At 49.2% G+C, this 71,687-nt stretch overlaps 1 protein-coding gene and 1 pseudogene across 1 annotated transcript; one reads left to right on the top strand and one right to left on the bottom strand.

Moving 5' to 3' along the window:
- The first annotated feature begins 45,504 nt into the window (after positions 1–45,504).
- LOC144172870 (uncharacterized) lies at positions 45,505–51,970 on the top strand. The gene is made up of 3 exons (XM_077701496.1): positions 45,505–45,523; positions 47,485–48,906; positions 51,912–51,970. The coding sequence occupies exons 1-3, from the start codon at positions 45,505–45,507 to the stop codon at positions 51,968–51,970; spliced, it is 1,500 nt and encodes a 499-aa protein (XP_077557622.1).
- A 2,154-nt stretch (positions 51,971–54,124) lies between these two features.
- Positions 54,125–71,079, bottom strand: LOC144172780 (uncharacterized; annotated as a pseudogene).
- Between the last annotated feature and the right edge of the window lie 608 nt (positions 71,080–71,687).

Genomic DNA, 71,687 nt, shown 5'->3' with positions numbered 1-71,687 from the left:
GAAAAAAGAAATAGCGGTTACCGGTTCATGCCGAAACGGTTCGACCCTCCGTTATTGATTTTGCACAGTCAATGCAATTCAGGTCTTTTTTTCTTTCACGTACCATCAACTTCGTAAACGCTCGCGCACATTCCACGCCAGACAGTTGAACAATATCACGCTCTATGAAACAATGTAGCAATGGTCTGTTGCTGCTAAAACCTCGAGCATAGTGCAAGCTGACCAAACGAAATTTCATTCTCGGCAGCTTGCAGGGGATATAAAACGACTTTGCCCTTCCCTAGCTGCGACTTTACGGACCAATCAGGCTTCAGGAGTGCTCCACTGCGCAACAGCGAAAGCACACACCCGATGTGTGCAAACCTTTTGCATTTCATAATTTGTTTAAAAGGTCCGACACCTGCAAATTGTTAATACGTGACAAGTGTGACCGCAGGAGCTGATCAGTGGCTAAGCCGTTTGATGCTGACCACAAGCGGCCTCGATCTCCCTTCCCCACGACCATTTTTCAGAAGTAGATGGAAATCGAGAACGTCGGTGTATCGAGATTTTGATCCACGTTTAATATCACCAGCTGGTTAAAATAAGTCTGCTGGCCTGCAACATATGCTGCGCCTCGAAGTAGAGATATAGCACGGAGCATCAAATGCGCCAGTTTTTTTTAATGTGTTTACACGGAAAACAACAAAAAGGAAAAGGCGAATCACGTTGTTTTAAAATATTAAGCAAAAAGTAAGTAAAACCAAATATGTAAAAAAAACCTTCAAAACGTAGATATTGCTCTATAGTTTTCTTTGCCCTGCCTTTCACAACCAAACGTGTCATCAATGCGAAGGAAATAAGTTCCGTGGTCAGTTTTTGGGGACAGTACAGTGGACAAGTTCCGTTTTTTACAGCTACAAATAACAACAGGTATGTCAGCGAAAACTGTTAAGGTGCGCACTTAATCCCTTGGCAAGAAACTGCAGCCCTCAACCTTGTCTTGGAAGCAGAAACAGTAACAAAGCAGATGACACGTGCAGAAAGGCAGGCCGGTACCTCACACTGTCCCATTCGCCCAGCGATAATATTTTCTGCTTGTTCTGCAGTTTTGTCTCTTTCAGATCTGCTTTTTTCGAAGGTGCACTTGTACTGACTGCCCAACTCGCTACATTACTTCTACTGCTACTCGTTCCGGAGGGGAGTACTGCTGTGCGCGAATTAAAGAGCGCCTAATCAAAAAAGTTCCATCTCATACTCCGCGCGTCAAATTTCCCTTTCATTTTGTAACAGCATAATCTGTTATAAGATTCCGTAATGTAGCACACGGAACGATGGCCGGGGTCAGGCGGTACGATTACATACAGATTGTAATGCGCGCATCCGGTATAGCTATCGAAAAAAGAATTGCAGTGGTCAGTGCAATAATGCAGTGACTGAGCGTTCACTAAAGCTTACTTTTAACAAAAGTGTGGCTAACACATTCGATAAGGTGACAGCTAACAAATTATTCAGGGTGACCAAATAATCTAATTCATTAGTAGTATTTATGTGCCTGTTGTAGGATTTTTCTGTTTTGTTAGAAATTTAAAAAATGTGCGTCATTGGTATTAAGCACGCACTAGCATTTGAAAGAACCAGTACACAGGCCTAAATTTAAGGCTTCAAGGTTAGCGTGATGGGCGGTTTCATGGTGACGATTGCGATTTCAACAAAAAAGGAAAGGGCAGAAAATATATCCCACCGTCATATCTCTTGGCGGTGGCCTTATGAATAGTCGCTAGGACAACATAAAGTCTGAGCGAGAAAGTAGGGGGTGAATCGTCGCCGCTTCATCTTTTAAAGACGATAGTCTTTCTTGGGCTACTTAAACCCAGAAATTTTGGTCTGTCTGTATGTCTGTCTGTCTGTCTGTCTGTCTGTCTGTCTGTCTGTCTGTGACTAGATTCAGCCACCCGGCCAAAGTAAACCAACGCCTGCGCAATAGTCTTATATAGTCACAGCTAAATCTACCCGTCTAAGTACGGTGTAATGTTCATACCTGTCAACATTATTGAAGAAGAACAAGACACAACGCAAATATAAGACAACAAATTATTACAGAAGTGATGTCTGCAGTGTTCCTTTATAAAAAATCACACATGCTTGACTTTGGCGAAATTAAATACTTCAACTCCAGAAAAAAAATTCACTTCGCTGTCGCCTGCTGTCGCCCGCACCACTAGACCTTCTTGCGGCATTTTAAGGAATCAACTGGCAACAGTTACGAAAGGTTCCACTAGATAGGTTCCATGTTCTGCTTGCAACGCCCGAGGAGTAGGGAAACGCGGTACTATAAACGTTGAAGTAGGGCGCCTCGATTCACGCGCGTCTTCGCCGTACGGCAGCGTGGCATCGAGACACCCGGTTTGGAGCAGTGGAACGCGGCAAATTTAAAATGATTGAAGCAAACCTTTGGCGTCTTTACCTTGGGAGGAGCGCGACGCAAGAGGAACAACATCAGAGGTGAACGGGAAAGCGAAGGGAGGCATTTACTTGGCAAAAGTCGATAAAGACTATTGTCTTTTGACGACATTTGCAACGAAAGAAGCAGATACGCGGTCAATTTTTTTCTAATATATTGTGATTGTTTAAAGTTTGCTTCGCAATTGCGCCACTGCCTTTGGGGAACAGCAGCATTTTGAATTTTTGTTTGTGTTTTGATTTTACTGTCGTTTTAAACTACTAAGTGATTTGTTTCTAATTTCAGTGATAATTCAACTCATCGAACCGGTTCTCGAACCGGTTCAAGCTCCCGAACCTGGTCGCAAACCGGTTCGGTACGTGATTTTGTCGAACCGGAACTGAACCGGAACGAAATTATTTCACCCGAACCCGAACCGTAACCGCACCGGTATTTTTTTTTTTTTTGTAATTTTTTCGGTATTTTTTTCGGCTAGCTACAACCCCCAAGTGCAGGAAACAAATATACTTTCCCATAAATACCCGAGAAAATGGTGGGGAAACAGCACCGCCGGTAGCGTAGTGGTTATCGCACCAGAGCGGTATTCTGGAGGTCGTGGGTTCGGATCCCACCCGGCGGGCATTTTTTCACCACTTTCTTTCTGTCTCAAAAAATGCATCTGTTTCTATGACCCACCGCATACTCCCCTTTGCTTTCCGAGGTTTTCTTGACTGCCAACCCTTATTTCTGTCTTCATTCAACGAGCCCCTCATTTCCTATTCTGATTCGCTACATGCATAGCGAGGGCCTCTGTTCTGGCAGTCTTGGTGCCATAGGCAGCTTAAGAGGGTTCAATGCTGGTCGACCACTGTCGACATGTCGTAGACACTCGAGTTACAGCCCGGGGGTTAAAAAGAAGGTCCCCTTCACCCCGAGTAGTCCGAGTGGCGCTGGCTACAACCCCCAAGTGCAGGAAACAAAAATACTTTCACATAAATACCCAAGAATGTGGTGGGGAAACAGCCCCGCCGGTAGCGTAGTGGTAATCGCACCAGACCGGTATTCTGGAGGCCGTCGGTTCGGATCCCACCTGGCGGGCATTTTTCAGTGTGTTATTATTTCAATTAAAATGCTTTTCACCTACTTGTAGGTTTCGCCTCTCAAACGTGGCCCAAACAAGCACGGTACCCTGCGGCAGATGGTGTTTGGATACGCTGCTTGTTTATGGGGTAGCTATGGGCAGCAACATTGAAAGGTATTTTCTGCCAGGTGCGAGTACTCTGCCTAAATAAATTAATAAATCAAATAAATCGATCATCGAACTGTGTTGCCAGACCACCTATTAGCGCATTAAAAATGGAGTCATGCTTTTACAAGTCTGCAGTGACCCTCGCCCTTGCCAGCTCTATGGGCGCATTGGAGGCCAGGAATTTCTTTCAAAACATGATGATGACTTGTTTCAAGGAAAATGCAGCGCACTTACCCTCTTACGTTTCCCTGAACCTTATTCATCATCCTCATCTATCAGAGGGAATAGCTGTTCCTGAGTATACTGGACCCGGGAAATGACGAGCAGGGTCAAGATGCCCCTCCTCGGACGCACTGGCTGGAGATCCCGGTCCTGTCTTGCGCGCACTGAACGAGCGAGGAAGTGCCGCCCTATCCCACTAACTACGGGTGCATCACAGAGACCAGAACGTGGAGGGCGCAAGGTCCCCTTGCTGGAAAAAGACTGCGATGGGTTGTACAGGAATCAAAAGCCGAATAATCATCCAATGTAGCTGTTGAGAGTAGGCGTAGCCGAAGCTGAGAAGTGTAGCATGTAGGTTGGGCAAGCAGGCCAAAAAATTTCTCGGCTCACTTTAGGTCTGCGTACGTGCTTTGAAGGGGAAAGCCTGGTGATAGTTAATGATTTCATTGCTGAAACATCGTATTTTCTCCCATTTGTTGACTTTTGTTTCTTTGTCTTTCTCCTCGAATACTTTAATCGGATTCTTTTCTTCTATACACCCTGTCTACGTCTCCTCCTCTGCTTCATTGCTTCGTCTTACGGCAGAAATTGCCTCAGCAAGCACGCTGGTACACGCCACAGCTTCCCTACAATCAGGGTTCGGCGCGTCTGGTAAAGGAGGAGGAGGAGAGAAACGTTTATTAGAGCGGAAAGTGCTATTGTGGGTGGCCTTCCTAGTCCGGATAGCCGCGAGTCGTGGCAGCTGCTCTTGCCCGAGACACGAGGTTAACCTGCGTTTCTAGCAGGCAGCTGGTCAGCTCGCACTCTCACTGCTCCAGGGAGGGGGAAGGGTTGGGATTTGGGTGGTAGGGGCAAGCCCAGACAAGGTGGTATGTGGTGTTGGGGGTTTTACAGGATGGGCATTCGTAGGGATACATGGTTCGTGATATGTTGTGTAGAATTGTTGTGTTGTAGAATGTCTGGGTTTGTAGTCGTCGCCAAAGGCGTGCGTCGTTGGTGTTGAGAGATGGGTGAGGAGGAGGGTAGACGAGGCGATTTCGACGGTAGTGGTACAAGATGTCTGTGTAACGACTGGGACTGGGGGGTGATTGAGGGATTCCGCTGGGTCTTTGCCTTGAGGGAATTACTGGGTAGTTAATTCGCGGGCAGCGGCATGTGCCGCCTCATTCACTGGAAGGTTGGCGTGGCCTGGTGTCCACACGACGTAGATGGAGGGCAGCTTGTGTATGCGTCATAGTATGTTGAGGGCTTGAGGCGAGATACATCCTTTTTGATAGTGGCGGCATGCTTCCTGGGAGTCTGTGATGATGACAGTGTAATCTGTCGTGGCTGTGGTTGCAGCTAGAGCTATGACAGTTTCTTCTGCTGTCGTGGAGGTGGTAGTGGATAGCGTGGCGGGATTGAGGAGGGTTTCCTGGGTGTTGAGGGCTACAAGGGCGTGTGCTTGGCGGTTATGGTATGCAGCTGCGTCGGTGTATCTGGTGTCGGGGTCCTTCGAACAGCGTCTCTGGAGGTAGCAAACTCGCGCTGCTCGCCGGCCTTTGTTGTAAAAGGGATGCATATGGCGTGGAATTAGGGCTACTTTGATGTTGGCACGGATGTCGGGAGGGATACGGGTGGGTGCTCCTGCCGGAGTTATGATGTGGCGGCCAAGTGTCGCGAGAAGGGTGCGGCCTGTAGGTGTTAGAGACAATCGCGTGAGTTGGTTGGCTTGTTGGGCTTCCAGTATTTCTGACAGTGTATTATGCAGGCCGAGTTTAAGGAGGTGCTCAGTCGGCGTGAAGGACGGAAGCCCGAGGGCTATTTTATATGACTTACGTATCACGGCGTCAAGTTTGGAATGCTCTTTTGGTTTGAACTGAATATAAGGTGTCCCGTATGCTATGCGGCTTGCCAGCAGTGCTTGGACGATACAGAACGCGTCTTGTTCCTTTAGGCCATGGTGCTGGGTGCAGATGCGTCGAATTAAATGAGTCACTTGCGTAGTAGTTTGGTGTAATTGTGGTAAAAGTGCCGCCCCCGATCCATCTGTGCGAAAGGGGTCTCCTAGAATTCGGAGGGTTTGGACTTGTATTACGGGAGCAGTGGAGATGGTCACGGTTGGGTCCGGCGCAGGTTTTGGGGGTCGACCGCGTGTTCTAGCCCGGAGTACGAGAAGGGCGGATTTGTTAGGGGCGCAGGTGAGTCCTCGTTACTTCAAGTATTCGAGCGTGTCGTTGATAGCTTGTTGGAGGTTGTCTTGCTGTTGTCCAGTGGAACCGGTTGTCGTCCAGTTCGTTAGGTCATCGGCGTACAAGGCATGGTGCAGCTCAGGAATGTTGGAGAGTTTGGGTGGCAGTTCAAAAAGGGCGATATTAAATAGCAGAGGGGAGATTACAGATCCTTGTGGTGTTCCTTTTGCGGGAGTGGGAAAAGTGTCAGAATGGATTGGTCCGAGACGTATGGTGGCTGTCCGGTTTGTGAGAAAAGCGCGAACATAGTTGTAAATTGCCTGTCCGCAGTTGGTTGCTTGAAGCCCCTGAAGAATGGCTCTATGTATAACGTTGTCAAAGCCGCCTTGCGCATCAAGGGTAAGTATGCAGCTGGGCTGTGTTTTGCTGATGTTATCAATTACTTGCTCTTTTATTTGGAGAAGGACGTGTTGAATAGATAGGTGGTTGCGGAAACCAAACATGGTGTGGGTATACAGGTCGTTGTCCTCCAGATACGCAGTCAGGCGGTAGTGCACCATGTGCTCTAAAAGCTTACCGACGCACGACGACAACGAAATAGGGCGGAGGTTGTCAGGAGTTGTCGGTTTGAGTGGCTTGGGTATAAGAGTTATTTCTGAATGCTTCCACTGGGGCGGAAGGGTTCCTGCTTCCCAGTGATGATGATGATGGTTAGAGTTTTTTGGCGCAAGGCCAGCTGGGGCAAAGAGCGCCAAACAAAAGTGTCTAAATGAAATAGTGGCTACTAAAGCCAAAATAACAATAAAATTAATTAACGGCAATGGTGATGGCTGGTGTATAGGGCCAGATTTGATTATGCGTGATAGGATGAGGTTTAAAAAAATTTCCCCGCATTTCCCCGAGGGGAAGAATGTGAAAGTGCGAATGCAGGAGTTGAATTTGCGCGGTTCGGTAATGTTCGCGAAAGAGAGATCACACACACACACAACTACAAAGAAAGAAAGATGCATTTATTCACAGACACCTATTTGTGTTGTCGTTGTACTTGATTGCTAGAGCGGATCTCAGCTTTGAAATTTCGTGTCAGTACTCCTTTAAGCGGGTGCATTAGCCCTTCTCACGCCCGATTCCTGGCCAATCCCCCACGGGGGTATGTGCCATGCACAGACACCTATTTGTGTTGTCGTTGTACTTGATTGCTAGAGCGGATCTCAGCTTTGAAATTTCGTGTCAGTACTCCTTTAAGCGGGTGCATTAGCCCTTCTCACGCCCGATTCTTTGCCAATCGCCCTAAGTGGGTATGTGCTAAAGAAATTAGGAACTCTTCTTGGCCAATCGCCCTAAGTGGGTATGTGGTGCGGACGGACGGACGGCGGTGGACGCGTGATTCAGATTACTTGGCCAATCGCCCTAAGTGGGTATGTGCTAAAGAAATTAGGAACTCTTCTTGGCCAATCGCCCTAAGTGGGTATGTGGTGCGGACGGACGGACGGCGGTGGACGCGTGATTCAGGGTCGCTTAAGAAGTGCATTCGCACTTAAAACTTCACGTCTGACAAGTACTCAAACACACGTTTCACTGAAAACATGGCATCGTCACCTAGAAAGAGCGATGGATGTAGTGGGATATGTTGTCTGTACAGTTCTCTGAAGTGTTTGTGACGTGTTGTGTGAAGTGCCTTGCATGTGATTAGTATGTCCACTACGGATAGGGCCTCTCAGCACCTGCTGCACTGGGGTCTAGAAGATCCCGTCAGCAGATACGAGTGCGTTGCATGGGTGTGCCCTATCCGCAGCCTACCCAAGGCGACTTCCGTGTGTCTGTTGGGTGAGTCAGATGTGTACCTTCCCAAGTGTGGCTTTATTACATGTAGTTTGTTGTCTGTCGGTTCATTCCAGTGTGTTTGCCATGTTCTGCGCGAGTGTTGTCTTATGTGTGGCTTGAGGTCTGTGTAAGGTAGTGTTGATATGTCTACTGTGTTTCGGAGTGCAGCATTGGCGGCCATTTCATCCGCCAGTTCATCTCTGCCGATGTCAGAGTGGCCTGGCACCCAACACAGTCACCTCAAGGTTTGAAGAATATGCCAGCACAATTGATTTCAAGACAAGGTTAACTACATGGTTTTTTGAGGACTCTCCGGATGACAATGTACGGACGACACTCAGCGAATCTGTATAGATAATTGATTGAGGAATATGATGTTCCACTACGTGACTTACAACAAGAAAAATGCCATATGCTTCTGCCGTAAAAATACTTGTCTTTACATTCGTTGTTCTATATGCTTCAAAATTCGGCCCATGCGCCGCACAAGACACTGCAGTGAACGTTTTCGATGCATCGCTGGAAAACTCTGCAGCCTTGTATTTACCCTGCACATACATGAAATTCTGCAAAATCCCACTTTTTGGTGTCCTGTTCTTATTGTGTTTTAAGAAAGACAAGTCACATGAAACAGGACGAAGATGCCATGGTGCTACAAGATCAGTGATACATGACTTGAATGTGTCTACAAAGGAGGCCTCATGAATAGTGACCTCGTCCCTTACTCTGAGCGAGAAGGGAACAGGAATAGATGGGTGATTTAAAAAGAGCTTTGATGTGGATGTATCATTAAAAACCGGTTTAAAAGGATGGTTGTCCATTGATGAAATTTTAGAGGCATATAACAAGTCAACATAGGTTCGCTGGTGTGATAAGCACCATTTGTCACACTCTGCGTAAAGACTCTGCACACGGCTCGTACGGAATGCGCCGTAAGAGAGGTGAAGCCCCAAGTGAAGCACTGCGTCGAGCATTTTAAGTGCTGTTTTAGTGGCTGACCCATACACAACACTCCCATAGTCCAATCTAGACCCCACTAGGCTTGTGAAAATACGTAACAGGAGTGACTTATCCGTTCCATACGACTGGTGGGACAAGATTTTAAGAATGTTGAGAGCCTTTAGACATTTCTGTTTCAATTGTTTAATGTGAGGGATGAACGTAAACCTTTCATCCAACACCACACCTAAAAACTTGTGTTCCTTCCTCACAGGAATCGATACGCCATTAAGGATAATGTCTGGGTCCGGATGGATCCCACGCCTCCTGGAGAAGACAACACAGGTGCTTTTTTCTGGGTTAAGTTTAAAACCGTTCTTGTCTGCCCAGCTGGCAAGTTTTTTGACACCGAGCTGGACTTGACGCTCACAGATGGACATATTACATGATTCAAAAGATACCTGGATATCGTATACATACATTGAATAAGAAATTGTAGGTGGCAATGCCTTCCCAAGGGAGGTCATCTTAATTATGAACAGAGTGCAGCTTAGCACTCCACCTTGCGGAACGCCGTTTTCTTGCACATGAACTCTTGAGAGTGCGCTACCTACTCTCACGCGAAACGTTCTTTCGGACAAATAACTAGCAAGGGTGTTTAGCATATGGCCCGAAACACCGAAAGACTTTAGGTCACTGAGGATCCCGTAACGCCAAGTGGTGTCATAGTCCTTCTCAAGGTCAAAAAACACCATTGTGCAAAACTGTTTGTGAATGAAAGCGTCCTTTATGTATGCTTCAAGGGCGACAAGTTGGTCATTTGTAGATCGCCCCGCCCTGAAGCCTGCCTGGCAGCCCTCTAGAAGACCGTTGTACCCAAGGAAGTACACAAGTCTCCTGTTTATCATCTTCTCGAGGAGCTTGCAAAGGCAGCTTGTAAGGGCGATGGGCCGATAGCTAGCGGGAGAGGAAGGGTCCTTTCCTTCCTTCAGGAAAGCCACTACTATGGCATCCCTCCAAGAGCGAGGAATGTGCCCCGAAAGCCATATGTTGTTGTATAGATGCAGGAGTGTTTCAAGAGTGACTGTGTGTAGGTGTTGTATCATGGTGTATGTGATTTTGTCTGCACCTGGAGCTGAAGGCTTACATGTGTTCAGAGCAACCTTCGGCTCATAAATTGAAAAAAGGAGAATTGTAAGAAGTGTGCGACTTGAGGCTATCACGCAGGGACTTCTTTTCCGCAGACGTTTTGTGCTTCATAAAAGTGTTTGTGTAGTGTGATTAGCTGGACACGTGTTCGAAGTGTTGTGCAAGTCTGTTGGCCTGGTCTTCGAGTGTGTCTCCTGTTGTGCTAACCAGGGGCAGGCTGTGTGTCTGTTGTCCTTTCAGCTTGCGTATATGTGTCCGGACTGTGTGTATCAGTGTATGAGTTGATGGAAGTGAGGAAGGTGCGCCAACTCTCCCTTTTCGCCTCACGACGCACTCGCTTCCCAAAAGCCTTTGCCCGTTTAAAAGAAATGAGGTTATCTGACGTGAGGTACCGGCGAAGGACACCCCACGCCTTGTTCTGGGCCTCTCGCGCCCGCCTGCAGTCCCCGTTCCACCAGGGCCTCCTTGGGGTGCGGGACCCACTGGAGGCCTGGGGAATGGACTTTTCGGCGGCGTCGAGGATGTGCGCCGTGACGAGTTGGGCGGCTTCCTCCACGTGTAGGTGTTTTATGGGTGTGTGGTGTAGTTGAGATGTTTGTGTGAATGTGCCCCAGTTTGCTTTTGATTCATTAAACTTTTTATGGGAAGATGGATTGCTCGGGCCTATACCTATATACGTTAATGAAGTGGGGAAATGGTCACTACCATATGGGTCTGTGCCCACACCCAACTCAAGACATGGAAAGAGAACTGCGGAACCAATAGCCAAGTCAAGATGCGAGTATGTATTGTGTCCTAAGTTATGGTATGTAGGCTGTTTTTTGTTGAAAAGGCATGCTCCGGAGGATGTAAGAAACTTCTCTATCAGGCGACCTCGGGCATCCGTTCTGGGGGAGCCCCAAAGGGAGTTGTGCGCATTAAGGTCGCCTGTTAGTATGTATGGTTCGGGCAGCTGGTCACGAGTGCCTCGAAATCAGAGCTCAGAAGTGCAAAATCAGGAGAGATGTAAATGGAGCATACCGTTATCAACCTATTCAATATTATTGTACGGATCGCTACAGCCTCCAGGACAGTGTTTAAAGAGAGAGGGTGGCATGCTAATGATTTCCGGGCGATATTGGCCACACGTCCTGAAGAGTGGGTGCAGCCAACCCTGTCCTTTCTGAATACCATTTACCTATTTAAGAAATTTGTTTGTTTAGAATTGAGCTGGGTTTCCTGGAGACACATGATACTTGGCTGACTGGCATGCAGAATCTCATACACATCGTCAAGATTTTTAAGGAGGCCTCTGCAGTTCCATTGTATGATGTTTTGTGTTCCCATTATTTAAATTTAAGAATGACTGGAGTGTGTGTGTTCGTGCGTGTTCATGTGTCGTCTTTCGGGGCCGTTACTCTTGGATTAGGCTTTTTAGTCCTTTCTACTGGCTTGGCCGTCGGAGGCCGCTCCTTGCGCTGCGTTGCAGGCAGGAACGGCGCGACGTCCATTTCGTCATCAGATGTCCTGGGGGTGCCCGTCGAACCGGGCCCCCCGGACTTGGTCCCCCTTCGGGAGACCTTCATTTGAGCCGCCACCGCCGCGGGCGTCGGGGACGCCAGAAGTGGCACGGGTGGTGCGGTGACGGTGGGAGCCGATGCGGGGCCCCCCCATGTCCATCCCCTCTACACCCTCCAACGCACTGGAGGACGGGGAGGAAGCGGCGGGAGCGGCACCGGTCCCAACAGAAGAGGTTGGCACCACAACCGCTGCTGCCTCAGCAAGCGGCGTGGTGGCAGGTTGGGCTGCCTGGAGCAACCCGGGGGGGGGGGGGGGGGCAGGGACCAGGTCAGACTCGCTGAACTGGGTGGAAACCAGACGGCGCTCCGCCCCCCGGCGAGCTGCGTCGGCGTACCTCCCCAGGGGGAAAGAGGCGAACCTCTTCCGCGCCTCTGGGAAGGTGATTTTCTCAGTTACCTTGATGTTGATTATCTTTTTTTCAGTTTGAAATTTTTCGCACTTGCGGGAGTAGGCTGCATGCGCCCCCCCCCCCCCCCCCCCGCAGTTCACACAAGAGAGGGTGTCGGATGGACAGTTGTCGCTCGGATGGTCATGCGATGCGCATTTTGCACACGTCGTTTGGCCACGGCAAGAGTTTGTACCGTGCCCGAACCGCTGGCACTTAAAACAGCGCCGCGGGTTCGGGATGTAGGGACGGATGGAGCAACCGATAAAACCTGCATTGATGTGTTGTGGAAGAGCTGCGCGGTCAAACGTCAAGATAATGTGCTTGGTGGGAATCTCCTTGTCGTCTCTGCGGATAGTGATGCGTCTCACCGCAGTGACGCCCTGATCCTTCAAGCCGGCAAGGAGATCCGCATCCGTTTCGTTCAAGAGATCCGTCTCGGATATCACACCTTGCGAGCTGTTGAGGCTCCGATGGGGTGTGACCCTGATGTCTAGATCAGCCAGTCTAGTCTGAGCTAGAATCTTCGTGGACTGCTGTTTGTAATTTACCTCGATTAGTAGTTCACCAGACTTTTGTTTTTGCACTTATATGATTTTACTATTATGGCTTCAAGAGATTTTGCGATCAAGAATACTGACTGCGATACAAGAGGTTGGGTTGGATTGAACGATTCTATCACGAGAAATAGAGAAAAATTATCTGGTTCAGGAAATGTCAAAGATGGCAATGAAGGAAAAGATATACTTCGGTGCGGCCCCTTTGCAGGGACCGATCATGTTTGGGGGGGGATTGTAAGTACCATAGGGCATACTATAAAAGCAGGGAGACTGGGGTACTTTCTTCTTTGACCTTACCCTGGTAGTCAAAGAGGTCCCGGAGCTCCCTGCCTGGTAGACAGGCAAGGAGCCCATCGGCCGGAGCTTGACCAAGGCTCCGACGGCCACCGTTTACGACTTCTACCCTTCACCTTTAAACACCTCACCACGGTTGGACACGGCTTATGTTGGAAGCTCGGGGTCCGCGGTGTCGCTTCTCACCGTCACCATGAATACTCAAGGTGCCCCGTGCGGGGTCCTGCTTCCCAGTGCGTGTTGTAGAGTGCGAGGAGAGAGGTGAGGGCCTGATTGTCGAGGTTGCGCAGGATCTTGTTTGTAATCTTGTCTTTGCCAGGCGTTGTTTTCCTCGTCAGACGGGCGAGAGCTTTTTATAGTTCCTGAATTGTGAAGGGGGCGTCGAGGTTCGGATTTGGAAGCCCCACGTATGTGGGGGGTGCAGGGGGAAGAGATTGGGAAGATGGACCAAAAAGTTTTTCGCAGACTTCCTCTAAGAGCTGTTGCGGTGGATGCTTGTAGTTGTGGATAAGCTGTCGAAGTTGCTGCTGCGTAGCTGTTTGGTTTGGTTTGGAGCCCAGAAGAGTGCGAAGTATGTGCCAGGTGCGCTTCGTGGCTAGCGTGCCTCCTAGTTGGTCACAGATGAGTGCCAGTTCTGTGTTTGAAGTGTTCTGGCGTAGTTGGCTGCTTGTTGTGTGATTTCGGTGATTCGTCGTCTGAGGGAACGATTATGTTTACGGGTATTTCATCTGTTGACTAAACCGCGTCTTGCAGCCCACAGGTGGTCTAGGTGAGGGTCAACGGATGGGTTTTCCGGTGCAAGAGCTATGGTCTTGCTGTGTTTTTGTACGAGGGCTACGAGCTCCGTGGTCCATTGGTCTAGATCTCAGTCAGCTGGGGTGAGGGAGGTAGGGTCTTCGCGAAAAGAAGAGCAATCGATGAGTGTTGCTTGTCCAATTTGGCGGCGAAGAGGGAGTTGAGGTAGAGTAATGGCAAGGATGTAGTGGTCACTTCCAAGTGTGTCTGGGAGGCGTGGCCATTGTAAGTGTGGTGCTTGTCGCGCGAACGTGAGGTCCGGGATGGTGTCTCTTGTAACGCTTGTTCCCTGTCTTGTCGGCATCGCCAAGTCGTTGCACAGAGTAAAAAGATGATGCTGGATCGCGTGAAGCAGTGCTGTGCCTTTTTTGGAGCAGGGGGGTATCCCCAGGAATGATGCGAGGCGTTGAAGTCTCCAAGCAGAATGAGTGAACTGGCGCCGGCGATCTTGATGGATTCACACAGAAGGGGGTCAATTTCATGGAGAGCCTGCTGTGGAGGGCTGTATACGTTCAATATGAACAGGCTGGGCTGTCCAGGTTTTCGGGGGATCACTTCTACGAATGTATGAGCTATGGATGATGAGATGTGATGCTGTTGAGCGGTGAGCGTTTGTGCTGTTAGAATTGCAGTCCTGTGTGTAGAGTCTTGGGTGTAGGTATCGTATCGTCGTAGTTTGGGCTTCGGTGTATCGGTTTCTTGCAAGGCGATAATTTCGGGAGGCGAGGTGGAGATGTAGTGCCACAGTTGGGCTTTTTTGCTTTTAAAGGACCTGCAATTCCAGTGGTAGATAGTGACGGTGGAGGGGTCAACAGTCATCGATGGGTATGTGGTCATCGGTCGGTGATGCTTTGTGTTTCTTTGGCTTGGGGGGACACGTCGTGGTGTTTGTTTGCTCAAGGGCGGCTATGCGACACGTGAGTGCCTCATTGATTTGTAGCACCTTTTCGGTGGTGGCTGAGATCATGTTGTGGAGCATCTCGGTGGTGGTCTTAATTGGATGGTCGATTTGGGGGAGGATTTTCGTCGTCATTGTGTTGTTGATGAGAAATTCCGCGTGTTCGGCTGTTAAAGGGGTCGTAGGCACTGTGGTTGATGCAACGGGTAGGGGCGCAGTGGGGGGGGGGGGGGGCGGGGGAGCTCTGTTGGCTCTCTCGAGGGCTTCTATTCTGGCGAGCATGGTAGCGTTTTGTTCCTTGATTTCTGTAAGAAGCTGTTCTAATGCGGTGGTTGGGAAGGGAGCTTCTGTAATGGGCGGGAAGTGGGAGTCGCATGCAGGTAGGAGGGGGGGTGTTGGAGCAGTAGGAGCGCTCTGGGCTATTGCCGACCAGCTTACCTGTGATGGGTACTTGAAGCTTGTAGATTGCGGACCTGGAAGTGGTCGAGTTTGGCTTTTGGGGATCGTTGGTAGGAGTCTCTTTGGGCAGTCCTTTCCTGCAGTGGCATGAGGAAGCGCGCACAGTTTGCACGTGGGAGTGCAGTGGTGGTCCTGTGGAGGGTCTTTCAGTCCGCATCCGAGGCATTTGGGGTGGTCGGGGTTGGGGCACACGTCCTGGCGGTGTCCGAGTTCACCGCACAGGTGGCACACCTGCACAGAGCGTCTGAATGGGCGGCATCGGTAGAGTAGGCTACCAACCTTCACATAAAACGGCACGTGGGGTCCTTGAAAGGTAAGCTGGGCCGACATGGTACGGCCCATCATGCGCGCATGTAGAAGTTAAGGCCTGTTGGTTTGCAGTAGTGCTTGCAGTGCTTCGGAGGTTGTTTTAGGGTCAAGTCCATGAATGATCCCTTGGCTCGTGTCCGGTGGTGGCTTCGTGTAGGGCGTCAGTTCTTGTTCTGTGGTGCCTAGGCGGATGGCTTGAATCGTGCTGATCGTAACTGCGTATTCCGCTTGTGCGGTGCTGGCGACGATACCATTCTGGGCAGTTTGTACTTGGACGACGACGTGATCATAGAATTCTTGTTGAGGTATGTCACTGGCTATTGCGATGCCTTCGGCCAGCGCTCTCAGTGACCAGTTGGCTAGGTTGAGGCCTGAGCGTGGGCGGTACACAATTGTATAGTGATCGCTTGGTAGACACGGCAAGGGGTTACGGGGGAGTTTTTGTTCCAATGTAGGGGACTGTTTAGTCGCAGTTTGCAGAGGAGTACTGATGGATTGCTTTGGCGTCGTCTGCGCAGGGGTCTTGGGGCGAGATCGGATGATTGTGACCCAGGGATTCTCGGCAGGAATGATGCGCCCACTTTGGGGGTCGAATTCCATTGTGCTAGTAGTGCTGGTAGGCGCCAGCATGGGCAGTCTCATAGAGTTTCTTAGTACGTATACTAGAGAAGAAACTGCGCCTCGTAAGCCATGTCGTCGTGGGGGTTCATGTGACGACATCCTTTTTGGCTTGGGCTTGGCATGACAACTGGATTCGTAAGCGGTTTTGGGGGTTTGCTTTCTTCACTATGCATTCACACGTTTACGAGCTACAAGGAAGCCGAAATCCTCCCGTTTCTGTGGTAGCCGTGTTCATTGAAACACTGGCAATGCGTGATCGCACCTGACGTTGCTCATGCCGCAGTCGAAGGACGTATGACTGAGCAGGTAATATGCCGCCGCGAAATTTGTAGCCGAGGAAAAGAAGAAACAAAACGTACTTCGACGATGGCAAGATATGGCAGATTTAGGCGCTTGTATCCGTCCTATCCAAGGTAAATATAACTGGTAGCGAAGCTTCCACAGAAGCCCATACGTTCAGAAAATGGCGGCTCTTAAGCTGCTCATGGGGCTTAGCGCCATCTGTGTGAGGAGGGAACACTTCTGGCGGAACAAAAAATAAACAGGATGTGACGCAAGATCCGGTCAGAAAGTGACGTCATTTTGGTGGCATTAGCGGGAAAATTTGACTTCAAAATAGCCTTAGCAGGACTCTGATCGCTGAGGGCTCATGTCATTGCCATCTGACGCAAGTTGGCGAGCCCTTGGCGTGTGTGCTTCAAGTCAACGCCAGCTTATACTCGTGACTAGAGAAACGCACTTTAGCATACTGTCGTATGATTCGCCTCGGGGTTTATAAAAGCATCTTGCATCTTCTCTGAACCTTTATTCTGTATTCATGCCTTCCACTGCTGTATAAAAGCAATCAGTTGTTTATTTTGATTGCAGCGGGTGGCAAACGTACCTCCCCCCCCCCCCCCCCCCCCAGAATTTTTTTTCTGCCTTGTGGTACAGAGCCCAAAATGACACTTGACCACTCTCCCCGGCCCCCCTTTTATATAAAAAAACGTGCCCACTCCTTTCCCCGATACCAATTTCGACCAACGCCACTGCTAAGTTTAATTGCGTCGCACATACGCAGGTAGGCGTGCGTGCCTTAAGTATAAATCAAGGTTATATAATGCTTGCAGTTTGTGTACTTCTGTTCTAAGAGAAGAAATAACGCATAGTCATGCTATAATCAAGACATTTGAATTTTATTCCAGGATGAACATAAAACAAATTTACCACACTGCACAAAATGAGCACGTATACAATAAGTACAAAATGTTCGTGGGCACTACATGCATTATGATTTTCCTTACGCCCCGAAAAATTGACTTTACCGGTAACACATAGCATTATGAGCAATGAAAGCGTCAACAGCAGAACTACTTCGAAACAAGAGATAAGAACTAGGCACTGCATCTTGACGTAGAAAACCGGGCCGCAGGAATGCCGATTCACGAAAGTGCAGCGAGCACACTGCAGCTGTCCCGGCGTCTTATCAAGTAGACAAGGGTTTCTACAGAAGTTCACTCAGCATTCACGCCTTCAATTTCCTGGTTGCATTATTAGGCAAGTGTCGCAACAGATAAGTAAAAAGAGGAAAAATGGATCAATGCAAAAGAAAGCGACGGCAGTATGTAAAAGCACATAGCAGGAAAGATCTGGCAGCAGCGCCGCACGGAGCAGCACAACACAGTACTGCGATGGAAATACTGCTTGCGCATACAAGTGCGGGAAGCAACGAGCACTACAAGCGTTGTAATGCAATAGAGAAGACACTGAGATAGACAATTATAACGACTCGTTTAAATTCGAGTGGTACTACGCCGAGAAGTCCTAGAGTAATTGACACAACTTTCTCTGAGCCAGCCTGAAGTAAAATCAAGAGATAACTGTGACATAACAAAGCTGTAGACCCATTTTTTTCGAAGCACCACCACGTCCCCTTACACAACCCCCGTGCACATATTAACAGTACAATAGTTTCGCGTTACCTGTGGAAATGAGAAGAAAATGGTGCAGTAAAACGCCAGGTGTACGGGAGTTGCTGTTGCAACTTGTACAGCACATCGTTTCTGTAGGTACCGACGAAAGCGCTCCGCTCCAACCGTTGGCAGCATCACCCCGTAGTTCACCGTCCCTGCCGGGCACGGTACTACTAGTGTTCACCGACGTTACAACGCACCTCGCAACTCCAGGCACAGCAAAAATTAAGTGCACACCAAATTAACAAGGAAAAACGAATGCAAATGCGCACCACCAAAACACGCGAGGGGCGTTTCCTAGCAGACGAACTTTAGGAGCGCCTTTCCGATCACTACAAGGACTGCATCACAAAGCAATGACATGTGCCATTCTTCAGATGGCGCTACAAAAAAACGGTTTTTGAGAATGAACGGCATTTTCATAAATGATTTATATACTGTGCCTAAACAATGTGATTCAGAAATAAATATAGTTCGTAAAATATAATTGTTGTTTATTGTTGAACAAAACTTGGTTTTTTGTTACTAGTGTTTGTTTCCTCCTCACCTAGTCGCGCTTCAATCGCCACTCCCATAAGCCCCCATGCTGATGTCGCTGGCAATAGGTTCTCAACCGCTTTTTGCCCGAACCTTCGCTACCATTTATATTTACCTTGTCCTATCTTGTCATCGTCCACGACTGTTTAACGCCACGTTTTCATTTTTCCTGTTAAACTAGCTGGCGGTCGCGGTGCACCGGTTCACCACGAATCAACGTTTTCATAGGCACGCTCAAAAAACTTTCGAAACTCTTCAAACAACTTATTTTTTGAAATAATGCTAAAATTATTAAAATCACAGTATATAATGAGTTACCCCCCAAATAATATTGTTCGTAACTACAACCTTGGCCTGCGGAATAGCAGGCACAACCGTTCCGGCAAAAATACGCTTTACTTCTTTTCTTCTTAGTTTTAAAACAGCCTGTTTTTATTTTTTACTTAAATAATTGAACACTATTCTTCGCGTTTTTCTGGCACTTTGTTTAAATTTGCGGTCACTAAAACGTTTCAATCCAAGCCAATGAAGAAACTAAGGCGAGCGCGATGTATAATGGCGGTCCATGACGACACAGACGACCTTGATGTGAGCCGCATAGACGCTAGCGCCAGATTCCTCTCTAGTGTATACTGTAAGAAACTCTATGGGCAGTCTGGCTGGCTCACACGCCGTGGCGGCGAGGAATTCCGACGTGGCGGCTGTTCTGCATCTGCTAGGCCTACAAAGTAGGCCTAGCGTTGGCGTGGCGGGGCGAGATCTTTGAAGGCCAGTTTTTCGTTGTTCTCTGGGTCCTAATGGCTCACCTGGGTGCCGGGTGTTGCCGCGTGAGGTTAGGAGCCTTGTGGTTGTACAGGTTTGGCGCTTCTTGAGGTGGATCCGCTAATTTTTGGTCATGAAGTAGGAGCCGAGACGAGGTGCACACGGCTGTATCAGCCCCCTAGCGGACCAAACGCGCGGCTGGTGCGCACTTTTTTTACTCACGCGGCATCGGGCACGCAGTATTCTACAACTTATCTTTTTCCAATTCACACATTTGTGGAGTGGGCACGTGCCATGAACAAAGGAACAGCAACGACAGCAACTTTTCTTCTAGCGCTCGAAACGCGTCGGGATTCCGCTGTCAGGAATAAACTGCAAGCCCCGCATTGGGTACTGGGTACTTTTGTACGGAATTCACGCTTTGAGCCCATGCCCAGAGATAATCTATTGATAATCTATTCCATCCCTTAGAATATAGAGGCCTTGGACTTCACACCCATTTCATTAACTCGCTTCCCACTTTCTGTTCTTTAGAAAGACGAACCACCCGTTCCTACAAGTTGTGCTTCAACATCGGTTGGGTGCTGATTTCCCGTATGTTTTGCTCCTGTACACCAATGGTTGCTAGGGATCCATTGGTATTCCTTAAAGTAGTGAAACATTCAAGTCAGTAAAAGCGTGTTTCTCACGGGAATGCCTGTTTGGCCTCTCTAGGAACCGGCTAACTCGTGTATTACTGGAAAACTTGTTCCCCGCAACCAGTGGCGCACCCACGGTGGGGGGGGGGGGGGGTTGGGGGTTGTAACCCCCCCCCCCCCAGATGCCCGTCGACCCAAATCCCCTCCACACGCCTCTCCCACCGAACTGAAACCCAAGTTCACCGAGCGAAGTGTGTAGTCTCGAAAGCTGTTATTATTGGACATTAGCAGTTATATCTCGAAGAAGAATATTGTATGACCGGCATTAAAAAATACAACTAGAGCACGAGCTTTAGGTTTGTGCTTTTAAGACTGGACCAACTTGCGTATAACTTGAAGTAGTTTAAGAAAAAGGAGAGAGAGAGAGAGAGAGAGAGAGAGAGAGAGAGAGAGAGAGAGAGAGAGAGAGAGAGAGAAACGTTTATTTATCTTAAAGAGAAAGGAGTACGAGGGAAAGCGGTCAGCCTCCCAAGTCCAGGAGCCCGCCAGCCCGCGCTGATTCCAGTGCCTGGTTGACCAGAGCTTCTTGTTGCTCCGGAGACGAGCTGGTCAGCGCAGACTCCCACTGCTCAGGTGATGGGTTAAGGATGGGTTTAGGGCTGTCTGGGCACGAGTGCACCAAGTGGTAGGTAGTAAGAGGGAGGTTGCAAGTGCGGCAGTCGCGTTGGAAGAGTGATGGGGAAATGTGGGAGGACTAGAAAAAATTTTCGTGACACAAAAAGTGTCCGTGGGCAGAAAATTTGTGAATGCTTAAGAATACCGGGGGGTTTTAAATGATTCCGTAGCCACCCCTTACCCTCCCCCTACGACACGCCTCATATATAGATCACGCTAAACCGCAAATAATAGCACAATTTTTGTAGGGCCAGATTATACCACTTTCTGAACTTCTAAACGGAACTTCCATCACGAGATTTGTATCATTCGTCATCTTCTAGAAAAAAAAAGACTGAAATTTCTCATAGGTTGGGATCGAAGTTATTTTATTTCATTTGAAAGCTTAAACAACTGTTTTCCTTCAATACTAAGCACTGTACGAGCCCTCCCTCTCCCGTTGAATAAAAAAAGGTTCGGGTTTCCTTTATATATATCGACTGATTTTGTACCATTATAGCGAGGAAGGCAGCAACGCTTCGTGCGCAGTTACGAAAACCAGTGATCAGGGATAACAAGGATGTTTTGTCGAAAAGGCTTTCAGAAATATGTGTTAGTTTGACTGGTCGGTGCAAATTGTGCCAACCTGTACGAACAGATTTCGTTCACTTGCAGATAGATCAAATTTGAGTAAACTTTCACACTCAGGCGTATTTTAAGTCTGGGCCCTGTCTTTGTTCCTCGAAACTGGCTTTGCCGTGTAAACCGTATTTTGTAGTTAGTAGGCAGGTGAACAGCCCTTTTTTTTAGTATCTGGTATAGCGGCAAATATGTGTTGCGAAGCCCTCGTTGCGTTTGCTGTCTTTCCCAGTTGCTTAGAACTACTTCGGGCGTCAAGGCCCCAGTTTTAATAAGAATTTAGAAACGCATGCAGCCTGTGTTTGCGCACCGACTGACCGGAAGGCGCGGCTACTACGGGGTGAGGAGACCGTCCTGGCCGAGTGTCGCAGTGTATCGGGTATCCGCGTTGTAGAAGATTCCGCACCCCCTGTGGTGCTCGCTCCGGGCTCCGAGCCCTCTCTCTACTTCCAACGGCCGTTCCTGCTCTTTCCACTCCTTAATTCCCTGCTTTGTCTCAACTTTTTCGTCTACGTGAATAATTATTTTACCGGAGCGCGCGTTTTCGGGTTCAAACTTTGTCTGTTAGTGTTGGGTTCCTTTGTTGTTGGCGGGACCATGGTTGATGGACTGCGGAAAATGTGCCCAGAATGCACTTTTCAATGACCCGGTCAAAGCCCTGTCCGCCGGGTTCACGGGGAACAGCTGCCGGCGCCCGTGTCTCACTTGAGAAACGCTGCTGCCCGTCGTTGGTCCACACCCTCACTATCAGCTATGTTCCGTTTAGTACTCTTGCTCTTGTCGCGGAGCCCCCGTTCAATTTGTTTTTCTCTTCTTTCAAGTACTTCTTCGGCCGCCAAGGCCCAGGTTTTCTAAGAAATGCATACGGAGTGTGTCTTTGCGCGCCGACCGACCGGAAGAAGCGGCTGTTACGGGGAGCCACCGGCCCAGCTTGGGTTACAGCGCGGCAGCGGCGTTCCACACCCCCCGTGGCGTCGGCGCACGCCAGTTTCGGGCTCCGGGCACTCGGTCTAGTTCAAACGACCTTGCTGTCTTTTCCACTATTTACTTTGGTGTGTTTTGTCTGAACTACATTCTTTGCGTCAATAATTCTGCAAGTGCGCGTTTTCCAATGCAAACTTCGTGTCTGCGTGTCATTAGTCATTTTCTCTTTGGCGGGAACATGGCTGATTAGTGTTCATAAGCGTCTCCCGAATTGGCTGCAGAAAGTGGGGACAGAATTTGCTTTTCTTCCACGGGTCCACTTGAAGAAACTATAACGCCGCTCCGCCGGCTGCAAGGGGGGCCTGCACGAGGAAATAATTCGAGAAACGCGGCCGCCCGCTGTCCGGCCCTTCCGCCAGGAGGCCGCGATCCAGTCAGCCATGCCCCGTTAAGTACTCTTGCTCTCTTTACTGGTTTTCTTAGTTGATGTAATAATTGTATTGTTTCAAATTTGTATGTGTTCAAGATCATACAAGGTCATCAGTAAATTAGATCAGTAAATTAACGTCTCGACTGCTTCACCGGTCGACCAACATGCTGCCGTAGCGACAGTTATTGGCCAAATTTTGTTGCTACGTACGCTCTCTTGATTATTTTCTCGTTTCATGTAATAAGTGTATTGTTTGAAATTTGTATGGGTTAATGATCTGCCAATGTTATTAGTATATTGAACCAGTTAACTTGAAAATACTGAAACTTCTCGACTGCTTCCCTGCCGACCACCAAGCTACGGTAGCGGCAGAGAAAGGACAATATTCGTCTTTACATAATAGTCAACTGAACAGCGAAGTTTTTTCTCTCTGCAATATTGTAAAAATAAACGTCACGAAGAGACTGCACGTGCTTTACTCTTGGCTTTACTTCATCAGTGAAGAAGGCATTCAGGAATGCTTTATTTATATTTCCTCCCCAACCTGATCTCCCGTCATCCCTTCCTGCCAATTCTACTTCCAAACCTGGGTCCGGGGCTTCGGGCAATGGCAAAAGGCTTCGCGTATCTTCTTTTTTTATGCGAAGGTGCACCCATTATTATACTCCTCTTGCAGGCGAATTGTATATGTTATGGCGGCTGATTTAATGCTTAATGTTTTCGAGCAAAAATAATAAAAACTCGCCAACTCATAGATTTAAATATTTTCGGCTTTATGGTTATTTATTATTATTTATTTGTATTACTTACATTTGTCTATATATTTGTTCTTTTATAATTTTACATTTATATATATTATATTTTACATTTGTTGTCAAAATTTCAACCCCCCCCCCCCCCAGGAAAAAATTCTGGGTGCGCTAATGCCTGCACCTATGTATCGTAAGCCACGGATACTTCAATATTAGGGATGACACTGTCTTATCACATGTGGGATATACGTGGACTCAACCGGCAGAGAAGACCATCTCTTTTTAAATTACATACGTCAACCCTTCCTGTTAAAACGTGGCTACGTTCTAACAGATATTTTGTATGATGGTCTGTGAAATGTCGTTTATGTAATCAACCTGAAACTGTAGATCATTGTTCTGAGCTGTGTAGAGACGCAGTGTTCTTCTTGGACATCAAAAACGGGCACTGAAGAAGGACATAGACATCACGCAAGATAATCTTTGGTTCCTTCCGGCGGACAGAGACAGTGCAGGTTCGTATGATGTCTTTGTACTCCATGTGGGCCCTCGTCTTTCCCTGAACACGCTCTTTCACGAGGAACGTGCGTGGCACCGAAGCGTGCATGCTGCCCAAAGTGAGACCCTATAATGGCTCAAGCTTTTGTATGAGTGTGGGCGCCTTCCGGAAATTTAGTTCGAACTTTTGAATAGTTCCCCTTCTTAAACGTGAATGTTTTATACTTTTTATGGAGTGGGCCTTATAACCGCTTAAATTTGTATCATTGTATGTAACAAAAAAATTGCTCTGGATGCCCAGTGGTAACGCGTCTGGCTGCTGCTGTAGATACGCGGGTTTAAATCCCATAGGATCCCGTTTTTTTATTTTCTCTTTACAACACGGGCGGTTTTCGTCACCGTACAACTGCTAGTACAATGGCGACGGCTATTCACAGATTGGGGCGCTTAATGGAGCCATGAAGACAAAAGTAAAAGTTTATTTTTTTCGAAAGATTTCGTGTTTGATAGTGCCCCCAGCGCTTGTCCGGAAGCAAACGATGCTTTACTCACTGAGAGATAATTCAATATAAGTTAAAATTTTGATTTTCCCGCCAAATCGTGCGTTTTCCTGGTCTGCAATGACGTCACAGGAACCGACCGCTCTGCAGCCGATTGCGGCACGGCCATACTCCACTCTTCTCCTCCCGCGCGGAGCCTCGTTTACTGTTAGTCAACCAGTGTTGTACGGAACGGCGTTACAAGGAACGGCGTTCCTGGAACTAGTTCCTTTTTGGAGGAACGGAGGAACGCCACCGTTCCATTAAGGGTCGGTGGAACTGTAACGGTAACTCGTTACGTTTTTGAAGGAACGGCAGGAACGGCGTTCCTGCCGTTACATCGCTAGGATTTGGCTGTTTTTGATGCCAAGGCTGGAGTACAAAAATCCACAAAGCGCTACTGCGTTTATCTTCCTATAAGATGGTCAGTTTGCCCGCCCTTCAGCTGTACGTGCTTCCTCGAAGTTCAAAGGCAGAAGAATAACCACGCAGCAGGCCGCAGCTTCTGCTCGCTTTCAAGCTGGTTGCTTACGCGGCGTTCGACGGCCGCGAGAATGCTTTTCACCCTTCATCGTTTGTCTGGGGAGGTCAGAATGCGCGTCTGGCCGATAGAATTGTTCCCTGGCGGGGAAAGAATAGAGAGTTTTAGCAGTCCGTCCGTTCTGTCGTATGCGTTGTTACTGGGTTGACCAGGACCCGGCTGGGCACTTGGGCATTCGTCGCGGTAGGGGGATTAGTTCCGCGGGCCTGCCTTCGCCATGTCCGCGCCTGCGCACCTTTCCTACTCGCCCTTCCGCGCGCTCAGGAGCAGACCGGTCCCGGTAAACCCGGTAAAAACGTAGCCAACGAAACGGACGGACTGCTAAACGGGATCCAGACATTTCGGTGTCGCACATTTCGGTCCAGGACGTTTCGGTGTGGACATTTCTGTGCACAGACATTTTGGTCATGACGTCTTGGCCCAGACATTTTGAGTGAGGAGATGTCCCAGGCATTCTTTGAAAATTTTAGCTTTAATATTGTAATTTCGTGACTTGATATGATTTTAAGTTCGAGACTTATGCTTGCGCCGCCGTTCGTGGAAACCAACGCTAAACCCTGGCGGAGCATTGCCACGTGAAACCCAATTTCTGTAGTAGATGGTAAAAATTAACGTTGTTAATTTGGATCCGTTCTACAATTTTTTGTTATTTTAACATTCATGTGAACAACCCTAATACTTTAAGTGTTACCAAAGCGCTTTCCTTTCACTTCACCCAACGGTGCAAGACGCTGCTGCTTTTAGACTATTCCTCTTGCTCCCCCCCCCCCCAGCAAAACTTCCGCGAAAAACAACAGAAAAACGAGGTCGATTAAGCGCGTGTGCATTTCGTTTTAATTGTTCTCTCAATCAATCTCGCCTTCGTTGCATTCGGTGTCAGTTCTACTTAAAACAAACAAACAAACAAACCAACAATCGCACTTACGGTGGCGTTACTTAGAGGAGGGGAAAGCTGAGCCCCGCCGGCAATCATCCCTCTAGGTAGAGAGAGAGGGGTGTCACTTGTGCTTCACCATTGCGTCGACTGGACTTCGAAAACTTGAAGACGACTGTTGCCGCTCTCGTCACGCTAGCCTATTCATTTTTTTTTTTTTTGCTCCTTACAATGGGAGGAAGCGATGTATGCCTGGGGTGTCTATGATATGCGCGACTTGATGAGTTAATTCCCAAGGGGGCGGCTGAAGGCGCAGAAAGAGGGATTCCTGGAGTGGGGAGCCTTCGGTATGACCGCGACGCGCGGAAGGGCGTAGCCAGCAAACGATAGTGGCCATTGTGTTCTCAGCGGCTTTTTGGGTGGCTTTTTGTGTCACATCATAGAGGTTTCGTGCGCCCACGGTGAATCTAAGCTTTTTCTCTGTTTTAAACGCGAAGTGTGCTACGTCATTGTTCTGAATGTATTACCCAATTCCTGCAAAAGCCTCCACTAAGAGGCTAGCACTATGTTCTAAATAAAAAATAAAAAATCACTGCGGTGACGCTTCGGAGACCGTGAACTCCCCCACGCCAGTAGGATTTTCAGGGGAAACCGAAAATAATATGTCTGAAAAAGAAATCTGGTCGAGATTCGAGCGTACAGGCGGGAGGTGGGAGGGGGGGGGGGGGCGTTAGAACAAAGAATTAAAATGTGGTAAATCTAGGCTTGTAATCATTAAACGAAGGTTGGTTGTCCCGAACACAATGGGTGGAATTTGTATGCACAACCGGTACGCGCTTAATCAGCATTTAGGACATTAGAACCTGCGGTTGTTTTCCAAAAGGCCCGTTTTTCCTCCCCGACAATATCCTAGACCAGTGTTCGCGAATTAATTTTAGCAAGGCAGCCCAGCCTACGTAATACTCTTCATAAGGTTTTCTTGATTCTGGGGGGCTAGCTAATGTTTGTTACGTTTTGTATATTGAGAGTGTGCATGTAATTTTGTAATTTGAGGGTGTGTAATTTAAAAAAAATACAAAAGAGGCAGTAGACCATCGTCAACCCCGGTAAATTGTCTTAGCTAAAAAAGAGCGAATATAAATTAACAACCTGTCATAAATGAAAAAAAAAAACGTGGGCTAAAGAATTCAATCGGCTGCATAACAGGTGTCCCAAGGAAGAGGTATTAAACAAAAATATATAAATGTAGAATTTCTAAAAATACCTGGCAAAGATCGATCATGGCATCAACCAAAAAAATAAATTCACTGCTCCAGATTGTTGTCCATAACCCACGTTAAGGGGAAATAAAAATATAACGCTTGTCGCAAACAGGCAAGCACCGGAAAATTTGGTCGCCGAAATGTCCGTACACCGAAACGTCCGTACACCGAATCCCCCGTACACCGAATCGCCCGCACACCGAATCGCCCGTACACCGATATGTCCGTACACCGAATCGCCCGTACACCGATATGTCCGTACACCGATATGTTCGTACACCGAAATTTCCGCACCGAAATATCCTGCACCGAAATGTCTTAGAGCCATCTGGAGTTTGTCCGGTGCTCCCTGAAAATAATTCGCCTAGGAGCGTTTCTTTTGATTATATTTATCTCCAGATAATCTGCTGCCGGTGGTGTTAATATTCGTATAATATACGTAGTTCGATGTGAGTTTTAAATGTCTCACTTAATTTCGCCCCAGGATTATCCGACACTATATTTTAATTTAAAAACCTAATTGTAACGTTAATGTAACGACACGTTCCAATTTTCGAAGTGGAACTGGAACGCGTTCCTTTCGAAATGGAGGAACTTGTAACGGGAACTCGTTTCAAAATTGGCAAGGAACGAGGAACGAGCTTTCGTTCCTATTTTAGAGGAACGTGTACAACACTGTAGTCAACCTAGGTGGCGCCATCATATCGTGGCAAGCCGTTTTCGGCATTTGGTTTGTGTTTGTTCAGGGAGAAAATACTCGCTTTGTGAAACATAGTGCTCGCTCGACAAATATGGTCACGTAAGACAGCCTTGCTTGCGTCAATCGGACGGTGTCGTCTGAGACAAACCCAAAGCCCCGCAGTCCTATGCAGCTAAACTAAGCATAGTGCGCGCAGTACCAACAGTACGCGTCGGTACTTGTGTGTTTACTTGTGATTTAGTAACTTCCACGGTTTGTCCCACGATTCTTACTGCTTTAAAAAGAATGTGCCCTAAATTTAGGCGGAAATAGTTCGTTCGTCTAGCTTATAAGCTCTGCCTAATTTGCGTTTGCTTTCGCCAAGCTCCGCCAATCGCAGAGCTGGCTCGAATGACATCATAGGTTCTGTTGCGGGAAATGAGCTAGTGGGTCGCATGATCATTCCCTTTTTTCTTATTGTATTGCTTATTTGAGCCAAGTTTACTTTAAAAGGGGTGTCAGTATGATTTTAACGGGGCAATCTTTTAAATGAACCAAACGTGTGTTTTCTCTTCATGGCTCCTTTAAGGTTCCCGCCTTAATGACGACACCGCTTTTCCGCAGAATGAGATACTTAAAGGAGCCATGAAGACAAAGTGCAAGTTTCTTTTATTCGAAAGATTTCGTGTTTTATAGTGCCCCCAGTGCTTGTCCGGATACAGACGATGCTTTATTCACTGATAAATTATTCAATTTAAGTTAAAATTTTGATTTTCCCGCTAAATCCTGTGTTTTCATGGCCTGCAAAGACATCACAGGAACCGACCGCTCTGCAGCCTAGGGTACCTTGATTCACGCGTCCGCCGTACAGGGTGGAGACACGTATACGCTGGCGCCGCCATTTTGGGTCACTCGCTCGCCGCCGAAGCAAGTCATTGTATCAAAACCGCGCTAAAATTATCGCCGCAATGCAATTTACTGGCGAAGTTTGAATCATCTTATCTGCTTCGCGTTACTGGGTCTCGTGGAAAACGAAAAGAACAACGCGTTGAGCACATTGACCCAATTAAGGCGGCACGTAACCATTCAAAGGGTGTGTCCACCCTGTTCAGCGGCGCTGGCATTCATGTACTCTACGGCGGCGTTCGCGCGTTTGTTTATGGTACTGAACCTAGGATGGCGCCACCATAGCGTGGCAAGCCGTATTTAAACCTGGCTTTTTTTTTGTTCTGGGGGAAAATAATCGTTTCGTGAAACATGGTGCTCGCTCGACAAATACGGTCACGTACGACATCGTCACTTGCGTCAATGGGCCAGTGTCGTCAGAAACAACCCCAAAGCCCCGCAGTCCTGCGCAGCTAAACCAAGCGTAGTGCGCTCAGTACCAACAGCAGTACGCATCGGTACTTCTATGTTTACGTGGGCTTTCGTAACTTCCACTGTTTCTCCAACCATTCTAGGGGCTTTAACAAGAATGTTCCCTAAATTTAAGCGCAAATAGCTCGTTCGGCAAGCTTATGGGCTCTGCTTAATTTTCGTTTGCTTTTGCCGCCCTCTGCCATTCGCAGAGCTGTGTGGTATGACATCACAGGTTCTGTTGCGGGAATTTGAGCTAGTGGGTCGCATGGCCATTGCCATTTTTCCTAACCATGTAGCTCATTTGAGCGAAGTTTACGTTAAAAGTGGTGTCAGTGTGATTCTAACGAGGCAATCTTTTTAATGAACCAAACTTGTGTTTTCTCTTCATGGCTCCTTTAGAGGAGCCCCGACAGAAAATTTCCCCATTGTGCTTTTTCGCTGCTATGGGTGACTACGAGCTGAGTATACACAAAATCATGCACCCCTCCGTCTAACGACGACGATGGTTGAACGTGAAGCTTTCTCGTGATGGATTCTTTGGTTGGCCAATCCCACACCCCAAATATGTGCTACTCTGGAGGTACACACCACCTTTCTAAAATACCCACGGTAACTTTCGGATGTGCACTGTGCAGGCCTAACGTTGGCTTTGTAGTATATACGGCGCTAATCGGTACCTACTGCTTGGCGTTCACTTCGACAATGTCGAGATGGAAAAAATGGCTAGACGCCGGCTTTTCTAACGCGAGGGACCCAGGTTCGATTCCGTCCACAGGAAGCGTTTTTTCCCTTTCATTTTACCTACGATCATTCATTGTAATCGTCGGAGAAAGTTGGCTTTCCTGAAGGGCGTATTGGCGTACAACGGCATGAGTAAGGACACTAAAGCTTCTCTTTAAAATGATACCTTAGCTTCTCGACTGCAGCATAAATAACAATTTACTCCTGGTTCATTCGTGTCAGTTTCGGTTTCGAAGAAACGAGCAGCGAGGCGGCCGCCATGACAGGACGGCGGTTTTGACGACACTGTTCTTATCGCACCGCGGCCGGTCTTGACGCGTGGCCTAGAGCGAGCGAGCGCGTCCAGACCGACAATGTTCGGCAGGGCGCGGGCAGCATGGCGTCAGAACCGAATACTGTGACGCGATACACAAGGCCGAACTGTGCGCTCCAACAGGAGTTAGCGCCTTTGCTACATCACGCCAAGACTAGCCCGAGGCATAGCCAAGGGGCCGTCACGGGAGCCCCGAGGTCTGCCGTGTGGGGAGAGGAGCTCAACGCGTCATTCATGCTGATTCTGGTGTCAAAAGGCTACTCGTTATGAGCTAGCTTTCTCGTGCGTGCAAAGATTAAAATTGATTTAAAACATGTTAGACTGAACGGTTACTGTCGAGGCTTCCTGACAGATATCTCCATATGCTAGGGAAGCTTTTTGCATAGTTATCTCTGCTTTGAAATTTTGTCTCAGTACTCATTTAAGGTTTTCGCCTTTAAATATTTGTTTCGGATAGCGCCCATAGGCTACGCAGCAAGGCGTCGAGGACTGTCATGGTCCCGGAGATGGTCGCTCGCAGGACATCTCGGCGAATACGAAGAGCGTCCATGACACCAGTCGATGAAGCAAGACGCTGGGGTTGCGAATACGAAGGTTGCGTAGCCAGGCAGCAACGGCCCTTGACAGACAAAATGTCCTCGACCTCATCTTGCATGAACAAGTGAGCCTTCACAAACTCGACGCTCAAGTTCAGGAGAACCTGAGGGATGAAGAATTTGATGCCGACGTTTTGGAAGCGATCGATTACGACGAGCGTATCTGTGCCCTGCGAACGCGCGTACGCTTCTCTGCGAGCCAAGACTAACGCAAGCCCCGTCATTCAACCTCAGGCGGCCCTGTTTACTACCCGCATCGCAACCTCGACTAGTTGTTCGCTCCCCAAGGAGGTGCGACGGACAATGGTCCCTGGTGACGTGCCGCCCGTCCAGGAAATGACTGGTGCGGCGGTAGAAAAACAGAACAATGACGACGGAGCACGCTGTTTTGCTCGAACCGGAGTGCCTGACGCAGGAGGCAAAATTAGTCCTCGAGTGAGCATGGATAAATCGTATTCTGGATGCAGCCTCAATCTTCTGGTCAGCGGTCCCTTTTCCATTTTCTGTTCGCTTTCGATGTTCTGTTCTGAGTCCTGGATGAGTTTTTCGCACTTGTGTCTGTATCGTAGTCAATGCGCTGGATTTCCTTGCTTCTAGTAGTCGAACGCACGCTTCACTTTCACATGCCTGAATCTGCGTGTTCCGAGACTTGCTGCCGAGCCACACGTTGGGTACCTGCGGTGCACGAGTGAATGTCTTGCTGTACCTGCACCCGGTACCACTACTAGGCCATTCATCCATTGTCTTGATCCGACTATTTCCCATGCGCGATGGCTTCTTGGTCTTGGCCCTGAGCGCATCCGAGTCTGGCATGGTATTGTCCTGGCTTCGGCGGGATGCCACGGAGCCAGCTGCTTGGCCGAACTCGGTCGTGCTGGTGCATCCCGCAGTCTGGTTTACCGACGACATTGGAAATGTAGGGTCGCTGTGCTGGTCTATACTCTCTTCCACAGACGACGACGAACCCACGGTTTTGAAGGCAGCCCTTGTTTCAAAGGGGAGGACTGCGCTGGCCGCGTCCTTTTTCTGGGAGATGGTACCTCTGAGAGGCCCCTGCTTCTTTTGAGGTGGCGACAAAGTCTTCGTCACGGTTCCCGCCTTTCTCAAAGTTTCCTCAGAGATTCGCTCCTTTAGCGAAACCTTAGAGCGACTGACCATGTATGAGCACTCGTCGGCCTCTTCCAAGTCCTTTACGAAGGTGTCAAAGTCGAGAAGGTTCTGAATCATACCGTCAAGCTTTCGAAGTTGATCCTGTTTTTGTTCTACCTCATGGCACAAATCCATAAGCATACTGATATTCGGTGTGAACGATTGCAAGGCACAAACAGTTGTACTGGCTAATGCAGTTATGTCCGCCCGGAGGATGACCCGCGAAATTCGAAGTCTTTCTACGACCTGCCAGTCATCAGAACCAGGGAGCGCAGCGAAGCAAGGGTCGGGATTTTCCGATGGGTGGTGCTCATCTCCGGGGTCTAGGCGGGGGGTCTGCGTCCAGCACGCAGCCATGGCAGGCACCGTTCAAGGGTGAGGACTCAGAAATGAGAAGATCTGACGTACCGAGGCCACGCACTACCTTGAAGGCGATATGCTGTGAAGTTCGCTGGTCCGTCGTTCCCGGGTTTCGGCACCAGAAAATGTGTAACGAAAAAAGACCAGCGTCTGGCTTCCGATGTGGTGATCGAGTCGATTAGCAAGGCAGTGAGCGCCCTCGATCCTCCTCTTCCTCTTCTCCTACTGCCGCCCCCTGCCTGCGCTTCTTTATTTCTCAACAGATATATCAAAGCTCGCCTGCGCTATGCGTGGCTTCTAATCGGGAGGTGAGCCTCTTCGTAACACGCTACTTCTTCGTCGTCTTCACAGAAAGGAGGAGCATCAACATGGTTTCTACACTGCTGCAACCAACCATGAGGTACGTTTGTTGTTTCAGTCCGTTTGTTATCTTGAAAAGCAACCCAGTAGCAGTTATCTCTCTGGGCTCACGACCATACAGCTGGGAATTAAGTCTAGCAATGAGTCATGTATCCAGATACCAATAATCATGCAAATTCAGGCCCTTCGACAATAAATTGCCCCGGCGCAGTCCTTATTCCGCGGAGGGGGGGTGGGAAGGGAGGGTCTGCCGGGGTTGCTCCTTACGCGCAGTTCGGCCATGTACTACATCTGTGTCCGCACCGTTCCCAGATTTGTGTATATGAACTCACGGAAGGAATGCCCCACAAGAATATTCTGCTGTTGAAAAATCATGTTGCCATGCCATCTGACTTATTTGTGATGTACTTTATGACATCCCAAATGTCATCGTATGCGCCTGATGATTGCCCTCGTACTGTCATCGTGCTGTCACTGCGACAGCACGATGACAGTACGAGGGCAATCATCAGGCGCATCTTTCCGACATGGCACACTTCTTGTAGGACTTCTTACTATAGAGATTCCGAGGAACACGAAATACTTTGCGGCCAGCTCTCTTTGTGGGCAGTTTCCCGATTGGGTGGTTGTTCAGAAACTTATTTTTTACGACAAATTTTGGTGATGTTATTGACGGTCTTGCATTGACGGTTCTGAGTTCGCTACATCTTGGGCGTGTACATCTAAAAAGTTATTCAATGTGCGTAACATCCCCTTACTGAAGTGCTTTAATAATGCTTTGGACAGTCCGCATTCTGAGAGAAATCGCCAGTTGTGAGTGCGGGAGAAGGTTCCAAATTTTACATACGTGTAGCATGTTTACTGGCGTAATTATCGCACTTTTTTTCGTGTAAATTTAGGCGCGCGTTGTGTAAATTTTTTGCAAAGCATTGTTGAATGCTGAAAATGCAAGTAAGTTGTGGATAAAAAATTTTACGATGCTTCTCATGAACATAATAAAAATTATAAATAAAAACATAAAAACTCAGCACACCGCCGCCAGCCGCTTCGCAAAGTGACGCAAAATGCCGTGTTTTCCTGAATTACTGAACGCGCCTGTACGAGTTCGCTGCGAGGTGACAACAGTTCGACAAATAAGTGGCTGTCAGTGGTATAGTGCAGGACATCGGCCGACTCAGCAACGTGCGCGCGTTTGTGTGTGTGCGTGTGTGTGCGTGCGTGCGTGTGCGTGCGTGCGTGTGCGTGCGTGCGTGCGCGTGTGCGCGCGCGCGCGCGCGCGTGTGTGTGTGTGTGTGTGTGCGTGCGTGCGTGCGTGCGTGCGTGCGTGCGTGCGTGCGTGCGTGCGTGCGTGCGTGCGTGCGCGCGCGCGCGCGCACGGTGATCAAAGTTAAGTCGACAGGTATTTTAAAAATTAGACGCTTAGATGCCGTGAAGACCAGTGCAACAATGACGTTATGCGCCAAGGGGTACACACAATGAGGTGGTAACTATTCATGTCGGTGGCTTGATTAACTAAACTTGAATAATTAACTTTTTAGCCACTCCATTAAGCAGGCATGTTTGTATTGAAAAGATAGAGGCAATTGTGTTTCCACGCAGTTATATTTGGGGGAATTTTTCTAGCGCATCCGTACTCCGAGATATCGAACTGCGAAGTTTAATTGCCGTTCGCATGATTACGCATGCATTGCAGTGAAGACCGGCGCAAGGCTCCTCCCTTTTGGGACGCGCCAGCTGTGTACGGTGGCGCGTCCACAGCTCGACAGAGGGTTGGAGGCATAGGAAAAAGTGATAACTGGCACCCATTTAGTCTTGGCTAGCGTTATCGCAATCTGCAGTACTAGGAACCGCTATCGAAACACAGAACAAAAGCGAGGAGCTTTGCGCCTGCATTCACTGTCTAGCATGCGAAATCATGCGAACCCAATTAAACTTTGCAGTTCGATATCTCGGAGTACTGATGCACTAGAAGAATTCTGCTAACGTTAACTGCATGGAAACACGATTGCCTCTAACTTCTCAATACAAACATGCCTATTCACTGCAGCCCCTAAAAAGTTAATTATTAAATTTTAGGTTATTAAGCCACAGGATCAATAATTAGCACCTCATTCTGTTTCTTCCTGGGCGCATAACCTCACAGTAGAGGTTTTCTTCACGTAAAATTAAACACCTAATTTAAAGAAAACCTGTCGACTTAACTTTGGTCACCCTGCATTATCTGAATTTTGTGAGAGTTTCTTCCCCCTTAATATTGAACGCATGCTTGCCGATATCGAGAATATCGGCAAGTCTGCCGGAATAACGTATCCGTGTCCTCTTCGAAAGGGAAGGAAACATGGGTACGCACGGCCATAAGCAGCCAGACTTTGCACACACACGACATATTGCTGCGGCTAATCTAGGTGCGTTCATTCCTCGGGAAATAAAATAATCTACCTTCAACGAGAGTGGGATCATTCTGTGAGTAACCACGGTATATACATAACTTTGCAGAATACGCCTTGCCAGATATATTGGGTAAACAGACTGGAACGTTGGAGCCTAAAGCGACCCCCAACAACGCAATTGTCGCTCTTCTGCTTTCGCACTTGCTGTCTGGTCTTGTGGCTCCACGGCACTTATTTTAAGGCCGTTGTAGTGGCGTCATTGCACTGGGGGCCCTTCTATAAAAAATGTCATTAGGCGTGGGGGAAAAGGACCCCAAACATGTGTCACTTCTAACTCATTTAAAACTGCATGACAGATAGTAAGAACCACGCGTTCACGAACCAAACACAAATTCTTCCCGGCGACATATTAAGAAACAGCCAAAGTTTTCAAAAAATCGAAGTTCTATTAGCATTAAGTATTAGAAAGTTCAAATCTTCGCGCTACTACGAAAAATATTCCGTAACGTTTCGCAAACGACAATTTCAGTACAGAATATGCGTTCAGTTCTTCGACGTGCTAACTCGCACAGCGGCTCTCGTTGCAGTCTCAAACGCGTCTCGTGCTCCATTCTCCTCCCTCTCGAAGCACTCGACGTACCCGTCTAATAATTGACGTCGGGCGTGGCACGGCGCGTGGGCGTATGAGTGACGTGCATCCACAATCCAGTTGTCAATAATGCCCCTAGGGAGTCGGGGGAGTCAATGCTGAAGCACATGAGGATCACGTGCTCATGAAGTGAGGACGGCGGCCGCAGTCTGTCGTAGTCCTCCTGGCCCGCAGCGTGGCCATCTGCGTTCCAGCGGCTTGGAGGCCGCCGACGTGTTCGTGGAGCATCGTTGGGACGCTCACCTGCGCAGGCTGCTCTGAGCTGAAGTTGGCCCGAAGACGAGTGGTGCCCTAGCCGGCATTTGCAATCGCCGATGCTGCTCCTCGGAGGGAGAAACGACACCATCCTCCGTGCTTTCCGCTCGCAAAAGAAGGATTCTGGCAGGCCGGGGTCCGAACACCTCTGCAGGCGTGGAACGAAATGCGGTGGTGGTGGTGGTGGCCCGAAAAATGGCGCATACCCACTTAGGGGGATTGGCCAAGAAGAGTTAGGTTACAATCAGTTATGCGAGGCAAAATAATGGAGCAGAAGAAAGAATTTGATCTAGGTTAATGGGTGAGAGAGAAAAAAACACGAAAAAAAGAAAACATCAGAGAGAAGAGCCGGAAGACTATAGTAAAAGTCAGCCAAATCGGAATGTTTTGATTGATTGATTGATTGATTGTGGGGTTTAACGCGCCGACGCAACGCAGGCGATGAGGCGCGCCGTAGTGGAGGGCTCCGAATTAATTTTGACCACCTGGGGATCTTTAACGTGTGCCGAAATCTTGTACACGCGGGCGTTTTTGCTTTTCGCCTCCATCAGAAAAGCGGCCGCCGCGGCCGGGAATCGAACCCGCGTCCTCGTGCTCAGCAGCCCAACGCCTTAGCCACTGAGCCACCGCGGCGGGTAACAAAATCAAGAAAATTCCTAGCGCCTGTGTGTGCGTTCTTCAGCAACGACCGCCCAGCATCCCCTGCGCAGGTTTGTCAAGCCAAGCATATCAAATTAGGGTGATTGGCCAAGACCGCGGCGACCACCCGGCAGTTAAAAAAAGACAAGAAAATGTCGAGTCCCTGTGTGTGCGCGCCTCGAGGCGACCGCCCAGCTTTCCCGGCGCACGTTTATCAAGCCAAGTATACCCACTGTTACGAATCGGCCAGCAACACGTGTTTTCCCGCATCAGCGACCACGTGGGAATCGACCATGTGCGCCCGCGTGTTGGTGAATCATACTTTCGTGTCTCGACATGCCGGGTCAATCACCTCGCTTTGCAACTTGCTTCCGGCAGCTGCCAGCGCCACACCCTTCAGGCACCTGCTTGACCTTCCCGGCTTAGCCGTTTCGCTATCAGCGCGATCAGAGTTGATAGCGCGACCCCGGCACCTTTCAAGGACACTCTCCCCCCTCTCTCGGACGCCACAAGGGGCGAAGATGACTCGCGATCTTGGAAAGACTGCGTGTGTGTGTCTATGATTTCGTGGCGTGTTACTCTTGGGGGCGTTTTTTGGGTATAAAAGAAGCAGCACAAACGCTGATATTCATTCCTGTCGGAGCAGCGAATCCATGCGGTCGCTCTGCTCGCGTCCTGTATTGTAACCTCGTGCGTCAGGGCATTGTATGTTTTTTTTTGGCTTCGGCTCACCTCTCGCTATGAAGTAAACAGTTTCGTTACCCTACTGCTCTGGACTTCTTCACGGCTGCAACACCGGCTGGCCGCTCGCACCATACACGCTACCCATCGTATGTTGAAGGCCACGGAGAAAGGATCGGGTGCCCCCGCCCGGTCGCAACAACTGGTTGGCAGCGGTCGGATGACAACTTCGTGACACCTGGAGCCAGCGGTGCGAGACCTAACACCACGGACGTCAAGGCGGCTTCGGACTTCGCAGAATTCGCGGTGGTCAAGGGTGAGTGCGGGACTTTTCTTCACTGAGTTTTACCAGGCTTCTGAGGATAGCTGGTAGGGCGTGTGTTTTTGTCGAGTGGGTTATTCGTGCAAAACATTTTTTGGAACAGTGGGAAAGCGGTACGCTAGACCGGCCATGAATTTGAAAGTGTTGAAAAAACCGCAGTTGTTGGAGCTTGCAAAACAGTTGCGCTTGGATGTTAAGGACGCGCTGAGAAAGCCAGAGCTAATAGAGGCTATACTCGCTGTTGGGGCTGACGATGACGAGCTGTCCGAGTGCATTGAGACGATCAATGACAGGGAAACCGCTAAACGTGAGGCTGCAGAGGCTGTGCGCCAGCGTGAGGAAACAAAGTGCGAAGAGGAACGCGAGGAAAGAAAGCGAGAATTAACAGGAACGCGAGGAAAAGGAACGGGAGCGACAGCATGAGCTAGAAATGAAGCGTCGAGGCGTCTCGACCTAGACGTCAGAGTGGCAGCAGCGTGCAGTCTGCGGCGACTGAGCGACCTACGTTGCGAATGTGTGACCTCATGCGACCCTACAAGGTAGGAGAAGACATCGGTCTTTTTTTGGTCAACTTCGAGCGTACGTGTGAGAGGGCCCAGTTTAGCCGAGACTCATGGCCGCAACAGCTGCTTACGCTTTTGCCAGGTGAGGCATCCGACGTGATGGCCCGCTTGCCAAAGGAGGAGGCGGAGGACTACCAGAAAGTCAAGTCGAGCCTCCTGCGTAAGTACAGGCTGTCAGCAGAGGCATTTCGCCAGTAGTTCCGTGAAGCCGAGAAAGCTAGAGGCGAGTCGTACTCGGAGTTCGCCTACAAGCTGAAGGCAAATATGGAAGAGTGGCTCAAAGAGGCAGAAGCTTTCGGAGAGCACGACAAAGTAGTTGAGTGCTTCGGTCTTGAGCAGTTTTACCGCCGACTACCGGAGAACCTGAGACTCTGGGTGCAAGATAGGCCAGGGGTAAAAACTGTGGATCAGGCAGCTCAACTAGCCGACGAGTTCGTCGCACGTCGAGGTGCGCAGGGGCCGAGAGACGGCCACAAAGAGTTCAGGCCGAGGCCTGATAAGTCAGGGCCGAAAGGCAGAGCTCCCCAGGTAGACGGGGGAGCAAGGGAAGTCGTTCTCGTGGATAGAGAAACTGGCCACGATAACGAAGACAGAGCAGCAGACGCTGAGGACCAGCGCAGAAAGAAAGCTTTCGAGGCGCGCCGACAGGCTGCATGTTACAACTGTGGCGAGACTGGACATTTCGCTGCCAGTTGTAAGAAAGGAAGACTAGTATTTCACGTACTAGATCAGAGTGAGGACAGCAGGCAGTTTCTAGAGCCGTACGTACGGGAGCTAGTCGTCAATGGTAAACCGTGCAGAGTTCTTCGCGACTCCGCAGCGACGGTAGACATGGTCCACCCTTCGTACGTTGAACCGGATCAGCTAACTGGGCAGTGTGTTTGGGTGAAGCCAGCCGTAGGTGCACGAAACGTTCGTCTGCCGATTGCTAAGGTCAGCATCGGAGGTCCGTTTGGTGAACTTGTGACGCACGCAGCAGTATCCCCACAACTACTTCCGGAGTACAAGTACCTATTCTCGAACAGGTCGGATAAGCTGTTAAGGGAAAAGGGGTACCATTTTGAGAAACTGCCGCGGAAAGAACCAGCGGGGCTCGCTGCGAAGAGCTCGAGTAACGATAGGGTCGCCACCTCTGTGAGGAATGGCGAAACTCAGACAGAAAGCGATGATGGGGCATTTCTAGAGACTCACGACGGAGGGCAGCGTAAGTACACTGTGTGTAAGGTCCCTACGGTGAGCGGAGATGTTTCGTCGCCATGTTCAAAGTGCGCTAGATCACGGGAACCCTTGAAAACGGTTGTCGACCCGAACGCGCGCAGTTCGCGGGCAACTGAGCCGTCTTTTGAAACAGGGCAGCCTAGGTGTAGTGTGGTTCTGGCAGGAAGGAAGGAGAACGGAAACACGCTTCGGTCTTCGCGTGCCGAGGTTGTCGCTGAAAGCGCGAGGGACGACGAGGTAGTGACTGTTGGGAACTGCAAGGTGTCTAATGGGCTCGTCGTGCCCGTTTCACTCCCAGCTAAGGCTCCCGATGATAGGTCAACATCGGCTGAACTAGTTAAGGTTCCGGTGTCGCCTGTGGCTGCACCGAAGTCGGGAACCGACCAGCCTAGAAGGGAGAACGCAAACGTGTTCCGGCGTTTGCTTGCCGAACGCGTTCGTAAAAAGGCGAGCACTGAGGAGGTAGCAAAAACTTCAGCGCGTAATTGTGGCGCGTGTTTCAGTGCGAGCAAAGCCGTGAGCTCGCATCGCGCCGAGGGAACGCCGCCTAGAAGCAGTGCGCGCACAACGTATGAACGGGGGAAAATCCCGCTCGCTCCTCCGCGCGCTCGACCTTTGTCGAACAAGACGACCGGTGTCATGTCACGCGGTCACAGCAGCGTTGAGAGAACGGCTGCAACTAAAGTGCGGTACCGAAAGGGAAAGGCTCAAGGCATTGACGAGAGCTCAAATCGCAGCTCTCGGCGCGAGAAGTGGCCTGTAGACGCCTGACTTTCTCAAATTTCTTTGTTTTTCCTGAAGCAGGTTTCGCCTTTATGATTACGTTTTTTTTGTGTGTGTGGGACATTTCCAATCTCGCGAAATGTCACCTTTCAGGTTTGTGCACTTGTCTAAAGTACTGCTGGGCAAAAAAATAACTAGTGTAGATAGTTATGAGCGTATTTTTTCGCAACTAAAAGCCTGGTAGATCTTCAGTGTGGATTTGTCTTCGCACTTGCCGGCGATGCGGTTGTGTCTTCCTGTGTTGTTCTGTCCAAGCCAGAGACGTTCTTGGGGAGCCACTACTCGTCCAGTGATCGGCCCTGTGAAGCTCCAGCACGGTGTCGTACAGCCCCGGCCTGGAGTCGAGCGTCTGCTGAGCACTTCACTGCGAAAGCATCCCTCCGGACAACGGTTGCAGACCCTTATCCATCGGGATCTCGGACCCCCGGCGGAGAAGCTGTTACGAATCGGCCAGCAACACGTGTTTTCCCGCATCAGCGACCACGTGGGAATCGACCATGTGCGCCCGCGTGTTGGTGAATCATACTTTCGTGTCTCGACATGCCGGGTCAATCACCTCGCTTTGCAACTTGCTTCCGGCAGCTGCCAGCGCCACACCCTTCAGGCACCTGCTTGACCTTCCCGGCTTAGCCGTTTCGCTATCAGCGCGATCAGAGTTGATAGCGCGACCCCGGCACCTTTCAAGGACACTCTCCCCCCTCTCTCGGACGCCACAAGGGGCGAAGATGACTCGCGATCTTGGAAAGACTGCGTGTGTGTGTCTATGATTTCGTGGCGTGTTACTGTTGGGGGCGTTTTTTGGGTATAAAAGAAGCAGCACAAACGCTGATATTCATTCCTGTCGGAGCAGCGAATCCGTGCGGTCGCTCTGCTCGCGTCCTGTATTGTAACCTCGTGCGTCAGGGCATTGTATGTTTTTTTTTTGGCTTCGGCTCACCTCTCGCTATGAAGTAAACAGTTTCGTTACCCTACTGCTCTGGACTTCTTCACGGCTGCAACACCGGCTGGCCGCTCGCACCATACACGCTACCCATCGTATGTTGAAGGCCACGGAGAAAGGATCGGGTGCCCCCGCTCGGTCGCAACACCACTTAGGGAAATTGGCCAAGATCGGCAAAAAAGAAAGAACTCTAGCGTTCAGTAGTTGTGGCAACACTTGCTCGGAAGGAGAAAGACGCCAGCATTCGCTGTAATCGTGGCAACATTTCCTTGGAAGGAGAAAGACACGTCATAGCATTTGAAATGCCCCTCCAAGGTGATTATCGCTCCAAACAAAAGAATTACAGAAGCTCACACTTAGAGCAACAAAGATGGAGTAAAGGTCGTTGCGGCAGCGAAATAGAAGCAAATCGGCTTCAATCGCAGATTAAACCGTCGTGATGGTCGCGAAGGTTGCGTACAGTTTCGCTACCTTGAAGTCTTCTGCGTTAAGGCACATTCCCACTAGCGACTCGCCACGCGACGTCGCAAAGCGTTCAGCCGGCCGTCGCTTTTCGTATTAGCGACGGCGGGGCCGATCGCTCTTGGACCGAAATCCCTCGTCGCGCGACGACATTGCAAAATCGGATAGCCAATCACGGCTGCGGAGTCGGCTGACGTAACAGAAACGAAACGTTTGTTTACAACCGCCTTTCCAAACGGCGGCGCACCGCCGCCCGGCGCGTCGAGGTGGGCATGCTAGGCCGGCAAGCAACGTCCCGTGCACTTCGCTTCTTTGGTCAGCGGCATCACTGCAGACATGTACGAATCGACTAACAGCGTGGCCTCATCAGTGCAGAGAAACGTGTCTGAATTGCAAAAAAAAAAAAAAGTAACCTTCGGTGGGCTGACTTGCAGCCTTTTCGTACCTCTATCGTGAGTAGTAAACACCGTGGACTTGGAAGGTGCCGGACTTCTGCGTCTTGGAAATCAAGCCAACTTTGCGGGCTGGGATACAAGTGTTGTGGTGTGAAAGCAAATGTGTGCATTTCTTCCGGCAATAATGTGTTGAAAAGGCGCTGCCTGAGTTCGTTATTTTCGACTTCTCCCGTAACCCGCAATGCTTTCGGCACTATTCCAGGTTAGTAGCATGTGTTCTACAGTGATTTCTACCTGCTTTTGGCGCGCTCGTGTAGCATAATTTTGTTTGACTGCGAATGGTTGAAGCACCAAGGAAGCCGTACAAGTCGGGTAACAGCCCCGCTCAACGAAGCCGCATCATCGCTCGTCGCAAGTGCTAACACCGCCTCGTCGTGCTACACGCGTCGCCCGTCGTCTCGCGACGTGCCCGAGTCACGGGGCGGCCTCTCTCGCATCCACCGTGGTCCCGCGTAATTCGCGCCAACAGCGCGAAATCCTCCCCTAGTGGTACGTGGCGTCTGAAAAACGTTGCATTTATCGTCATGGCAACGAGTGGCGAGGGGGAAAGGAGGTTGGTGACGTCGCGGACGCTGATGACGTCATTTTTTCTGCGGCGGCCGGTCCGGGCCGCCGCGCGCTGGCCGCAGCAACCGACGCTCGCCCAACTTCCGCGCCTGCCGCCGGTCGCTGCTCATGGGCCGCTCGGCAATGGCACCAGGCGCGAAAGTTGGACGAGCGGCGGCGATGCCTCGGAATGGTCACCGCCCGTCGTTTGGTATGTGTGTGGAGTAACGTGTTTAACAATTGAACGAAGAAAACATGTTGGTAATAGTATGTTTTCTGGTGTCGAATTGTTGTCTTTGTGGCGATAATAATTGGAGCATTACACAAACATTCTTTTCGCTTTTCTTTTATTCAAAATTCATATGAAGACATCTTTGATTCGAAGTCATGAAAACACATGCACTACACAAAATATAACGCACATACATTTTATGTACACTCTGTTGGACTCTAAGCACAAATATGACATGCAAATTTAGGCATGTAACATTCCAGAATAGGAAAAAAACGTGCAAGATGCACATTTAGGTACACAATAATTGATTACGTAAGAATAACTTCGAAAGTTCTAGTCACTATACATATTTTTTTCGCGCACACCTCGGCGGGAGAAGGAAAGAACTTGAAAGTTCCACTCAATTTATACTTATTTTTTGGGCTCGCCTCGAGACGGGAGTTTTCCTTAGACAATCAAAAAATTCGTTTCAGTTCAGACACACAGTAAACGGGAACCTATAATTTAAAAGAAAGCACGCACAGGTATGCTTCAACGCCCGCCTTTTGGGCCAGTTAACACAAACTCTGAAAGGAAGCGTTGACCCGACCATACACTTCCGAGAAATCTTGTTGACACCAACAAAATGCAGCGAGAAAAAACTGTTGCAACACAATAACCGCACTATTGAGCACTCATTGCTATATAATATCTGCGTACAAAAATAATCCGCAACCACGTCGTATAATACAGAAAACAATCGCAACACAAATCGAGCGCACCCGTCGTTTCTTTTAATGGCGCGTGAACAGTGTGATTATGAAGGGTGGGTGGGGGGGGGGGGGTACGCGCAGAAAAAAAGTTTTCCTGTATTGTAAGCCGTATGTACCGAGCTCATTACTTGCAGATATCGGCTAGGTTGTCACACGCTACTCCCTAGCTCGTGTCTAGGCAGCGCCTCTTATCTCATCCTGTCCGATATCGATTTTAACTTTAGAACTATGGAACAGAAAAGCCACTCGTGATAAGATGACATGGCGCGGGCGCGCAGGTTAGATTGAACAGCACAGCCGGCAATGCTACCCTTTTTTTATGAGCGAAACGCTTGCAATGAAAGCTGCAGACAACGCATGTATTTCGGCTTAGCCTTCCACTGCTCCCTGTGCAAATTGACTGGAATTGAACACCGCGGTTTTACGTCAGATGTTTCGGAGCACTGAAGCAACGTTTGGCAGCAGTTTTGCCGCAAATATCCGTTTTGGAGCAAGATGGCACCGGAAAAATTGGTTAGGGCACGCCACACCGCGCCAACAATCGCCGTGGTAATAGGTACGCAGTCAATGACAAGAAGCGCGTACAGTTGAGCTTGCCTTCTTTGTGAGCAGGTGCAGCGTGATAACTTTGGAGGGGTTAAGGTGATTCACCACAGGAAACGTCCAATGAAGTCTTGAACCGTCCTCGACTTGGGGCCCCACCCAAGACTCAAACCCACTGCACGAAACAACAAAAAATACATCGATAAGAATCCTGAATCGACGTTCAAGCAGTTACTAAGACAATCGCAAAACGGCAATGCCGCCTCAAATTCACCTTACGAGCAAGAGTCTGCGCGCCGAATGCGCGTACTTCGATTAAAACTTTGTGTACCTGCAAGGCTGGGATATATTTGCACATTAGTTTCCACTCCAAGACGACTGACATGTCTCATTAACTGCACGTTACATGTGCGAAGTGAAAATAGAAGAGTGCAATCCGTCGGCTTCTAAGGAATTCATTATAACTTCTACAAAGCTAATTTGCTCACCTGTCATTTTTGGAGAAGACGAGAAACTTGGCCGAACTTTTTGCCCTGTGTTGCTGCACCACAGAGCTGCGCAGGACTGTTGACGCTCCTTCCCCCGCGGCCCTATATTTAGAATACATTCGTATATATTTTATAATGCAGGGAAACTTTCAGCCCGTGGAGGCGTTTGGGCAACCCCCGCAGCCCTTCGCACGCCAGCTCCCTTACGCACGCACCAAACTGGCCCGCCGAGCGCGCCAAGAGAAATAAAAAAAATTGGCGCCGGTGAGCTGTTGCGCATGCGTGAGGAGGCGCGGAAGCATGCATGGTGTGGAAAGAAAGAAACTATGAGGGAAAGGGAAGGGCCACGCCGCAGCACCCTGCCGCTAGGATCGCCCCAATTTTGAAACCGAAACTAGCCAGAGTCGCCGACCAGTGCCCGAGTCGCCAGCGAGAACGTGCGTGTAGTGGGAGCTTGCTGCATTTGTTTCTTATGCGCAGTAAAACGTCAAACACGACTTTCGCGCATCTTTAGCACCGAGTCGAGGTAGCGGATTTCTTCCACGTACAGTGAACCGCTTCGAAGAATTCTATTCCGCTATGGACGTATAAACCTGGAGGAGAAAGCGGGGGATCGACGCGCATCGTGTGAACAAGCCTCCTTTATACCGTTACACGGTCTCATCTTTGCTTGGTCAATATAGCTGCTACGAGCTAAGCAGTGCCCTAGCCTGAGTGCACGCAATTCAAGTTTGTGGCGTAGTCTGGCAACAATTTGCAAAACAAAATTATTGCTGGCAAAAGCAGATTTGCGGTAAAATGTTTCCTTGCTCTAGAGCTAATACTTTCTAGCGAAATCTCTAGCGCTTCATGTACAGACCCAGAAAGCGCCCCATTCCGCCCGTCTGACCTTCAATCTCAGTTAAGGTCAAGCCAACGCCTGGTATGGTTGCGTTGAGTGAAAGCATCTAGTCACTTGTTCGTTCCAGGCGGAGCCTGAGGACGCTGGTTGGATTCGCGGCCGTGGCAACCTCTTGTCCGATGGAGGCGAAACTCAAAACCGCCCCTGCGCGTGTCGACATTTCGGGGCAGGTTAAATATCCCCAGGTGGCCACTACTAATCCGGAGCCATCCGCCACCTCATAGCCAAGGTACAGCTTGAAAACGGCAAATATTTCACCTATCAGCATGGCCCTCAACGACACGAGTGAGAAAAGCTTTCACCAATTTGAAGAGGCTTTCAAGCATTGTCACTGCGAATGGCACCAGATCTGTGATCATACTCTGCATCTACAGGAAATGGATCAAATTATCTCTAAGTCCTGTTCCTCTTATTCCTACAGACTGAACGCACAAAAGTTTCCCCTGGAATCTGGTGATATCCCCAAACTTCTCTATTGAGAGCTTCGCGGCCTGCTTGTCGGGTTGCCGGTTGAGTCCGCAAGAAAGCCTGGTGTTCAGTGCTCGCAAACTGCTGCAAGTTATGCTGATGAAATGGGCAGGGTGAGCACTGAAATTTACGTAGTAGTTCATTGTTGGTACAATAATGTTTGCTCCGGTCTGATTTTAGCTTACTCTGTCATTTCTAATGATAACCCGCCGCGGTGGCTCAGTGGCTAAGGCGTTGCGCTGCTGAGCACAAGGTCGCGGGTTCGATTCCCGGCCGCGGCGGCTGCTTTTCTGATGGAGGCGAAAAGCAAAAACGCCCGTGTGTACGAGAGTTCGGCGCACGTTAAAGATCCCCAGGTAGTCAAAATTAATCCGGAGCCCTCCACTACGGCGCGCCTCATCGCCTGCGTTGCGTCGGCGCGTTAAACCCTACAATCAATCAATCATTTCTAATGATACCTGCGCAGTAATAAGAAAAGGCAGAGCGTATTAGCTAGGAGATGACGTGGTTTTGTAACCAGGAATTATCAAGATTCACGCCTGCAATTTCATGGTTGCATTGTTTAGGCAAGTGTAGCAACAGATAAGTCAAAAGAGAAAAAAATAATCAATGCAAAAGAACGCGACGTCAGTAAGTAAAACCGCATAGCAGGAAAGATGTACCAGCAGCGCAGCACAGAGCAGCACAACACAGTACTGCGATGTAAAGATTGTTCGCGCATGCAAGCTTGGGAAGCAACGATCACTACAAGCGTTGCAATGCAACAGAGAAGGCACCGAGATAGGAAATTAAAGCGAATCGTTTGAATTCAAGTGGCGCACAATACTTGTGCTATTGGAATACGCTGAGAATTTCTAGAGTATTTGACGCCACTTGCTGCGAGCCAAACCTGAGGTGAAATAAAGCGATAACTGTGACATAACATAATAAGAACCCCCTTTTTTAGCGCACAACGATGTCCCCTTACACACCCCTCGTGCACGTATTAACAGTACTACAGTTTTGCCTATCCTTGTGGAAATGAGAAGAACACGGTGCAGTGAAACGGCAGGCATACGGCAGTTGCTGTTGCAACCTTGTACAGCACATCGTTTCCACGGGTACCGAGGAAAGCGCTCCGCGAAAACCGTTTCCAGCATCACCTAGTAGGACACCGTACCCGTTGAGCACGGTACTAAACGTGTTCACAAGCGATACAACGCCCCTCAGAACTCCACAGACAGCAAAAATTAAGTTCACACGAAATTAATAAGGAAAGCCGAATGCAAATGCGCAACGCCAAAATACCTGGGAGCCGTTTTCTAGCAGACGAAATTTACACGCTTTCCAAACACAACGAGGACTGCATCGCAGACCAATGGCATGTGCCATTCTTCACAGGGCGCTACAAAATAGGTTTTTGAGAATGAATAACATTTTCATAAATTCTTTGCACACTGTGCCTAAATATCAGAAATAGATATCGTTCGTTAAATATAAATATTGTTTAATTGTTAAATAAAACTTGGTTTCTGTAATGTGTGTTTCTTCCCTTCACACCTAGTCGCGCTTCAATCGCCACTCTCATTACGCCCCGTGTTGATGTCGCTGGCAATAGGCTCTGAACCGCTTTTCGCTTCAAGCTTCGCTACCAGTTACATTTACTTTGGTGACTACCTTGAGAAAGAAGAAGAGGTTTTGGTTGGGGCACGAGCTGCGCGTTCGCATTTTGTTAAATTGTCTGTCCTTGACCTCACTTTTGCAAAACCAGGGCTGGTAAGGCGATTTCATCGCCGAAGACGATATTGACAAGGAATCGGGCTGGAAGAAGGTCACCAGCCGAAGAGAAAAAAAAGTCAGCCGAGAGCAGCACGATAGCCACGCTAGCGAAGAGAAGGTGAGTGCACGCCGGCCGTTTTCCAGCGTCGTGAATCGGGTGGTAAAGGCCTCCCGCATGCCTCCCATGCCTCAGGAGCACATCAAGATTGTGATACGCCCCAGAGGGGGATTGAATTTGGAGAAAGTGGGCCCCACCGTGGGTAAGGCGATTACCGAAGCGGCAAGCTTGAGCTCGGAGCAAACGCTGCATGACGTAATCTGCCCAAACATTACGCAAAACATTATGGTGGCCAGCACCCCTCTAAGAGAAAATGCGGACAAGTGCGCTCGCATCAAGTTCATAACGGTGGCCGGGAAGGTCTTCGAAGTCAACGCTTACGAGACCGCCCCCAGCGATACGTGCAAGGGGGTTATTAGAAACGTGGACATCGCAGACGGGCCTGCAACCCTTGAAAGGAACATTTTGAACGACCGTAACCCGTTGGCGCTCGGCGTCAAGAGAATCAAGAACTCCGGATCTGTTATTATTGTATTCGATGGACTTCGTGTACCAAACTTTGTGAGATATGGACCTACTCTAGTGCGCTGCTACTTATATCGGAAACAAGTGGACGTGTGCTACGCTTGCGGAAAGATCGGACACCGGAAGGACGTTTGCCCGACACCCGGTGTTTCGGAATGTAGGGGCTGCGGCGTGCGCAACCCAAGTGACCCACATGTGTGCAACCCGAAATGCAAGCTGTGCGGGGGCTTGCATGTGACAGCGGATAAATCGTGCAAGAAACGCTACTTGATGCCATACGTGGTGCGTGTTAGACGTCAAGAGCGAGCGAAGGCACAGATGGTCAAGGAAGAGACGCAGACGGTGAGCGACAGGTCCGAATCCAGGGGGCGAGCTAGCTCGCGCTGCCGCTCTCGGTCCCGACGTCGTGCGTCATCAAAAAAGCGAGATGCAAGCAGGAGCAGAGGTCGCTCCCGCTCCAGAGGGCCGCAGGCGCGTTTCGCGGCTGGTGGTGGCGCAGACTCGTGGGCCAACAAGGTTAAGGGCAAAGAAAAAGGCGCGGATCAGCCAATGACCCAAACGAATCGTAGTCTAGAACGAGATAGGATTCTATCGCTGGAAAAGGAGAACAACAGCCTCAGGGCGGCGGTAGAGAGGCTCACTCTCGAATTGATCGAGCTCCGCAGAGAGATTACTCGTAACAAGTCCGAGTCCTCTGAGAGTCCCTCTGATAGCGAGGTTCCGGGGTCCATGGAGGTTGCTCCGTCAGAGGGCGAGCGTCCCTCAGATAGCGAAGTTCCAAGGTCCATGGAGGTTGCTCCGTCAGAGGGCGAGGTCGCAGAGTGCCCAGCTCCCAAGAAGCGGGCCCTTACTCCGCCCAGTCAGTTGCAGTTTAAGGCAAAGTCGGAAATCAAGGAGGCTCTATCTGCGATTAATGATAGTATCAAGCAGATAAACGACCGACTCACCCGTATTGAGCACAATGAGGAGAGCGTCGGGGCTAGGCTGCAAAAGATCGAGGCATACTTGAATGATACGGTAGTTCCAGCTATGGTGAAGATCTATCCCAACCCTTTGGCAGACCAGGGTATTTCCCACAGTAATACTAACCTAAATAACGCAAGCCCACACGGTCAAGATGGCCTCGATAACTACAGCCTTTAGAGCCTGGCAATGGAACTGCCGAGGATTCAACCCAAAAAAGGCGGCCCTCCAGCAGTTTATTAGATCACAAGCTGAGAAACCACATGTTATTTTGCTTCAGGAGACTCTTGCGGCTGACCTCCCTTTCACGGGATACAAGGCGGAGAGCCTCCGGGAGGATAAAGGCAGGGGTGTGGCTATTTTGATAAATAAGAAGATCCCTTATATCCGACACGAGCTCCGTACGTCGCATTGTAAGGTAGAATTTATCGCTGTGGAGATAATTCCTAACAATTACATAGGCAACAGCAGCAGTATATTTATCCTCAATTTGTATAGTAGCCCAAAAGAATCGAGGCAGAGCTTTAAGGCCATCCTAACTAAAGTGGCACGGCTGGCCGGTAACGCTCCTCTGATTGTTGGTGGGGATTTCAATGCCCCTCACCAAGCGTGGAAATACCCTTACTCCACCGGCAAGGGTGAAAGGTTATGGACGCACGCCTCGGACCTTAGTCTCACTCTCATTACAGACCCGGGTCACCCAACTAGATGCGGCACTTCTACGTGCAGGGACTCGACGCCGGACCTAACTTTTGTCCGGGGAATCGAGAAACCTAGTTGGGTGAATACTGATATTGACCTCGGCAGCGATCACTATATTGTAGTCGTCAGCTTCGAGGTAGTCTGTAAGAAGCTGAGGGAGTTTAAACTGATTGATTGGGATAAGTTCCGCAAATTGAGGGCTAATCTCGATGCCTCTCCCGATGAGGCAGATCCTCCGCTCGAGAGCTGGATAGAGCAGCTTGGGCTGGACATTCACGCGTCAGAAAGAACCATCCTCACGGATGTTGGAACTGAGAAGATGGACCACAGATTAGCTAATCTCCTTGAGGCTAAGCAATCAATACTAGCACGGTGGAAAGGCCAACGACTGAACACGAGACTTAGGAAAAAGATCGCGCTGCTGAACAGAGAGATTGAGGAGTACTGTAAAGTTCTATGTAAACAACAATGGGATGAGATATGCAATTCCTTAGACGGCCAACTTCGCAAAGGGAGAGGATGGGGTCTCCTCAGACATCTACTAGATGAGGGAGGTTCCAGATCCAAGCCAACCCAGCGGTCGCTACTGAGCAAAATAATTCACAAGGCGCGGAAGGAAGCTAAGGATGACGAGCTCTTGGAAGATCTAGCCGGTCAGTATTTGCCACTTATAAAAACGCAGACTTTCGTCCCTCCGCCAGTAGTGTATACGGGTTCTCCCAACCACGCGCTTGACGGAGAGTTTTCGGAGGGCGAAGTTCGTTTTGCTATTCAGGAGCTTAACAGTAAATCTGCTGCTGGCCCTGATGGTATTTCGAACAGAGTTCTTCGCAATCTTGAGGATAATTCCATCAGCTATCTAACCAGACAAATCAATAATATCTGGAGAGAGGGCTACGTCCCAGATACTTGGAAACACGCTAATACGATACTCATTCCTAAGCCGGGCAAGCCTCTCGGACTTAAAAACCTCAGACCGATCTCTCTGACGTCCTGCCTCGGCAAGATTGCGGAGCATGTTGTGCTTAACAGGCTCTCCGCTTATGCGGAGGATAACCAGCTTTTCCCGTATACCATGATCGGTTTCAGGCCGGGTCTTTCGACCCAGGAAGCTATGCTCCGGATCAAAAAGAAGCTGCTAGATCGGGTCACTCAAGACACAAGGGCCATTCTGGGCCTTGATGTAGAAAAAGCCTTTGATAATATACGCCACACGGCTATACTTCAGGCCATATCGGACCTTAGTCTCGGCGAGCGTTTCTTTTCTTACGTTCGATCTTTTCTCAGCGGCAGAACCGCCTCCCTACGCATTGGAGATATTATATCAGAACCCCTCCAGCTTGGAGACAGGGGAACTCCTCAAGGCTCGGTACTGTCTCCATTTTTGTTCAATCTAGTCATGTCCAAATTAGCTAGAACACTTCTCGATATTGAGGGGGTTGAACACACCATCTACGCTGATGATGTTACCCTGTGGAGTGCTGGGGGCAGTGACGGTGAATTGGAGGCTCGATTGCAAAAAGCTGTCAGGACCACAGAGCTATACCTCGCCCCTGCGGGTCTTAAATGCTCCTCAAAGAAGTCGGAGTTGCTTTTCTATAGCCCATCTAGACCAGGGCGCAAGCCCAGGGGTTGGGAGCAGGACAGGAGGCCCAATGTGGCGCTTTTTGACATGCACGGCAATCGCATTCCGGAAGTCAATTCCATCAGAGTTCTGGGCTTAATTATCGAAGGAAACGGTTCCAATAACTTAATGTTACAGAAGATTACCGGGGAAGTTGAAAACGCGTTACGAATGTTTCGACGCATTCTCAACAGGAATAGGGGTATAAGCGAGGAGTGCGCCATCAGGCTTATCCACGCTTTCGTCTTATGCCACATTTCTTACGTCGCGGCTATGCTCAATTGGAAGAAAACCGAAGAGAAACGCCTCGACACCATGATTCGTCGTGTTTTTAAGGTAGCTTTGGGGCTTCCTATCAATGCATCCACAGATCTCCTACTGAAACTAGGGGTTCACAATACGTTATCAGAAATCGCAGAATCCCAGCACACTGCGCAGGTAGGTCGACTGTCAGGCACAAGAGCAGGCAGAGACATTCTGGTCACTCTGGGCATCTTTACCGAACAGAATAAGGAGAGTGTTAAACACCTTAGCAGAGAAATCAGAGACTCCATCGTGGTCCGTCCTTTCCCCAGAAACGTCCACCCTGTCTTTAATCAAGGAAGGAGACTGTCTCGAGCCAAAGCACTTCTAGCTGCAGCTCTCGAGAGCCCTACGGAATCGGCTTTTGTAGATGCTGCTGAGATAAATGGAAGACAGGCCTTTTCGATAGCCGTCATTGATGCTCAAGAACGGATGTGCAACGCACTTTCCGTGTTTACCAAGAATCCGGAGGTTGTTGAGCAAATGGCCATTGCACTTGCTCTGCTTGATCCTCAACATAAGGTCATTTATAGCGACTCTAGGGCGGCCACTCGAGCCTTCGCCAGGGGAGTGGTTGATGCCAAAGTCTCCAAGTTATTGGAAGATAGACACATTAGTAATCATTCGATAGTCTGGTTTCCAGCCCACATGGGCGACCTCGGGGGAGGACAGCGGAACTTCAATGAATCCGCACACGAGGCGGCGCGAGGACTCAGCAGCCGCGCACCCTCCCAACCACCCCCGTCTCCACAAAGGGCTTTCAAGGATCAACTTCAGACCTACAACGAGCTCACCAAGCACTTCTACTTAAATCGACGGGAATTTGCGCTCCCACACAAAGGACTCAACAGGGCGCAGTCAGTCACTCTCCGCATGTTACAAACGGACTCATACGCCAATCCTTGGAGGATGAGCCACATCGACTCGGACTACGACGGAACTGCTACGTGTTCAAAGTGTGATGGGCATGTGAACTTGGGTCATATGTTGTGTGGTTGTGCTACGCAAGCCTCCTATCTGGAGGATAAGGTCAAGTGGGACAGTGCTCTCAGGAGCAGTGAACTTAACGATCAACTCTGGGCTGTCCAGAAGGCCCGCGTAGCGGCGGAGAGTCTCGGGCTCCCCGTCCCGACGTGGGAGATGCCCTCTACACCTTGACACCGGTCAGGTGTCCTTCAGGACCCTTTTTGGAAATAAAGTTTCACCACCACCACCATCCTCGGGGTCAAGAGTTGATTGCGAGACGAACAGTGATCATATCCCCATTCTTTTTTAAATAATTTGCATCCAGAAAGTACCTAGCCTCAGAGTACATTTATTCATCAATATAACTAAATTCTCCTTTGCGTTGGGCAATGCACTCTCTAATTTTCCACCTATGGAACAAACCTGTAGGGCTGGAAGCGTGATCACAGCTTTTAATAATTCCATACGTAAAGCAAAATCTACTGTTCCATCAGTCCACAACAACTCGTGTAGCCCTTGGTAGAATGAAGAATGTACCAGAGGTTTCCGACGTAGAAGAGCCGCTTAAAAGCAGTTTCTCCACAATCAGAGTCCGGCGAACTGGTTTAATTTCGAATGTTCCCGTTGTTAGAGATGAGGGACCCTTGGGTTGTCTGACTCGTTCAGGCCCGCAGGTCCCGGCTCGGCATGGTGTCGGACTACTCGAGATGACTGCTTAGGAGGAAACTGTACAGGAGCTTTATTCTACATGATGACAGTCGAGACAGGAGAACAAGAATAACACGAATACAGTCGTTTAAATAGAGTTCGTATTCCCCAGATCCCTGGCTAGGGAATTCAACTTCACACAGGTTGTCCAATCAGGTGGGCAGTGGACGACACTTGATGTACCGCGCACGACATGAGGCGTGGCTGATGCACACGGACCACTCGGTCGATGGAAAGGGTGAATATCCACGTCGTCGATCGTGTCTTGTGCCGGAGTTGCACCACTTCGCGCAAGTCGACATTTTGGAGGCCCCGTGAGAACGGAATTTCAACTCGGCTCCCAGCACGTGCAGACGAGCGACTTACTGCTCTCGCCGACGGTTGGAAACCGACGAGCTTGGGCACTTGAAACCGCAGCTTCCTTTCGGTGGACCCTTCTTTCATACGTGTATGAAGGAAAGAAGTGGCCCGCAGCGTCCGGTGAACCGAGGATATAGAAGCCGCCACTTGAAACCGCCGCCGCCGCTGGCGCCAGGGTTTCTTGCCTCCTCGTGCCTCTGGGTGATTCATCCACGCACACTTTGCTCTAGGGCTTGCGAGGAATTCCTGTGTTGGCCGATCCTAACAGCTCCTCCGCGTCCCGCAAAATCTCGAATGGCCAGCGTTAACGAGCGCTGGGCAGGAAGAGATGAGCCTGGAACTGGGTGTAGGGGCCGTCTTCCACCAAGGAACATACGATCTTGAACAATTAACAAAGGAAAGCACCAGTGGGCTATCCCATGCAACACTGCACCGCCCCACACGCAAGCGTTCACAATTCGCCAAAGACCCACCAGGCTTCCTGCACCGACAACGAAACACTTTACCACAGAAGCTATTTGATTTTGGCTGAATTTTGGTGCCGCCAAAGCAAGGGTATAGGTCCTGTAGAAAACGCCACTGGCCGACTGCCCTAAACAAGGTTAAAATAAAAAGAAATCCCGGAGGCGATCCAACTGAGTTTCCTCATAACAGTCGGCTTAAGCCATCAGCATTCGCATGCAGTTTTCCCTTCTTGTAGCGTACAGAGAAATTATACTCCTGGAGAGCTAGACTCCATCTGAGCAAGCGACCATTCTTGGGGGATATTTGCCTCAACCACGTGAGAGGGCAATGGTCGGTCTCAAAGATGAACTTTGCTCCATACAAGTAACACGACAACTTCTGCACCGCCCATACTAAACAGGCGCACTCATTTTCCGAAGCGCTGTACGTTTCCTCTCTACAGGTCAGCTTACGGCTGACGTACAGAATCGGGTGTTCTTCGCGGTCGTCGCCCACTTGGCTTAAGACAACACCCATTCCTTTATCACTGGCGTCACACTGGACTATAAACTCTTTAGAATAGTCAGGGGTTCGGAGCAGAGGTCGGCACATAAGCACTGCCTTGAGACTCTTGAATGCGTTTTCTTTTTCGGCATCCCATGGTACTTCAGTGGGTGCTCCCTTTCGTAACGCGTCAGTTAAGGGGCTTGCCAGCTGTGAATAGTTCGGGATATACCGCTGGTAATATCCGACCAGTCCCAAAAAGGATCGAATGTCCGTCTTAGTTCGAGGCTTAGGAAATGCCACGATCGGAGCAATTTTTAGCTCTGATGGACTCCTAGTTCCTTGGTCGACAACATGGCCCAAGTAAGCCACGTGAGCGCAACCAAACCTACACTTTTCCGCCTTCATAGTTAGTCCGGCCTCTCGCAACCTAGCAAACACGCTCTTAAGGTGTTCTAGATGCTCTTCCCACGTTTCTGAAAATATAGCGACGTCGTCCAAATAAGGGAGAGCAAAGCCCTGCATATCCCTGAGTACGATGTCCATGAGTTTCGAGAAACTGAACGGGGCATTCTTCAGCCCAAAACTAAGCATTAAGGGTCGAAAGGTGCCAACCGGAGAGATAAAAGCGGCATACCTGCTCGCACTTTCTGAGAGCGGTACTTGCCAATATCCGCGCACGAGATCGAGGGTGGAAATGAATTTTGCGCCGCTTACTCTTTTTAGTCTTTCTTCTATGTTGGGAATCGGGCATAGTTGGTCCCTGGTAATAGCATTCAGCTTTCGGTAGTCTACACAGGGACGAGGGTCTTTGCCTGGTGCCTCAACTAAAATCAGCGGTGAGGTGTAGTCACTCACAGCTGGCTCTATTACCCCCCCCCCCCCCCCGTTAAGCATGCGCTGTATTTCAGCTTCCATTATTTCCTTCTGCCGAGGTGATACCCTGTATGGTTTTCACCGTATCGGCTCGTCAGACGTGAGCTCTATTTTGTGCGTCAGGAGGTGTGTCTTTCCTGGATGGCTGCTGAATCGGTCAGCGAATTCGCTTAACAAGCCGCTTTAGAGCGTTAATCTGGCCCGAACTCAGAGATTCTGTATTTACAGAAAGAGCCAAGATTTTCTCCACGCTGACGCTATCTCCTGCGTTCTCCTTCCAATCCAAAACCTCGGTATCGAGCTCCTCGGGTTCGTTTAGCATTAGATTTACGATCCCGCTGCGTTCCATGTACGGCTTCATGATATTGCAGTGATAAATTCTCACTTGCTTCCCTCTTCCTGGAATCTTTAGCGCGTAATTCGTCTCAGAAAGTTTCTGCATAACTTCTACAGGACCGTCCCAGTGAACTTCCAGCTTATTTTTCCTCGATGGCCGAAGAATCATGACGCGATCGCCCACGCGGAAAGTTCGAAGGCGGGCGTTTTTGTCATAGTAGACTTTGGAAGCCTCCTGGGAAGCTTTCATTTTGCGGTTTTCTATCTCCCTCGTACTGTTAAGGCGGTCCAGCAGTTGAAGCACGTACTCTACCACATTCTGGTTCTCTCCTGTGCCCTCCCACATTTCTCTCAGCATTCGGAGGGGGGAGCGCAGGGCTCTTCCGTACACAAGTTCCGCTGGGGTGAAACCCGTAGATTCGTGGGGAACCGTACGCAAAGCAAATAATGTGGCCGGCAGACAGTCCTCCCAGTCCTCTTTGTGCTCATAGCACAGAGCACGTAGCACCCGCTTTAGAACCGAATGCCATTTTTCCACACTGTTAGACTGCGGATGATACACTGAGCTATGTAGCAACTTTACTCCGCACCTCCCTAGGAACGTGGTAGTCAAAGCGCTCGTAAAAACTGTTGCCTGATCCGTCTGGATTTCGGCCGGAAATCCTATACGCGCGAACACCGATAGAAGAGCGTCAACTATCTCTGAGGAGCTCGGTTCTTTCAACGGAATGGCATCGGGAAATTTCGTGGCTGGACACAGCATAGTAAGCAGGTACCTGTCGCCTGACTTAGTCTTGGGCATAGGTCGGCAAAACAGAAAGAACTCACTCAAACTCAATCACAATTTTTTTCATTCACGCTGTACTCAATCAAACTCAGACTCAAAAAGCTCGTCTGTTCACAAAATCACTCGTACTCACTCATCAAATACTAATTTGTAATCATACTCACTTGTACTCAAACTCATTTGTCCTCACGAGTATTCGTACTCAATCTGTACTCATGAGTACTCACTCTGTACTCATGAGCACTAAATCCGTACTCATGAGTACTCAATCTTCTGTACTCATGAGTACTCAATCTGTACTCATGAGTACTGAATTTGTATTGCTCACGAATAATCAACTTATCACCACTGTTAGCTAGGTCGTATCTCGAATGAAAGACTAAATAGAAAAAAATAAAATGTTTAATTGATTAGAAAAACACAGGATCAGGCTCAGGGGAGCTCGGGGCTTGTCGGTGCGGCCGTGGCCGTAAACTGCGGTTTTCTGTGTGTCTTCGGGTGGCAGATTTTGTCGTCCGTTTTCGTTTCTGGGCGCGCTGATACTCTCCTAATCGTGCTCCAAATCCGAATTGTGCCTGCCCCCAGGCACAATGAAGCGTTTCCGTAGATGCTCGATGCTGGCGTTTGTTTTTTGTTGTTCCGGATACTAGAAACTTCGTTAAGAGGGTGTTCGTCTCATTGAGCTTCGGTGAATTTCCAATCTGCTTTCTTTTATTGTGTGTGTGCCGTGGGATTCACTTCGTCAGACCTGAACTTGACAGTGTTTACGGCGTTGCGTTAGTCGCGCCGCTTCCGTCGGCGATTGTGTTCGTGTAGCTCGTCGCGTGCTTGATGCATGTGGGGGCGTAGACGTCCGGTTTGTCTGGTGGCGAGCTGCGCTGTGTAGGGATGGCATAGTTCGGCGTGTTGAGGACGTTGCTTGAATTGACGTGTGCGTTGCATATGGTGCGGCAACGGAATGGCTTCGGGGCTTTTCGTTTAGTGTGCGGTAGCGTGGCGTTTTAGTAGGGTGGCATGGCTGATCGGTCAAAGTCTTTGCGGCTCCGTGCTCGCAGTTGCCGTGGTTGTTTCGGAAGTGAAACCGTTGTGGTGGGGAAGTGGGCGTAGTTCGTGCCGTCCGTTCGGTCCCACATTCCATGGCGTCGCAAGCGTGGCTTTATTGTTAGGGCATTCGATGCCTTCGTCAGGATCGGGTTCATTCGTTGTCGTTTTTGCTGTGTCCGTGTCGTCGCTAAAGCCCTCGTCTTTTGCCCGTTGTTTCGAGAATGATATACTCGCTATCTCTCCCATACTAGCAGGCTCCGTTCGTCCCGAGTCCGCTTGCTCGCGGTGGCGTCCTCCTGTACGAAATAGTGTTTATCGTGTGAGTCTCGGTCGGAGCGCGGATGCCGGGGATCTTGTTCGTTCTGGCTCGGACATGCCGCATGCGCTGGCAGTGTCGTTGCTCGTTGACGGACCTACCTGCACAAGTGTTATGTCGTTCGTCCGCTGGACTCGGGCTGGAGCAGCGGGTGTCGGAGAGCTCGTACGTTCCGGTAGGGTGGGTTGAACCGCGTGCGCTGGGTCTTTTGTTGCTTGTGGTCACGTGATTTCTGAGGTTGTAACATTCGCTGGCCAAGTCGGGATAGCAGCAGCGCGAGCGGAGGATGTCGCGAATAGCAGTTTTTTCCGTCTGTGCTGGCTTGGCGGCGTTCCGTGCACTGTGCATTTCGTTCGCCGTGGTCAGCTCGACTGGTTCAAGTTGGATGTCCTTCGTCACCTCTGGTGCGTTTCGTGCGCTGTGCGTCTCAATTTTTCTAGGAAACTCCCCTAGAATTGGTGTGCGGTCGTTCGGCACGTATGGTGCATTTCGGGCGCCGTGCGTCTTGCTCGCTTGTTGGGGCCATATCTAAAAATCCGGATGCGATGTCGTTGGTTGCGTGGACCGGCGCCGGAACAGCACGAAAGAGGAACGGGCGAAAGAGGAACCGGCGACACTGCAATACCTCACGCTACGCAGCGCGAAGTTGCAAGTTTCACAGCGCAACCGCCACAAGTACTCCCTCCCTGATGTGTTTACTTCTTGGCTAAGGCTTGCGAATTCGCCGATCCACAGGGCGGACCAAAACGATTATTTAAACCGCGGTCCGCGCATCACGTGGTAGGACGTCACCAGTTCGCGCGGACCGCCGTTGGACCGCACAGGACCGCGGCCTTCGCGAATCGCGGTCCAAATATTCGCTGAGGCTTATCGGTCCGCAGTCTCGACGGCGGACCGCGACATCAATCAGCGTGGTCTGACAGCGGCCGCGTCGCGTGGGCGGAGCCGCATCCAGTTGCGCCAATAGAGAAGAGCGCGGGCAGTGCGGCCGTTTCGAAGGGCTCGAAGGAGCCTGTCAATCACTCGCGGTTGGATAAGCGATGGGCTAGGCTTACAATCGCGACGCATACTTCATTCGCGGCGCTTTTTCTTGTGATTATCACTTTGTTTCACGCATGTGGACCTCAATTTAGGGAAGAGTTCGGTTCCAGCGAGCGGTGACGAGCCGTATGCAGCCCGGATTGCCCCGCCGTCGCCGCTGGTCGTGTCGCCTTCATGCGAACGACGGTGGCGGCTGCTTGAGCACTCCCGCCCGGCTTGCATGCGGGTGGCCGTTATTGTGGGGATGAAACGTTTCGTGCAGTATTGTGCGTTACAACATGTTGTCGCGGCCAAACGGCGCCTGTGTTCAAGCGTCTGGCTTGTGAGTTCAGACGGTCGGCCATTCGCGGTCCGCTCAGCCGGCCCGCCGTGTGGATGCGCTCTGCTTTGGATCGGACCGCGGCGGACCGTGACGTCTCATCACGTGATCGATTGGACCGCGGACTCAGTCCGTCGTGTGTATCGGGACGCAGCTGCAGGGAAAGGCGTCAGGGTGCCGCGTCGCTTCTTTCTTTCTCTCCAGGGATGCTATCACGGTGCCAGGAAAGGAGCTGAGGGCAACAGGCAATGGGATGCCGCTCATTGGTCGATGGCGTGGGTTAACCGAGGTCAGCAAAACAAACAAACGAAAAAGCGGATTTTTCGCCGCCTTGTGCCGCTGGTTGCACACACTTTCTTTTTACTTTCACGCTCGCGCTCCCGGTGCCGGCGCGCCAGCGAGGCGGCTCAGCGAAGAGGGAAAAAAAATCGACCTTCAGATGCATTTCTGACGCCGTGCTCTGGTGTTTATTTTTTTTCTTACTTTCATGACGTACAGTTCCCGTAATAGCTCGAAAGCGCGGCAACGTTTTAATCGTTGTGTGCTCCACTGCACATATAAATAATGCACTGTCGACGCCGGTAGCATAACAAAGCGCACGGCTGTTAGCCAAGCTTGTATGCCCTTACAAAAATGGTTATTGAGATTGAATTGAAAGTCAATTGACTTTACTCAGTACAATGTGTTGACAGTCAATTGACTTTGAATAGAAATTTTGTATTGAGTTCTCGTTGAAAATTGGCCGCCGTGTATCAATTCAAACTCAACGCTGTGTTTCAATTGAAAGTCTATTGACTATAGTCAACATGTCTGTTGATTTCCAATTGAGTTTCTGTTGACTCTCAATACACTTTTCCTGTTGAGTTCCTGTTGTGATGTATCAATTGAAAGTCTATTTAGAAAAGTCAGTGGAGTTCCAGTTGAGTCTGTGTTGACTATCTATTGATTCTCCTGTTGAGTTCCTGTTGAGAAATGTCAAATGAAAACCTATTGAGCATATTCAAGACAGCCCGTTTGATTTCATTTTAGTCTTTTATCAAGTTATTTCAACAATGCCTCGTAAAGTTCAGTTGCCTGTACTAAATATATAGTGAGTCTGCTTCAATAATGCAAAAAATCAAGGTGTGCATTGAGCAGGTGAAATAGTGAGGTGTTTCATGGCAACGCTTGCTTTATTGCTCACGAAAGCAGCACGGGAGGACTGGAGCCTTGCAGGGTCCACTTGGCTACTTCACTGTGTAGCCTGCAAAACACAAGAAACAGACTTGTTTGTTTCCACCAGTATAGTACGAAATGATTGCGTCCCTTCTTATTAAGCATGCTGGTCTAAGTAGCTTCCTATTTTATATGTTAGATGGTTTGCATTTTTAGAAAGCAAGGCAAGGAGACAGCAGTTCAACAAATGTATAAGCTTGTTTCAGGTTTTAATGCATCAAGGCAAACTAACCACATCAATTAATTCTACAATGGGTAGGGGGTGGAACGCCTTTACTTGAATGCCTTCCGCATTAAAGCACCTGAAATCTAGAGGAACGACTATGCCCGCAGGGAGCCACAAAATCACTCGCATGGGTTAGTTATCGTGTCTTCCACATCTTTGAGGCCCAAAAAAAATCCGCTTAGGCCTATCAAGACTGAGTGAGCCACTACCAAACCTGTCCAAAAGCATACCTGTCAGCCTGTGGATTTGGTTTTTCAATGCTGGAAATGTCAAAACAAAATTACTGTCAACTTGCATGAGCTGGTTTACAAAATTGTAGCCTTGATTAAAAAAAACTAGTGTCAGATGGTACTGTAAACTAAAGTTACTACAACAGGCAATCATTGCAAATGGCTTTATGAATGAATGAGCGCATAATACTTTGTGCTTACCGACTAGTGGAAAAAAATTACATGAACCGTGAAAGAAAAAAAAAAAACTTGCCAGAAAGAACATGACAGAAAAAAATATGTAAGTTGAATTTCGCAGTCTTTCACACTCTTGTAACGCTGAAGTATGGTGTGTGCCTTGCAGTACGTATAACAAACAAGTAGCACTAAGCAGCAGCTTGAAGGGATCGTCTGAGATATGGGTTTATCGACATTTTTGCCTTAAACGTAACAATGCCAGAGGAGTGTCCCAGTATAACAAGGTCGTGATGCCAGTTTACACACAACGAGAACACGAAACAATTTAGTTTGGTGAGAGGAAAAAACAGCAGAGTTGCTGTAAATGAGAAAAAATGTAAAAGCTTTTTTTTTCCTTTGCTTGGCGAGATTTTCTATACAGCACCAGCACTAAAACAGTACAGTGATACCGTGCCGACCAATCATTTGGGTAATTCCTAGAGGCAGAACATTTGTCACAACAGATCGACTAAGCCCTCGCGCAATGCCGGTGTAGCATCAGTCAGTGGCACGTCTGAAGCCACGTTCAGCCAAAATGTTATTCAGTGATTTTGCTATTACTCACACCGCATTCAGCCCAACTTATTCAAAACTGCTCCGAGAAAGGCAATCAGCAGGTTGTGATTATAAGCAATGGCAAATTTCAATTTATGCTAGCAACTCGAGCAAGTGCTTAGTCCAAACCGGTATTCATCAGTTTGAAAGTTTGACGCCTGTACATGTTCTAGCGCAAGCTGCCTAGCACCTGAGACAAAAATTGGAAAATGAGAAATTCCCAGAAAGATACGTGAAGAGAATTGGCACTTTGTGGTAAAAGACTAATATATAACAGTGTGCAGTCTGTTTCCAACTACTCCTTACGCAGCACATTTTTTTCTTCATTGGTTTTAAAACCAAAGTGTCTGCTTGCCTTTAGGGTGTCAAGGTAACGCATCAGCCTTGTGTAAAGATGCTTTGGGTTCAAACCCTAGCTTCTGCGGATACATAGTCTCCATTTCCCAAAAGTAATAAATGAATTTGTTATATTCTTGGGCATTATTTCTTTAGCTGGAATGAAGTACGTTTTAGGCCACGTTTGTCACCTGAGTCACTGCTCTGCACTCAGGGAACGCTCTTTCTCCAAACAATCGTTCAAATTAGGAAGCAAATATATTGCCGGCAGCCAGCACTTTAGCTTGTAAGTATATTTTACCGCCATGTCTGTTAACTGGTTGAACACACTATACTGTTTGTGACTGGTAGATCTGCCTCCCAGCCTAGCGCTGTCAGGTGTGTTTGCATAGCCCAGTATTCGTGCGTCTGTTATTGATCCGACAGGCACTTGTTCGATTCGACCTCCTTCATTTTTTTTTTCATTTTCGTTAACTTCGTTCGTCAAACATTTTATTTACCTTAATCATGGTGTTCTTTCTTTTTTTAGCACACTTCGTACCCGGCAATACAGGGCTGCTGCTCCGTTCTGTAGCAGCACTGCGTCTAGAATTTTATTCATTCGTCACTTGCCTTCAAAGGTTTTGTTAGACCTTTTGCTTAAGATACATACAAATATATTACACGCGAAAGCAATACAGCAGCGCGGAAGACAGTAAAACTACCGGTTGATGTCAAAATGTGTGCCGGTACAATACCCCCTTCAATTTGTTACACTTACGTACAGTATTTTTGAAAAGCTGAAGCGAAATCGTACCCTTTAGGTCGATCTCGAGACGGCATGCGTAAAAACACTGTTTATATAGCGACAAATAACCAAGTTGTGAGTATAGCCATTCAGGTAGGTCTGCACAACGTAGTCATGATGAAATGTACAGGAGCGCTCGGAAAGAATGAACTTACCTTATAACAACGTCGCTCCCAGCGGGGCTCCCAGCGTGGTGAATTTGACGGATTCCAAAGCGTGGCTAACAGGGATGGTAACACCTCACTTCGCAAGCTTCTTCACCGTACGATCACAGCGCACAAACACAACACGACACACAAAGGATGTTCACCGGCGGTAGAAGAGCGCATACGATGGCTTTTCCTTCAATAAATTTGATGTATCGCCAGCTGCACTGCAATGTCTGACCTTCGAGGCTGGTTGAAAAGATTCGCACACGGCACATAAATCGCCAACAACACGAGCAAAGCTGAACTTTTCACAGAACAGTGAGAAAGACCGCACCACGTTGTCGCCCGCACATCCGGGATGGCGAACAAGCGACATTGGCTTGGTTTCAAGTCGGTTTGCGATGGCTATGCCACAGCTACGCATTCTTGTGAAAAATGAGCGTGAAAACATTGACACGAGATATCAAAAAAACCTACGGCGGCTTGTGAATCCTATGTTAATATTTACAATAATTTTTATAGAAATATTACCAACCCCTCTAGCAGCAGTAATATTATATTGCAGATAACCGAACTCCGCCGAGGTCTCGATGTTGGCTGTCAGCGGCACTGGCGGCAGTGGCAACGCCGCGTACTAGACATTCGTGACCACGGCCGGGCTGGAGGAGCGGCGGGCGCGCACTTTCAAATGAAGTGTGCGCGCTCGCCGCTCCTCCAGTCCGGCCGTGTCGTGACAGCGCGGTCACTTTAGCTTAGCGTGGGAGGGTGCCAGAGGAACCAAAAGAACTGGTTATCGCCGGGTGTGGAGGTGGATGGCACGTCTTTTGTGTCCGGGCGCCCGCTTCGGCGAACTGCAGGAGCGAGGACGGAATAATTCTGGAAAGTCCAATCTTTGAAAACAGCTTCAAAGTTCTTGATCTGCTTGCGGGCGCAGGATATTTGCGAGGCGCTTGTGTTTGAGAAACGTAGTCCGCGGACGTGTTGACATCTTTAAAAGACATGCTTTCGTTAGCGCGAGAGAGGTTCGGAGTGTAACAAGCGGCACGCCAGCCCACTAATTTGTTCGGTTTCTCTCTCTCTCTCTTTTTTTTTTGTAGTGGCGTGAAGCAGTGTCAGGCTCGTTCTTTCTTTTTGTGACCCTGTGCAGTAAAGATGAGTTGTTAATCAGCGCTTCAGTTGGTCTTTCTTCATTTTTTTTCTTCGTTTCTTCGTTCAGTTCGTGTGAGCGGCGGCGCCTTGGACTGGCGTACGGAGTTCTTTTGCAGTGAAAGAACTGTTTTCACCTGTTTTAATAGAGCGTAGATGCGCGTTTGCTCCTTGTGGGATTCTCTACATTCCACATTGCTGTAATACTGTTGTTATCATAGACAGTTCACGGTATCTTCAAGGAAAGTTATGTATGACGGGGAATAGAACTCGCGTCCTTGGGCTCAGACCACGGCGGGGTGCGCGAATGATAACTGGAGTAATGAAGTTCACGAGTGAACGATGATGAGGCCAAGCCTGCGTTGGGTTGATTTGAACGCTTGTTTTAAAAGTTCGCTGTTTAAAAAAAATTAATTGTTCTTTTTTCGACGTGTAGGGATTTACACCAAAGTTTTGCTGTTTTTTTTCTGAATATTTATAGGCACAATTTCGTCACTGGAATATTCTTGTGCGTTTGGTTTTGTGAGCTAAGTATTCATTTCTGCGAAACAGCGCTGTTAGTATCGTGCCTCCACAGAAAAACACTGAATCATCGCACCAGGATGCGATGTCACATATGCCTTTTGTAGATGTAGCAGATGAAATCGCGTTTTAAATGTACCTCCTGCCCACCTCCCCTCCCCGGAACACAAGGTATCACAGCATTGTATGTGTGAAAATAGGTAGGGGAAGTGACGACTTTTTTTAAATGCAGAGCATTTCAGTAACTCACGATGTCACCCGCGTTGGCGTCCGTAGTCCGCACGCTCACTGCGCATGCGCGTCGAGTCGAGGTGAAAGCGAGCACATCTCTCGCGAGGGGCATTGGATTGGATTCGAACACTCTCTCGCGAGGGGCATTGGATTGGATTCGATTGGATTGGCTTGGATTGGCTTGGCTTGGCTTGGATTGGATTTGGATTGGGTTGGATTAAGGTGGATTGTGTTGGATTGTGTTGCGTCATAGCCGCGGCACGTTGCGTCATAGCCGCGGCAGACGCGCTTGGGGCGGCGCATGTGCAGTACTCTCTCTTCCGCGGTTTCCTCTCCTTCGGGCGCGCTGCGCATATAACCGGTGTGCCGTTCTCCGGCCAAGCAACATCCGCGGTTGGCTCAAACACCTAGAGTCTACGCCGCTTTACAAGTACGCCAACGTCGTCGACTGGGACCGGCTTACGCAGTCCCCTCAACGTATATAAGCGGCGGAGCGCGCGTTCGGAATTCAGTCAAGGGCGTCTTTGCATGGCTTACGCTTGACGTGACGCTTTGCTTGACTCGAGTAGATGCGACGCATTTACTCGAGTTCCCCCCGTGGGAAGATGCGGGCGGCTTTTTTTGTCCCCAGAACTGGGACCCGAGATGTGTAGCCTCCCTCCCCGCCCCCCCCCCCCTCCTTTCCGTTTTTTCCCGGCCGAGATATGCATGCTTCATGATTCCGCTCCAACTTTCCCGGAAGACTGACTTCGAATATGTCCACTGCCGCTAAAGCGGAAGCTTAGCAGTAGTGGAGATTGCAAATGTCAATGCGTGCTAAAGTATAAAGAAGGAAATCCGCTGCTATAGCAAGGAAACGATTCCGCGGGAGTCACGTGCCAGAAGAGATGAGTCACTAGAGTTTTGTCAATGTTTAGTTCCTCCATTGTTTTGTACAAAGCATGTTGGGGCAGTATTTGAGAAAATCAGTCAAAAATTGTCCAATATAGTTGATTTCCCCACTTAGCAGGTATAATTATTATTTGGGCGAAGATGCTGCTGGTAAAGGCTACTGGCCTAAGGAGTTTTATCAGCTTTGAAAATTAAGCTCGAACCATAAAACATGGACAAAAAGAAGGTCACTGGTATAATTTTCAACAACGTATGTTCACCAACTAGCTCGACTCTCAATTTTACTTGATTTTTGTCAGTAAAAACTCTATTGAGTTTCAATTAAACGAAGTCATTTGATATTCTGTTGAGTTTTGTCTATTGAAACCTTGTTGAATTTTTATTGACTGCACTCAATAGAAATGTCAATGTAGAATAAAACTACATAAAAGTCACCTAGTAGTCTTAATTATGTAGACACAGTGGGCAGCGCTGAAAAAAATAGCCCTTCAAAGTCTATGTTTCAGCCTGATGAGTTTTGTCAATTGGTTCTCCAAAGAGTTTCAATAGACTGGTGTCAATTGGTTTGGTATTGCGTTTTCTCAATACAAATCCTTTTGAGTTTCTACTGACACATCTCAATAGCCAATTGAGTTTGAATTAGGTTTCTGTTGACTCAATAAACACTCAACTGGAACTGAATTGAAACTCAAAATCCATTTTTGTAAGGGTGGCTACGGTTCCGTGTATAATTCATGTCTGTAAATAAGAATTCCAGAGACTCCATGTGTCTGCGAAGCGCGCGGGGTTGTAGCCTGAGACTTTCACTTTCATATCACTTTCGTATTTATGTCTGGGTTCAAATATCCCTAATGTTTTATTTTGGTTGAACAAAGCTGATAAATAGGAAGCATATGGTACCAGCTTTAGTAGCGAGGAAATATTTTGCCAATATGAAGCCCTCGATTAAGGATTGTTTTAACTTTTGGCTGAGCGGCTGAATCGCGGGCAGTTGGCCAGTTGTAGAGAGGGCACATTATGTACATAAAGCTACTTAACGGCGACCCCAGTAGCTCCCATGTATACAGCGGGGCGTTTTATTAAGTTTCAATAATAAATTATCTTTATGACAGACACAGACAGACAGACTGACAGGCCAACATTGTCGCGCTCAAGTGGCCAAAGAAAGGCTATCGTCTTTAAAACCAGCTGGAAAGAGACGCTGCTGCCACTGTTCCGTATTCTGCGAACATTGCGGAACCGCACCCCTCGCAAGCGCCGCCAGCCCGCAAAGTAACAGATAAACAGAAAGACGAAAACCGGCTACCGCGCGAAAAGCCAAAGAGGGAGTTCCACCGCGAGAAAGGGACAGGACAGGGGCGCTACGCATTGGTGTGTCTATTTCCGTTAACAGCACGGTCAGAACCCCCTCGGGTCTGACCTTAATCACTAATTTTTGTGTGCGTGTGTGTGCGGTTAACCAGAGCGCCCGACACAAATTTGCTGCACCTGGCGACGCGCCGACGGTGAGCCTGATTCGCGCCTAGGTCAAACAGCTCGCGGCAGACGTGCCGCGACTTGGCGGCACACAGCGCCGCCGAGTCTACTCTCCTTTTCCCATCGAGACGGCCACACCAAATCATGCCTGGGACGACCGGCCCGAAAAAGTCATGCAGCGAGTAGGTCCTAGAGACGGCGCCGCTGAGTCGCCTTCCCTTTCTTGTCGTGGCTCGGCTGACGCAATCACTTCGCTTTCAAACTGCGGCCAGTGATAGTCCTGATTGGAAAGATTCGAACTGCACGCGGCTGCGGCGGAACCCCGGGGGTATAAAACCAGCCCTGAAGCAGCGGCTGTGCAGCGGCATTTCATTGGAGGCACTGAGTTGAGAAGTGCTATCGCCTTTGTGCGAGCCATGTAACACTCTTGCTACCTTTGTATATAGCGTAAATAAATGCAGCTTAAAATCACAGTCGGCTCGACAACTTCATCGCTCTGCTCTGCGCCGCGTCGATGGCGGACTAAGCAGGGCAACGTCGCAACAGTGGTGACTGAGCAGGAATGGCCCAGTCCCAACAGTGTGCGTGTGTGTGTTCGAAGGGGGGGGGGGTGGGGAGGGGGAGGGGGGCGTGGAGAGGGTATTGCTCGCAGTCGAGGGCCGCAGGGCACCCAGTTGCTGCCGGTGCTTGGCAGCCATTCCCGCAGTGTCGAACTGCGCTGCCGTGCTTCGAGCACTCGAGAAAAAAGTTTGCAGACGCGTTTTTCGGAGGCGTGATAGCTTGCGCTGACGTCACTGTATTGCCGTGTTGGTTGGTTGGTTGCACCATGGAAATCTGCAGCTCTTATCTCGAGCAGTGAGGATGAAGCTGACAGCGATCGATCAAAAAAAGCGGTGGCGTCGTTATGTGCAATCTACATGTTTTACGAGATGTTCCAAGACGTGAGCTTAAGCGACAATCCCAGCGTCTGGCGTTGGCGTTCATCACTTCAAAACGATTCCTTCACGAGACCTCCCACAGTGCGAGCTTAAACTCGACAGTAGCTGCTAGCGAGGGGTGGGCGCCCGCCTGTAAACAGTAGTAAATGTAGGGGAATAACAACCACCGAAATTCACCATCATCGTCAGCGTCGTTATTACACGGTGGCATAAACGAGAAGCGGCGAATGGGATTGCCACTCGAAAGTAAAGCCATTGGAAAGCAAAACGCTCCTCCAGCGGCAAGATGCCAGAGCTCTTCGACAAAATATGTGAGGCTAAACAAGGCGTCGCACGCGTTCAACTGGATATTATGATGTCCGATTCACAACTCACAAACGTGCTTAGGTGTACTCGGATATTTTATTTGCATTCCACCGCTGCATCTGTATGGTGGGGCTATTTGCTCACTTGTAAATGGCACTACACGAGACCATATTACTAGCGAACCTGAGCAAAATGTTTCAAAACGGGAACCTAATAAAACCATATGGGCGCACGTACATCAGCCAAATTTTCGCTTGAATACTCACAGCGAAATGGTGCGGGCAATTTCGGTTAGACAAACGTTACAAACCACGTAGTCGGTTTGACGCGAGTTACGTAAATTAACTGCGACTGTTGAAATGAGTGGTTCGGCTCACAAAACGACTACACAGCGCGACATGCGTCTACGGAAACTTCTGAAAACAGAAAAAGAGGGATTTCAGTACGCCTAGTGCGTGCATTGTTAGCAGCCTCCACCGCCTCTCCCCTAAAGCAACTGGAAGGGAGCACGCGCAATGAAGCCGCCACGCGTGTACAGACCACGTCAACAAAAATAACTGCGGCAGTCAACAAGTGCCGTAGGAGAAGAGCAACTGCGGCCGCGTTTCCCGCCGGCCCTCACCCCCTCGTTTTTCCCTCTTCACCGTGACCCCTTTGCAAGCGACCGCCGCGAAACGCTTACAGCGCCAAACAGGGACCGGGAAAGGGGGGAGGTGCAGTTTCCGTTGTCTAATTTTGCCATCCTTGACAGTTAAGCTGCACAGCGGCACTGCTAATGTTTGCGACTCGTACACGCGCGTCCAAACTCGAGCTCGTGATAAAACTTGTTTGCAGTACTGTACTCACGAGTGCACATACTCGAGAGTGCAAGTGCTCGCAAAACCAGTATTCATGAGTATTGTACTCATGAGTACTGTGTACTCATGAGTACTATGTACTCACGAGTACTGTGTACTCATGAGTACTGTGTACTCACTCATGAGTACTATGTACTCACGAGTACTGTGTACTGATTGATTGTAGGGTTTAACGCGCCGACGCAACGGAGGCGATGAGGCACGCCGTAGTGGAGGGCTCCGGATTAATTTTGACCACATGGGGATCTTTAACGTGCGCCGAAATCTCGCACACACGGGCGTTTTTGCTTTTCTCCTCCATCAGAAAAGCGGCCGCCGCGGCCGGGAATCGAACCCGCGACCTCGTGCTCAGCAGCGCAACGCCTTAGCCACTGAGCCACCGCGGCGGGTAGTACTGTGTACTCACGAGTACTGTGTACTCATGAGTACTGTGTACTCATAAGTACAGTGTACTCGTGAGTACTCATACTCATTAGTACTCAAACTCATGAGTAAGGCTGTACTCATGAGTACTCATACTCATGAGTACTATACTCATGAGTACTGTACTCTTGAGTACTGTACTCACGAGTAGTGGACTTACCCCTGTACTCACTCGTCATCATACTTTTTTTTCTGGGTGTGTACTCACTCATCATCGTACTCACTCGTGAGTTTGAGTACAAATGAGTGTACTCACGAGTGAGTACGCCGACCTATGGTCTTGGGCAAAGGGCCTACTGTGTCTATTACAAGCCGACGGAAATGTTCCGAGATTAGTGGCACAATTTTCAGTGGAGCCTTCCGTGTTTCCCCCGATTTGCCCACACGCTGGCGCGCATCGCATGATTTCACATAGCGCTCCGCGTCTTTGAAACATCCTGGCCAATAATATTCCATTAGCAGCCGCTCTTTTGTTTTATTGATCCCAAGATGTCCTGACCAGCCATTCCCGTGGCACAGACTCAAAATGTCCGCTGTGTATCTTTCAGGCACGACTAACTGATCGAGCGTTTTGCCTTTTTTGTCCTGGTAGTGGCGATACAGTAAGCCTCCTTTCTCATGCACAGTTATATTTCGTCGAGCAATGCCTTCTTTGGCCGTAACGTGCAATCTCTCCAAAGTGGGGTCCTCTTTCTGTTCTTTTATTAGTGACTCCTGGTTAACCTTAAGAAGGCGATCAAAGTTGCGTGAAGCTGGAGATAACACTGCACCTTCAGAGTTCTCTGCTTCATTTGCTGGCTCAGTAACCGAAGTCCCTGTTCGGTCATAGCCTTGTGCATCTGTCTGCCTTTAACAACCCGTCACTTCTTCCTCCTCAAGTGTTTCCAATGGTAGGTTGGCATGTGCCTCTCTGGCTACCTTAGGTTCGGGAATCTGACTTAACTGAGAGGCGAGCTGGCGAGTCTTAGACCTTGTCAAAGCTTGCACCACTCCCTCTCCGAGTTTCTGGCCTCCCTCGTTAAGCAATCGATCCGATCGATTTGAGAAGAGGTAAGGGTATTGAAGTGGCAGGGCCTTCGAGACTGCGGCTTCAGTGATCAGCTCACCAAAGGCCCGCAAATCCTCACCCGAGCCATTGACAGGCATACACTGTGTTCCTCCACCGCCTGTTTTATCCATGCGACTTCCCCCGTGAAATCGCCTGCTGCAACGTAGGACGGATGGACAACGTCCATCGTTGCGGCGCTATCCCGAAGCACGTTGCAAGGTTTTCCATTGACTTGCAGTTTGTGCAAGTATGGCCTAAGGAGCTCTAGATTTTCGTCGCTATCATCGACGCACTTGAACACTACCCTAGGTTTGGTGCATTTGGCTGCAAAGTGCCCGACACCATTACAGTTGTAGCAGCGAAGAGGCCTACTAGCCTCAAACTCTTTTTTTCCTGCTTTGTCTGCACCCTCTCTCTTCGACTGTTCTTCCCGCTTTTCCGGCACTCTTTTTGGCGCCTCCGCCTGCACGGAACTTTTCGAAGAAAGGTTCTTTTTGCTGGGAACATGACTCCGCGTCGCGTTTCTAGCGTGTGATGCACTATCATCTGTGCTCAACCTTCTGCGAGTAGCGTACTCTTCCCCTAGCTCTGCGGCTCTTGCAACTGTGCCGACATTTTCCCAGTCTTGAGCCCACAGCTTCACCGCTTGGAGGATGCTTCGATAAAATTGCTCAAGGCAAATGTATTCGACAGCTCCATCACGGCTTTCATAGGCCCTTGCACCCTTAAGCCACTCCAAAAGGTTAGTCTTAAGGCCATACGCGAAATCCGGATAGCCCTCGCTGTCGCCTTTGC

This window comes from Haemaphysalis longicornis, unplaced genomic scaffold (assembly GCF_048455015.1).
Source record: "Haemaphysalis longicornis isolate Haplotype H1 unplaced genomic scaffold, Haemaphysalis longicornis Haplotype H1 scaffold_1, whole genome shotgun sequence".
Lineage (NCBI taxonomy): Eukaryota > Metazoa > Arthropoda > Arachnida > Ixodida > Ixodidae > Haemaphysalis > Haemaphysalis longicornis.
The sequence above is the reverse complement of the archived record's forward strand: the minus strand, read 5'-3'. Positions and strand labels throughout refer to the sequence as shown.

What these genes read in the sequence shown, in the direction of transcription:
- LOC144172870 (XM_077701496.1), top strand. An exon ending in GCGGGCCCTTACTCCGCCCA is followed by an intron (nt 48,907 to 51,911) that starts GTCAGTTGCAGT and finishes TCCTTTCCCCAG; the next exon opens with AAACGTCCACCCTGTCTTTA.